The 72089-nt window shown below is 44.0% G+C and overlaps 1 protein-coding gene across 2 annotated transcripts; it reads left to right on the forward strand.

The window, feature by feature from the left end:
- Positions 1–1281: 1281 nt before the first annotated feature.
- Positions 1282–52163, forward strand: DIPK2B (divergent protein kinase domain 2B). Of its 2 annotated transcripts, XM_067724699.1 has the most exons (6): positions 1514–1652; positions 9754–10018; positions 39746–39827; positions 43573–43746; positions 46767–47055; positions 48333–52163. In XM_067724699.1, the coding sequence occupies exons 2-6, from the start codon at positions 9828–9830 to the stop codon at positions 48671–48673; spliced, it is 1077 nt and encodes a 358-aa protein (XP_067580800.1). In that variant the 5' UTR covers positions 1514–1652; positions 9754–9827; the 3' UTR covers positions 48674–52163. The 2 variants fall into 2 exon arrangements, with proteins under 2 accessions (XP_067580799.1, XP_067580800.1); XM_067724698.1 differs by lacking the exon at positions 39746–39827 and having other exon boundaries at positions 1282–1652.
- Positions 52164–72089: the final 19926 nt, after the last annotated feature.

Below are 72089 nucleotides of genomic sequence, written 5' to 3' on the forward strand. Positions count from 1 at the left end.
CTTAGCTCCCCTGCTGCTGAGATCACCTGCAGGACCTAAATTAAAACCTTGAGGTAACAGTAAGTACAATATATATTTTGTTAAATCACATTGAATCTGGAACACCATTTGCAGCACTTTCCCCAGGGATCTGTACTTAGCCCTGTACCTTTTTTTCAGTATTTCTGTACTTTTTATCAATGCAAAAGACCCCGTTAAGAAGACGAAAGACAAGTTACCACCTGGGAGAAAATATTTGCAAGCCACATAACCAACACAGAACTAGTATCTAGAATACATAAAGAATTCTCACAACTCCACGATAAAAAAAAAAAAAAAAGCATGACATTTGACTGAGGAGCATATACAGTTAGCTAATAAGCACATGCTTAACCATCAGAGAACTGCCCGTACCCTGCTCTTCCCATCAATCTTTAGCAAAACTCCCCAATTCTCCTGAGGCCATGCCCAGCTTTTTTTTCTTCTCCCAACACAAGCCTGCCTTCCCTGATTTGGTCCTCTCTACATATTCCTAAATTAGCACTGCCATCTGCTCCATGCTATGGACCTTTTCTTGGTGTCATGAGGAAGGCCATCCTGGGGCAGTCATATCCCACCAAGTCAGGCTGGCCACTGAGAAGGGAGGTCAGGCAGTAAAGGAAGAGGGACTTTCAGGCAAGGAGGAGAGGGACAGACACAGCTGGGTGCAGGCAGAAGGATCTTTCTGGTCCTCCCCTTATCATGCCAGAGGCCACCGGGTCCTTTCCCCTCCTTTCTTCTCAGATTGCGTTTGTCTGTTCCCTAAGGAGTAAAAAGGCTTCACCTTTCAAATCAGTATCAAATGTGTCCTTTAATGGCCGGTAAAATGACTTCTAGTTATTTCACAGCCAAATATGGCTGGTTAAGGGACAGGCCAAATTATCTACCGCAGGGGGCCGGGGAGGGGCTGGTGTGCGTGTGTTTGTGTGTGTGTGTGTGTGTGATCCATAGGGACAGATACACCCAGAATTAAAACAGTGGAGGGCGGAGACCTTCAAGATCCTTTGACACTCCCAGGTGGAAACCAGGTCGGACATACATCCTGCATGGACCTTTCCTGCCCAGCCAGGATATCCTGTGTTTGTCAAAAAGACTGCACAGGGAGGCCCTGGCCATTGTCCTTCCCGAAATCTGCTAGTCAGCCCCTCCCCAGGCTGCAGCAGCCGCCCCAGGGCAGAGGAAGAGTAACTCTGGAAACGGTGTTATCAGCATCCTCCATGGACTTCCTCACCTCCTCCCCAGCCTCGTTAGCCCCAAGCTCCTTAGCATCCTCAAACAGAAACCTGGGAAGCTGGGATGGGGTCAGCGCCCTGAAGCCAGCCCTCTCTCTTTTGCCAAGACCTGCCTCTGCACAGCCCTAAGTGGGCAGCCAAGGGCTGCAGCTGGAGTCCCGAGCCCATGATGGAGCCGCGGCTGGGGCCTGAAGCTGCAGCCCTCCACCCGGGCTGGCCAGCCCTACTGCTGTGGGTCTCAGGCCTGAGCTACTCTGTCTCCTCGCCGGCTTCTCCCTCTCCTACTCTGGTGCCCCGAGTCAGAACCAGCTACAATTTTGGAAGGACTTTCCTCGGTCTTGATAAATGTAATGCCTGCATCGGGACATCTATTTGCAAGAAGTTCTTTAAAGAAGAAATAAGGTCAGAATCTCAATCAGATAACTCTGAGGGGCAAAATTCTGTTCCCTTCATGTGATGATGTCCAGGAGTTTCTTGAAATCAAGTCAGGATGTAATTTATGAATTTATGGGTGGGAGCTGAAGCAAAGCCATTTAATCATAGTGGGAATGAGTTAAAGTTGGGATGGGAAGGGGGTAAGGTGTGAAGCCAAATTCCAGTTCTAAATGCTAAATCCAAAGTTTCCTTTGGAAATGGGAGCTTAAAGTTTTAAAGTTTTCTATGAATGGCGTAGCCTGGGACTATTGAGTTTACCAAGTTCATTTCTCTTAGTGGGAAGGAAATAAAATTTATAGACAGCTTACTATGTGACAGACAATTTAAAGCTGTTTTTATTTTCTCCTCACAACAATCCTGGCAGTTAGTGTTTTGCACTCATGATTCAGATAGTGAACTGAGACCTAGCAAGGTTCAGTGACTTGCCCAAGGTCACCACCTCATAAGTGGCAGATCTGGAATTCAAACCGAGGCAGTTTGCTCCAAAGTTTCTGAACAAGTTTTCTGCTGTGAGATGTTGCCTTGATCAGAGGAAAACCTAAGTTTAGTAAATCTCAATGCACCTGGCTCTCACCAAAGAATAGTACCATACTCTGGAATTCAGGCCTGCCAACACACAGTCAATGTGTTGGCCTTTACTTGGCCTTTACTATGGCCAAGACCCAGCACGTGCTGTAATGGCATTGCTATAACTCTGGTCATTGCCCTCCGGGATATCAGGGAAGGGGAACGGTGTTACAAATAACAATAAGGCTTGATCTGATGCAGGCCAGAAGTGAAGTGTAAAGGACCTCGGGGAGGTCCAGGGAGAGGATATTAATTCCAAATGGGGACTGGAGAAAGGCTTCTCCAGGGGAAGGTGTTCTGAGCAAGACCTTGAAGGATGAGCTGAAATTTAGTGGGAGGAGAGAGGCTTAAGTTAGAAGGATCAGCTTGAGCAAAGGCCCAGCGGTGTGGGAAGAGGTGAGAAGTCTTAGTGGCTGGAGCATGGGGCACATGTGGAGGCATGGCAGCAGGAGGAGGTTGGAAGGGTCAGATGGGGCCAGGGGCCTTGAATGCCATACCAAGGATTTGGGACTTAACCTGTGAGCCAGTGGTCTCCAGCCTTTTCAATAGACCCTTTGTAATAGGTCTCTTCTCTTGTGCCTTCCCCCAAGGCCCTGCCTCTGGCTTGTAAGATTTGATGACTAAGCAGAAGGCATTCATTTACGATAATTTTATTTCCAATCTGTATTAACCAAAGACATATTTGAGTATTCTACTAAGTTACTAAACAGAAATAACAAATAGAAAATACCAACAAAAAGAACTTCTTTTGTGAGATGGTAGATGTTATAGGGAGTGGATGTGAACTTTTCCTATTAGGCCATTTTTAAAAAATTTTTATTGGAGTATAGTTGATTTACAATGTTGTGTTAGTTTCAGGTGTACAGCAAAGTGAATCAGTTATACATATACATATATCCACTCTTTTTTAGATTCTTTTCCCATATAGGTCATTACAGAGTATTGAGTTCCCTGTGCTATACAATAGGTCCTTATTAGTTATCTATTTTATATATAGTAGTGTGTACATGTCCTATTAGACCATGTTTTAAGGCATTTTGAATGTTAAAAAGTTGAAAGACCTCCAACTGAGGAAGCTGTACTGCAGGCAATGGTGAGGATGTTAAGTAGGGTGGGGACAAGATGAGGCCTGTATTTTGGAAAGATCTTCTGGAAAGCAGTGTGCAGAACAGCCTGGTGATGCTGGCAGGGGCTGTCAGACCAGTTCTCCTAGTCCAAGAGAAAGATCATTGGGAACAAAGCAGGGCAGGAAGGATGCAAGTCAGTTCAGCTAGAGAATCATTTTGTTGATCAACTCGATGTGACAGGAAATGAAGATGTTGGAAATGAACTCAAGATTTCCCACCTAAGAAATGAGATGGAGAGGACCAAAAACACAGGGGAAGTGGCACTGATTCCTTGGAGAAAGAAGGCAGTAAGAATATGGACATATTTTAAGATAAGAGGGAGGGAAATTAAGGGATTCAACTGAGGAAGAGCTCCAGATTCATATCCTCCTCCAGATAAGTAAACAAGAGTGTATGAATATTACAGTCGGCTCTTCAAGTGGAAAGAAATGAGGTTTTTCTCATCAGTCAGGTAATGACCATATTCAGGAAGCATTTCCCCAAACAGGTTTGTGTTCCAGTTGAGTTCAGGATATTACTTCAGCTCCCTCAGAATTCATTTTCCACGTGCGCCCGCCTGAAGGGGAAGTGTGCAGATCCAAGCAGGGAAACACCAGGCGGGGCAGGTTGAGGTTTGGAATGCTTCACGTTGAGAAATCACATCCTCAGCGCAAGGAAGCAGCGAGAGGTAGTAAGTGGCTCTGGGAACGTGGACTTGTTATAGCCTTTTCTCTACATTGTAAATAGTATTTTCCTTATTTTAAAAGTGATATCTCTTTATTTTAGAATTTTCAGGAAATATTGATTAAAGAAAGCACAAAATAAAAATCACAGACAATTCCTCAAAATGTTTAGTTAACATTTTGGTATATGATCCTTACCACCTTTTTTCTAAGTATGGATTAAAATTTTTTCAACAAAAATGTGATCATATTATGCATACTCTTTTGGAAACTTTTATTTAACCATGTATCGGAACACCTTTCCACATTAACTATTCTTCTCCACAATTTGATTTTTAGTGGTTTCATGGTATTCGATTGCATCAAACAACCATAATTTATTTAACTAATCAACTATTGTGGGGTAACAAGGGTTTTTTTTTTCACTTTTCATTATTATAAACAGTGCTATGTTGAAGATCCCTGTGGCTAGACTTTTATGCACATCAGTGATTAATTCCTGTAACAAATTCCTAAAGGTGAAATTTCTGGGTCAAAAAATACAGTGAATTTTTAGGATTATGAGATATATATATATATATATCTGATATATATATATGATATATATATATGATATATATATATGATATATATATATATGAGATATATGTATATATCTCCAAGTATATTGGAGATATATATATCTCCAAATGGAGACTTCTACCTATAGAGTTTACTTTTTGCACACTCAGAAGTGTTTACTATTACTATTATTTTTATTATGGATTTCTTCTCAGTTGAGCCCTTTTTGCAGGCTTCTTGCCCATTTGTATTTCTTCTTTGCTAAATTGTCTACAAGTTCACATCCTTTGCCTCTCTTTCCAATGGTGTGTTTGCTCATCGTTTTTGTTCATCTCCAAACATTTCTCCACTTTTAAAACTGGTCATAATGCTACCTTAGGAGAAAGCCCATCCAAAACTTTCAGATGTTAGGCTGAAATGCTATAGCCAGGCAAGCATTAGAACTCCAGTCCTGGTCCTCAATAAGGATTGGACAATGCTTGTTGTTCAGCAACAAACAGAGGGTGAGCTCCCCGGGCTGGCTGGGTAGGCTGAAGACACATGACTGGTGGAAGGATGTCACCTTTCCTTCTTTCCCTATCTTTTCTTTGGCAAGAATGGTAATCATGAATCTGATGCTTCCCATACACAACCAATGATCTTTGACCATTAGAATGTTTTCAGTACCAGTTTTCCATGCATTACATGTTGACTTTCAAATCATGAATGAAAAAGTTAAGGGAAGCTAGAAAAATGAGTCAACCTGATTTACATATTCTTCCTACTGAATATATCCTTATATATAAAATTCTAAGTGACCACCCCAACTGGCAAGTTCTACCAGGATCTGATTGATCAGTATTTGCATACGTGCGAGTAACAGGTAAGGTGAAAGTGTGGGGTATGGGGTACTTAATGGCAGTATTTCTGATCAGAATCACTCCTAAGGATTCCTCGGCTCTTACGAGGATGGACGTCTTACCTTGCCTTCCTTACTGTACCCAAATGGCCTTACATCCTCACCCCCCATTCCCAAAGTCTTCAAGAATGTTTAAATACTTCTGAGTGGTGGAAGACTCACAGCAAAATAAGTAAATCATTAAGCTTTATTTTGCCTTCCCTTCTCCCTTGCCCTTGTCTTTCTCCTTCACCTCAGAAGGTGATAGTAATTACTGCTTTAACTCACTTCCTCAAATGAATTCAGAGATCTTGAGAGCTTCGGGGCCCCAGAGCTTAAGGCAAAAATATCCATCTACACATTCAATCCTCCATACATGCACCCATCCATCCATCCATTCACCCATTCATCCAAGCACCCCTCTAGGCATTCTTCCACCCAACCTTCTCTCTGTGCATCCCATTCATCCATCCCTCCATGTATTCCTCTACTCACTTAACCATCTGTTCATTCAAATACCCATCCAACCATCCATCCATCCAACTAAAATCATTGGGTACTAACTTGGAACCAAGCACTCTGCTAGGCACTTAGTTACAAAGTTGAAGGAGGCCCAGTCCTGGCCCTGAAGGAAGACAGAGACATGAACCAATGATTAAAGCAGAGTATGAGGACTATACACAATGTCCTACACAGGATGTCATGAGAGCATGTGGGAGGGAACCTATCTCAGACTGGGGGGATGAGGGAGTGAGAATCAGAAGAGATGATACCTGTCTGGGGTTTAATGGGTCCGGTAGGGATTATCCAGGGAGGAAAGAGAAAGTGTCTCAGATAAAGGGATCAGCATATAACAAGATGAGTGGAGGCTCAGAGGCCCAAAACAGTATAGCTTAGCCAAGGATGGTCAGTGGTTTGGTGAGACCAACGCCAGCTTGTGAGGGGAGCAGCAGGAGATGGGCTTAGGAAGAGCCTTGTGAAGTATGAACTGTATCCTGAGAGCTTTGGAAAGATGCTGGATATTTTAAGTGTCCTGAGGGGTAGAGGAGAGGGAAGAGAGGCACGAAATATTTAGGGAGGCGTGGCTACAAACTTAGTGTTTAACTGGATGCAAACACAAGAAATATACATTCTCGTTCCAATGTTGTCACTCTCCCCTACACCCCCAGCCTGCTCTCCATGTTGAGGAGCTTGCAGGGATGGGACCACATGACATTTATTCTTCCTTCCAGCTCTGGGAAACTATGGTCTTGCTTGTCCATCTTTTAACCCAGTGAGGAACTCAGCCAGGCTCACTACAAACATGCCCATGATGTCAGTTCAGAAGGAAGATTAGAACTCTGCCTCTATTTTGTGGTTTTCCAAATTCTAGGATATTAACATTTTAGTGAATAAACAGCAGGGCCCATTTTCTCACTGACATTCTTCAGTTTAATAAAGTAGGTAATCAAAGTTGTAAGAATATTCATTTGTTTCCCATTCAGCATCCTAAAGTTATTACCATTTGGAAAGGGGGAGAAGTGTGGCCTGTAAACCTGTTTATTTGTCCTCAATTGGTCCTCATGGGACACCTCAAGCCATGGCTGGACATGCACCGGGATCCACTACAGTCACCTGCCAAGTCAGTGCTGTCCTTTCAGTAGAGCCTCCTGAGAAGGTGGGGACAGAAAAAGAGGACAATGAGGTTATCCCACAGGGTAGGGCATCCGTCTCCATGCCATCCCCACAAACTGGGAGACAGAGACCCCTGAGATCTGTCCTCCCCTGCCACTAATTTTCTATGATTATTCAGACAAGTCATCTTCAATTTTCTCATCCTCAAAATATAATGGACAAAGTGAGAGAGTGGCATGGACATATATACACTACCAAGTGTAAAATAGATAGCTAGTGGGAAGCAGCCGCATAGCACAGGGAGATCAGCTCGGTGCTTTGTGACCACCTAGAGGGGTGGGATAGGGAGGGTGGGAGGGAGGGAGACGCAAGAGGGAAGAGATATGGGAACATATGTATAGCTGATTCACTTTGTTATACAGCAGAAACTAACACACCATTGCAAAGCAATTATACTCCAATAAAGATGTTTAAAAAAATAGATAACCAACAAAGACCTACTGTATAGCGCAGAGAACTAATAACCTATAAGGAAAAAGAATCTGGAAAAGAATTAAATATATATATATATACACACACACACACATATATATATATATATATATATATATAAAATGGAAGGGGGACAGGGACAAAATCATCTTTAAGGACCCTGCTAGCTATAACTCCTAATAATGTTACCCGTCTGTTACCAAGCACAAATTCATAAAATAGATGATAGAGGACTAAGTAGCAGCAAAGTGGTTTAGAGTACAAGCTCTGGAGCCCTGAAGGTTACTTCCTCCAGTTCCTGGCTGTGTGACTTGTAGCAAATCACTGAACTTCTCTGTGCCTCAGTTTCCTCATCTGCATGGTAATAGCAGTGCTGACCTCATAGGTTTGTTGAAAGGTTTAACTGACTTAATGCACATACAGAGTTCAGCAAAGTGACTGCTAAAGTGATTCATAATGTATATCGCTGTTATTGTTATCAAAGAGAGCCACCTAGTTGTAAATCCTTAGTCACAGGCCCTTGGGGAGGGGTGGTTTGAACCCCCATGAACAAGAGTAGCTACAGGAAACAGGCCTGCCTCGGAGGCCTAGGCCCTTCCTTATTCTCCCAGTGGGGAGGATCATTTCCCATGGTTGTCCTAAAAATTCCAATAGAGTTGATTCCTTGCAAGTTTTCGGTGTCTGGTCTTTCTAAACAGATCTGTGGCAATGTCCTTGAATGGAATTCTTTGTGCCTACTTCCACTGCAGTTTGAATGGTCCTGCATTGCAGAAGGTACTTACTGACAGTTTCTTAGAGCACCTTCTTTGAAAAGCTTTCAGTCTAAGAGTCTTAGTTACCCTAAGAGGGTAACTGTATCATATAAGTGAGAAAACAATACAATGTAGGGTTTGGAGCTAGTTCCTCCAAAACTCATTATCATGAGGTCGCCCAGTAATGCCCAATAATAAGAATTTAAAGATTCTTATTGAAATTAAATTAAAAGCAACAAGGTCCTACTGTATAGCACAGGGAACTATATTCAATATCCTGTGATGAACCATAATAGAAAAGAATATGGAAAAGAATGTATATACACGTATAACTGAATCACTTTGCTGTACAACAGAAATTAACACAACATTGTAAACCAACTATACTACAATAAAATAAATTAAAAAAATAAATTAAATGTATAACATATAAGCCTAATTTTCATTTGCAGTATAACCCTCAATTATTAATAATAATGAAGAGACACATTTTCTTAGTACTTTTTCATACATTAATCAGAAGGAGATTGAACATTCTTCCCTGATGGAACTGTCAGCACACAGATGGAGGAATGACTGGAGAAAAGGGTCAAGGTGGTGCCTAGAAAATCAGCAAATGGTAATAGGCCAGTGCCTCTCCCCTGGGGAGGATTCCATTGTGTGGAATCACACCTCCTGGATCCCACATAGCTTTGAATTTGGTGACCCTTTAGCAGCCACTGTTCCCTGACACTTGGTTGGTACTGATAACTTATCTGTGGACTGAAAGCAAAATTGATGGGGCTTTTTGGGGTTGGATATGAAGAGGCAGTGCCCTCCCCAGTTCAGGACCAGAAGCCTCTTCACGAACTGTGGTTTCAAGACCCAGCCGTTGTTCACAGAGTGGGCCTTTGCTAGAACCAGTGCAGCGAAGCAGGAAGATCATGGGTTTTTCTAACAGGCAGCCCTGAGTTTGCATCCCTGCTTAGCAACATATTATCTGAACTTGCAAGGCACTTAAGCTCCGCAAGCCTCAGTTTCCACATCTGTAAAGTGGGAATGGGTTATTAGGAGAATCAAAGGTACCAGCATATGTAAAGCTGCTGCCTTCATGTGGAGTAGAAGTTCAGAAAGCCATGGCTAGCCCTTCTGTGCCATTTGGATGAAAAAGATAAAAGTTTGGTTTCGGTATGCAGATCCCTCACCTTTTCTGACATCACATATACACTTCCCTAAGTTTGAGGAAACACAAATAGTCCTCTCACAGGAGAGCTTGGAGCTTCCCAGTCTAAGGAGAAGAAATGGATCAGAGCAGATGTTCTCCCCCATCTCCCTGTCCCCGGGCTCTGCTGGCTCTGGCAGTGTCGCTCGTCCCTGCTTAGTCTCTGCTCCCTCTCTCCAGCTCCCAGGCTGATCCCCAAAGGGCTATTCTTCCAGGTTTGACAACTGGCTGGCCTCACGCCTTGGACTGATTCCCGACGACTTGCCTTCTTACCCTGTAAATTACTCGGATGATTTCAAAACCTGGCGCCCCGTGGAGATCTCAAGGCTGGTCAGCAAACACCAAAACGAGATCTCGGACAGGAGAATCTGTGCCTCCGCAGCTGCCCCAAAGACCTGCAGCATTGAGCGCGTTCTGCGGAAAACAGGGAGGTTCCAGAAATGGCTGCAGGCCAAGCGCCTCACACCGGACCTGGTGCAGGTGAGAGTACTGGCCCTGGGGGTGGGGAGAGGGTGCAGAATCCGTTCCCAGCTCACATCTCAGTCTGGGCAAAAGGAACTGTAGTCTGTCTAAAGTGGGACAAAACAATGTCATGTAACAGCATGGCTTGTGACAAGACAGGAACTAAACAGGTTTAGTTATAGGGACCCTTCCCATTGTCATTCTCCATTCTCTCTGATATGACTCTCAGCGACTCTTTGGAAAACAGTTCCCAGCTCCCACCTCTGGTCTGAAGGACGGATGACCCTCACCAGCCTTCCCCCCACCCCACCACAATGTTTGCCAACCCCTAAACGGTGACCGTTCTTAGAAGCTCCCATATGCATCCCGTTTCATGATCCAGAGACCCCACTTTGAAAATCAGCTTCCTCTTTGATCTCCCACCATGAAGAAGAACCAAACCTGAGTCACTGCAAAAGCAGACTCTGATAACACAGCTCCCTCCTCCCATCTGAGAGCTCCTACCCACTCCCACGAGTAGGCTGCCTTCAGAACTTCAGCACGTTGCCAGTGCCATCTTATCCTGCATTTGTCCCCTCCTGCACTATCGCCCCTGTATCGTGTTTTTCATCCGGACCAGCACAGTCATGTAACTCCACACACATCCAGCTGGCCCCTTGGGGCAGAAGATGCTGCCTCAAAGGATTGAGGAGCCGCTCACCTTCAGCAAAGATGAGAGAGGAGAGGCTCACCTCAGTCTCCCTGTCATGATGAGGCTGGAGGATTTAGCATCCCTCAGGGGCATGCCAAGTCTGTTTCTTGGACTCTCCAGGCCATTAGCCCCTTCATATGGGCACATAAGGCTGCCTGGGTAACTTCTGAGCACTAACAGACCTTCCTTTTGGTCTCTTTGAGATGAGCAACCCAGAACAAAGCAGAATCACTGGTCCCTGCATATCTCGACCACGTGGCAAGACCATGTGGCTTTACTCTAAAGTCGTGTGGAAACTGCCTTGAAATCAAGAGGCATCGAGCTGCTGGTGACATGGCCATCATCTGATATTGAGCTTTCCAATGTGGTCCTTTTGTACTCTGCACTTTATGAATCTCACTGGCATGGAGTGGGGAGAAAATAAGCCAGAGGAAGTCAAACTATGGCCAGGTTGGGGAGGTGGTGGCAGGACCCAACCTAAGGGTCTTGGAGTTGGTGTGGGAAACTGGAAGTGGAGGCTCAGGTGGGAAGAACCTTATGGGAGTTTCTCAACACTGGGCAGAACCAGAAGACAGAGGACAGATATCAAAGCCCACACCATGGTACACACCCTAGGTGCAATGCCCCTGTGCCTCTCTTTCTGCAGACAGAGCCTCCATGCACTGGCCTGGGTACCCACCATCTGCCATTCTCAGGCTGACCACAGCTAATACTGAGGCATGGGAAGGACTAATATGAGACCTCCTCTGCTTTGCCTCAAATACGTGCTCAGGAGCAAATAGAAGGCCCCAGGAAGAGCAAAACAAGATATACAAGGGTTTGTTTCAGAACCCCTTGAAAATCCCATCACTTCTTCCTGCCCCCATTGCTGTCTGGTCCCACGCTGACAGGCACATTTCCCCCAAGGCACCGGCCCTGGATACCTCCACCTGGGACCTAGCAAATGTACCAAAGGACAGAACATCCTGGTGCACAAGATACACTTGAGATTCCACAGAAAGTGGCTAAACTGGCCTTGGGCTTTGAACTAAGGAAGACTCCCTCTTTCCTTCATTTTCTAGACACTTCCATAATACAGTGGGGATTATCCCAGGAGGCCTAGGAAGTCCAAAGCAACCTGCCCAGTACATTTAATGCCATCTACCTTGATGAGTATAGACATTGTGGTAGGGGCAAAGGATCCCTGGGGTCTGGAAACTGTGGTTGAGTCCTGACTCTGCCACTAACAGCTGTGGCAGAACATGAAGGAGCTCAGAGACCCAGGAAAAGCAGAGAGCTTCTGGTTCCTGTTCATCCATGTGACAAAGATGAATCAGACACAAGCTCTGCCCCCCAGGATCATGTGGCCCAATGGTGAGGACAGACAAGAACACAAACCACCACAAAGTGCTGTAGTGGATGTTATGATAACAGCCTATATGGGGACAAAGGACAGACTATTGACTTGGATCCTTCACTCACTGACCAGTTGACATTGCATTTAAGTCTAGGACTTCCCCACTCTGCCCTGACATTCGTCCTCCAAAACTGTGCTGGGGGGAGGTGTCTGGATCATCTCAAAGGCCCTCCCAGTTCTGACATTCTTTGATTTCACATGACTCTACTTCACTTAGTTAAGAAATCCTAATTGCATGCCTACTATCACCAGACACTGTGCTGGGTGCCTTGATTCCCTGTTTCTCAAAAGGCAGCAAATAGTGCCTGCTTTACCAGATTCATTCACACTAGTGAGCTTATAGATATGAAGATGTTTTAGAAAAAGTCCATCACCATAGATACGTATGGCAGTGTTGTTGTAATAAGTGGGTCCCTTTCTTCAATTTCTTGTGCTAAAACTTGCTCTACCAATTTTGTCATCGTGCATTAACATACAGCTAAACAAGCTTTCCTTCTTTCCTTTTCTTTTTTTAACATCTTTATTAGAGTATAATTGCTTTACAATGTTGTGTTAGTTTCTGCTGTATAACAAAGTGAATCTGCTATATGTATACATATATCCCCATATCCCCTCCCACTTGCGTCTCCCTCCCACCCTTCCTATCCCACCCTTCTAGGTGGTCACAAAGCACCGAGCTGATCTCCCTGTGCTATGCAGTTGCTTCCCACTAGCTATCTATTTTACATTTGGTAGCGTATATATGCCCACGCCACTCTCACTTTGTCCCGGCTTACCCGTCCCCCTCCCCGTATCCTCAAGTCCATTCTCTATGTCTACCTCTTTAATCCTGTCCTGCCCCTAGATTCTTCAAAACCTTTTTTTTTTTTAGATTCCATATATATGTGTTAGCATATGGTATTTGTTTTCCTCTTTCTGACTTACTTCACTCTGTATGACAGTCTCTAGGTTCATCCACCTCACTACAAATAACTCAATTTCGTTTCTTTTTATGGCTGAGTAATATTCCATTGTATATATGTGCCACATCTTCTTTATCCTTTCATCTGTCGATGGATACTTAGGTTGCTTCCATGTCCTGGCGATTGTAAATAGAGCTGCAATGAACATTGTGGTACATGACTCTTTGAATTATGGTTTTCTCAGTGTATATGCCCAGTAGTGGGATTGCTGGGTCAAATGGTAGTTCTATTTTTAGATTTTTAAGGAACCTCCATACTGTTCTCCATAGTGGCTGTACCAATTTATATTCCCACCAACAGTGCAAGAGGGTCCCCCTTTCTCCACACCCTCTCCAACATTTACTGTTTGTAGATTTTTTGATGATGACCATTCTGACTGGTGTAAGGTGATACCACATTGTGGTTTTGATTTGCATTTCTCTAATTATTAGTGATGTTGAGCATCCCTTCATGTGTTTGTTGGCAATCTGTATATTTTCTTTGGAGAAATGTTTGTTTAGGTCTTCTGCCCATTTTTCAATTGGGTTGTTTGTTTTTTTGATATTGAGCTGCATGACCTACTTGTATATATGGAGGTTAATCCTTTGTCAGTTGCTTCATTTGCAAATATTTTCTCCCATTCTGAGGGTTGTCTTTTCGTCCTGTTTACGGTTTCCCTTGCTGTGCAAAACTTTTAAGTTTCATTAGGTCCCATTTGTTTATTTTTGTTTTTATTTCCATTTCTCTAGGAGGTGGGTCAAAAAAGGTCTTGCTGTGATGTATGTCATAGAGTGTTCTGCCTATGTTTTCCACTAAGAGTTTTATAGTGTCTGGCCTAAATTTAGGTCTTTAATCCATTTGAGTTTATTTTTGTATACGGTGTTAGGGAGTGTTCTAATTTCATTGTTTTACATGCAGTTGTCCAGTTTTCCCTGCACCACTTATTGAAGAGGCTGTCTTTTCTCCATCGTGTATTCTTGCCTCCTTTATCCACGATAACGTGACCATATGTGCGTGGGTTTATCTCTGGGTTTTCTATCCTGTTCTGTTGATCTATATTTCTATTTTTGTGCCAGTATCATACTGTCTTGATTACTGTAGCTTTGTAGTATAGGCTGAAGTCAGGGAGCCTGATTCCCCAGCTCTGTTTTTCTTTCTCAAGATTGCTTTGGCTATTCAGGGTCTTTTGTGTTTCCATACAAATTGTGAAATTTTTTTGTTCTAGTTCTGTGAAAAATGCCAGTGGTAGCTTGATAGGGACAGCATTGAATCTGTAGATTGCTTTGGGTAGTATAGTCATTTTCACAATGTTGATTCTTCCAATCCAGGAACATGATATATCTCTCCATATCTTTGTATCACCTTTAATTTCTTTCATAAGTGCCTTATAGTTTTCTGCATACAGGTCTTTTGTCTCCTTAGGTAGGTTTATTCCTAGGTATTTTATTCTTTTTGTTGCAATGGTAAATGGGAGTGTTTCCCTAATTTCTATTTTAGATTTTTCATCATTAGTGTATAGGAATGCAAGAGATTTCTGTGCATTAATTTTGTATCCTGCTACTTTACCAAATTCACTGATTAGCTCTAGTAGTTTTCTGGTAGCATCTTTAGGATTCTCTATGTATAGTATCACGTCATCTGCAAACAGTGACAGTTTTACTTCTTCTTTGCTGATTTAGATTCCTTTTATTTCTTTTTCTTCTCTAACTGCTGTGGCTAAAACTTCCAAAACTATGTTGAATAATAGTGGTGAGAGTGGGCAACCTTGTCTTGTACCTGATCTTAGTGGAAATGGTTTCACTTTTTTCACCATTGAGAACGAGGTTGGCTGTGGGTTTCTCATATATGGCCTTTATTATGTTAAGGTAAGTTCCCTCTATGCCTACTTTCTGCAGGGTTTTTATCATAATTGGGTGTTGAATTTTGTTGAAAGTTTTTTCTGCATCTATTGAGATGATCATATGGTTTTTCTCCTTCAGTTTGTTAATATGGTGTATCACATTGATTGATTTGCGTATATTGAAGAATCCTTGCATTCCTGGGATAAATCCCACTTGATCATGGTGTATGATTCTTTTAATGTTCTGTTGGATTCTGTTTGCTAGTATTTTGTTGAGGACTTTTACACCTATGTTTGTCAGTGATATTGACCTGTAGTTTTCTTTTTTTGTGACATCTTTGTCTGGTTTTGGTATCAGGGTGATGTTGGCCTCATAGAATGAGTTTGGGAGTGTTCCTCCCTCTGCTATATTCTGGAAGAGTTTGAGAAGGATAGGTGTTAGCTCATCTCTAAATGTTTGGTAGAAGTCACCTGTGGAGCCATCTGGTCCTGGGCTTTTGTTTGTTGGAAGATTTTTAATCACAGTTTCAATTTCAGTGCTTGGGATTGTTCTGTTTATATTTTCTATTTCTTCCTGGTTCAGTCTCAGAAGGTTGTGCTTTTCTAAGAATTTGTCCATTTCGTCCAGGTTGTCCATTTTATTGGCATATAGTTGCTTGTAGTAGTCTCTCATGATCCTTTGTATTTCTGCAGTGTTGTTGTTACTTCTCCTTTTTCATTTCTAATTCTATCGATTTGAGTCTTCTCCCTTTTTTTCTTGCTGAGTCTGGCTAATGGTTTATCAATTTTGTTTATCTTCTCAAAGAACCAGCTTTTAGTTTTATTGATCTTTGCTATTGTTTCCTTCATTTCTTTTTCATTTATTTCTGATCTGATCTTTATGATTTCTTTCCTTCTGCTAACCTTGGGTTTTTTTGTTCTTCTTTCTCTAATTGCTTTAGGTGTAAAATTAGGTTGTTTATTTGAGATGTTTCTTGTTTCTTGAGGTAGGATTGTATTGCTATAAACTTCCCTCTTAGAACTGCTTTTGTAGCTTCCCATAGGTTTTGGGTCGTCGTGTTTTCTTTGTCATTTGTTTCTAGGTATTTTTTGATTTCCTCTTTGATTGCTTCAGTGATCTCTTGGTTATTAAGTAGTGTATGTTTAGCCTTCATGTGTTTGTATTTCTTACAGATTTTTTTCCTGTAATTGATATCTAGTCTCATAGCGTTATTGTCAGGAAAGATACTTGATATGATTTCAATTTCCTTAAATTTCCCAAGGCTTGATTTGTGACCCAAGATATGATCTATCCTGAAGAATGTTCCATGAGCACTTGAGAAGAAAGAGTATTCTGTTGTTTTTGGATGGAATGTCCTATAAATATCAATTAAGTCCATCTTGTTTAATGTATCATTTACAGCTTGTGTTTCCTTATTTATTTTCATTTTGGATGATCTGTCCATTGGTGAAAGTGGGATGTTAAAGTCTCCTATTATGACTGTGTTATTGTCGATTTCTCCTTTTATGGCTGTTAGCATTTGCCTTTATGTGTTGAGGTGCTCCTATGTTGGGTGCATAAATATTTACAATTGTTATATCTTCTTCTTGGATTGATCCCTTGATCATTATGTAGTGTCCTTTGTCTCTTGTAATAGTGTCTATTTTAACGTCTATTCTGTGTGATATGAGAACTGTTACTCAGCTTTCTTTGATTTCCATTTTGCATGGAGTATCTTTTTCCATCCCCTCCCTTTCAGTCTGTATGTGTCCCTAGGTCTGAAGTAGGTCTCTTGTAGGCAGCATATATACAGGTCTTGTTTTTGTATCCGTTCACCCAGTCTATGTCTTTTGGTTGAAGCATTTAATCCATTTACATTTAAGCTAATTATCAATATGTATGTTCCTATTACCATTTTCCTAATTGTTTGGGGTTTGTTTTTCTACGTCTTTTCCTTCTCTTGTGTTTCCTGACTAGAGAAGTTCCTTTAGCATTTGGTTTGGTGGTGCTAAAGCTGGTTTGGTGGTGCTGAGCTCTCAGCTTTTGCTTGTCTGTAAAGGTTTTAATTTCTTCGTCGAATCTGAATGAGATCCTTGCTGTAGAGTAATCTTGGTTGTAGGTTTTTCCCTTTCATCACTTTAAATATGTCCTGCCAGTCCCTTCTGGCTTGCAGAGTTTCTGCTGAAAGATCAGCTGTTAACCTTAGGAGATTCCCTTGTATGTTATTTGTTGTTTTTCCCTTGCTGCTTTTAATATTTTTTCTTTGTATTTAATTTTTGATAGTTTGATTAATATGTGTCTTGGCATGTTTCTCCTTGGATTTATCCTGTATGGGACTCTCTAGGCTTCTTGGACTTGATTGACTATTTCCTTTCTCGTGTTTGGGAAATTTTCAACTATAATCTCTTCAAATATTTTCTCAGACCATTTCTTTCTCTCTTCTTCTTCTGGGACCCCTATAATTTGAATGTTGGTGCATTTAATATTGTCCCAGAGGTCTTGAGACTGTCCTCAATTCTCTTCATTCTTTTTTCTTTATTTTGCTCTGTGGTAGTTATTTCCACTATTTTATCTTCCAGGTCACTTATCCGTTCTTCTGCCTCAGTTATTCTGCTATTGATCCGTTCTAGTGAATTTTAAATTTCATTTATTGTGTTGTTCATCATTCTATGTTTGCTCTTTAGTTCTTCTAGGTCCTTGTTAAATGTTTCCTGTATTTTCTCCATTCTGTTCCCAAGATTTTGGATCATCTTTACTATCATTACTCTGAATTCTTTTTCAGGTAGACTGCCTATTTCCTCTTCATTTGTTTGGTCTGGTGGGTTTTTACCTTGCTCCTTCATCTGCTGTGTTTTCTCTGTGTTCTCATTTTGCTTAACTTACTGTGTTTGGGATCTGCTTTTCGCAGGCTGCAGTTTTGTAGTTCCCATTGTTTTTGGTGTCTGCCCGCAGTGGGTGAGGTTGGTTCAGTGGCTTGTGTAGGATTCCTGGTGGAGGGGACTGGTGCCTGTGTTCTGGTGGGTGGCACTGAAACTTGTCTTTCTGGTGGGCAGGGCCATGTCCAGTGGTGTGTTTTGGGGTGTCTGTGAACTTAGTACTATTTTAGGCAGCCTCTCTGCTAACGGGTGGGGTTGTGTTCCTGTCTTGCCAGTTGTTTGGCATGGGGCATCCAGCACTGGAGCTTACTGGCTGTTGGGTGGAGCTGGGTCTTAGCGTTGAGATGGAGAGCTCTGGGAGAGCTCTTGGCGATTGATATTACATGGGGCCGGGAGGTCTCTGGTGGTCCAATGTCCTGAACTCGGTTCTCTCACCTCAGAGGCTCATGCCTGACATGAGGCCGGAGTATCAAGACCTTGTCAGCCACATGGCTCAGAAGAAAAGCGAGAAAAAAAGAAAGAAAAAATATAATAATAATAAATTTAAAAAATTTTAATTAAAAAAATTATTTAAATATAAAATAATAATAATAAAGAAGAGAGCAACCAAACCAATAAACAAATCCACCAATGATAACAAATGCTAACGCTAAACTAAGATAAATATAAAAATCAGAGACAAATCAGTCATAGACAGCAAACCCCAAGTCTACAGTTGCTCCCAAAGTCCACAGCCTCAATTTTGGGATGATTCGTTGTCTATTCAGGTATTCCACAGATGCAGGGTACATCAGGTTGATAGTGGGAATTTAATATGCTGCTCCTGAGGTTGCATGGAGAAGTTTCCCTTTCTCTTCTTTGTTTGCCCAGCTCCTGGGGTTCAGCTTTGGTTTTGACCCCACCTCTGCGTGTAGGTCACCCTCAGGCATCTGTTCCCGCCCAGACAGGACGGGGTTAAAGCAGCAGATGATTAGGGGGCTCTTGCTCATTCAGGTGGCGGGGGAGGGAGGGGTATTGTAGTTATAATTGGAATGCAGGGTGAGCCTGCTGTGGCAGAGGCCAGCATGATGTTGCAACAGCCTGAGGCACACCGTGTTCTCTCCCGGGGAATTTGTCCCTGGATCATGGGACCCTGGCAATGGCGGGCTGCACAGGCTCCTAGGGATGGTGGGGGGTGTGGCCAGTGCTTGCACTCAGGATTCTTGGTGGCTGCAGCAGCAGCGTTAGCGTTTCATGCCCGTCTCTGGTGTCCAAGCTGATAGCCGTGACTCACGCCCATTACTGGAGCTCGTTTAGGCAGTGCTCTGAATCCCCTCTCCTTGCGCACCCCGAAACAATGTTCTCTTGCCTCTTCAGCAGCTCCAGACTTTTCCCCGGACTCCCTCCCGGCTAGCCGTGGTGCACTGGCCCCTTCAGGCTGTGTTCACGCAGCCAACCCCAGTCCTCTCCCTGCGATCAGACCTCCGAAGCCCGAGCCTCAACTCCCAGCCCCGCCCGCCCCGGCGGGTGAGCAGACAAGCCTCTCAGGCTGGTGAGTGCCGGTCGGCACCGATCCTCTGTGCGGGAATCTCTCCGCTTTGCCCTCCGCACCCCGGTTGCTGTGCTCTCCCCCGAGGCTCCGAAGCTCCCCGCCTTCACCATCCGCAGTCTCCGCCCGCGAAGCGGCTTCCTAGTGTGTGGAAACCTTTCCTCCTTCACAGCTCCCTCCCACTGGTGCAGGACCCGTCCCTATTCTTTTGTCTCTGTTTATTCTCTTTTCTTTTGCCCTACCCAGGTACGTGGGGGGTTTCTTGCCTTTTGGGAGGTCTGAGGTCTTCTGCCAGCGTTCAGTAGGTGTTCTATAGGAGTTGTTCCACGTGTAGATGTATTTCTGGTGTATCTGTGGGGAGGAAGGTGATCTCCATGTCTTACTCCTCCGCCGTCTTGAAGGTACTCCTTTTCCTTTTTTCTACTAAAAAGGCATCCATTAACAGCACCTTGTTTAGACACAGCCAAAATCATAACCATTTTCTTTCTTTTCGTTTTTTTGAGGGGGGGATCTCCTAGTCCATCTTTTCATCCCCACCAGAGAGTTTTCCTTTCCTTATAAAAACCAGAAAAATTTCAGTAGCCATTTTATAAACTCTGGACAAACCCATGCTTCTTTCATCCACCACCTCAAGGTCATTGCCATCCAATTATGGCACTGTCTCTTCACCCTCCTGTCCTTTCCAGAGACCCTTTGCCCTTAGGATCCCACAGCAAGCACAAGGTGCTCTGTATCCTTTCCCTCCCAGACCTTATCCAGGCAGTACCCAAATTCCTGCTCTTTTCTTCTTAGCAAAACTCACCTATCAAGTGCTTTCAAATAGACCCAGCATCACCAAAGGTGGGGAGAAAAGAAAGTCACCCATCCAATCAAGAGAGATGAAAACAAGTGCTCAAACAAAAACTTGTATACATTGACTGTCGGTCCTGCTTATGAATAAAGAAAGTCAACTTGGATGAGAAGCCCCAGTGATTACCAACAGAATCTGAGCCAGCCAGTTCATGGCTTCCCCTCCTGCACGACCAAGTGCAGCTTTGTATTAAGGACACTCTCTTGAGCCACAGGCAATACACTGTAGCAAGGGGCTGCCAAGGAAGTGGGACAGGACCAGGAATCAGCAAGAGGGTGAAACAATGCAGTGTGTGTGCATGTGTGTGTGTGTGTGTGTGTGTGTGTGTAACACGCTAATAAAACTGTGACTTTTCTCCTCTAAAAGCTGTGTCGTTCTAATGGGAATATCTCACAGCCTAAATTACTAGCCCACAAATAGAACCACAGCCAAGAACAGCACCCAGGGTTTGTCATGATGTGCTTGTTCGCAAAACCACAAAGAAGGCTTCCTCTGCTATTACGCCTGGCACAAAGAGGCAACCCCCCTCAGAAGCACGTGGCTAATCAGAGGAAAACACATCTCCTCCATCGTGTCCCCCTCCCATCCCCTCAACTGCCAGCTGCTATTGACATTGTTCTATACACAGATTCCGTTTCTTCCTCAATTGGGAACCGGCTTGATGACCATGGAGATTTTCCTCCCACTAGATGGTGGTATAGAGTGTTCAGGGAGCTTTGTTTAAACCAGGATGCCTGGCAATTTTACTTCCTTGGTCTCATTCACATAAATACAATAAGGGAAATAAGCAAAGTAACCAAAATGCATGCTAACCATTATATCAGAATATAGTTTTAGAGGTAACTGCTAAACGAATAATAAAATTCCCCTTTGGTTTGAATTTAATTCAAAAATATTTAAGGGGTGTTTGCAGGACATATGCTATGCCCTAGGAGGGTATAAGGCTGTCAAGACAAGGTCCCTGCACTCTGAGAGATGACACCCCAATGGGGGAGACAGACCAGATTTGATTAGTTCTGATACAAGACAGGTTATGATAAAGTGTTTGAATGAAGATGGAAATTTTATATTGTAGTCACAGCTAGTTTTCAGACTATAAATATTTTAATCCTTCACAAACTACCAGGTCAAAGACCCTTCCAAAAAGTTGCATTCATTTTTTTACAAAAATGACATGGCTATATTGATGCCGAAAGGAGAACAGCTGATGGGTAGATGTACCATTTTCATACTTATCTAACTGACATGGAAATCAAAGCTGAAATGGAAGAGGAAATTTAAGCAACTAAAAGCGCCGTCACACAGAGCAATATTCGCAGGACATCAGCGCACACTCTCTGGCTGAACGGCCTTCGGAAAGCAGGGCCCCTTTGTGACTATGAGATCGCAAGACTTGGCTCTCCGCGACCGTGGGGATGTAGTAGTGCTTCTTTTTTGTTGCCCATGCGAGTTTCTGGAGGCAACCCACCAACCCAGAGTCCACTTTCTCCTTTCCATCATATAATTGTTGAGAGTTGAAACAAATAAGACTTTGAATCACGGGATATGTTTAGACTTAAAACCACCGAGACTTCGTCACCTCAGCATTTGTGGCAAAGGGATCCTTTGGAAGAAGACAGTGGCTAAATTATGAATCTACAGGTCTCCATTGTATCCTAGGCTCATAGAAAAATGACTCATAGATCACCCAGCCTGTCCTCGAAAATGACTCCTAAATTATTCTTGATGGATCTCACGAGTGAAAAGGAGACAATGAAAGGTTTCCCCAGCCTTGACACAGACAAGTTGGAAAAGAAAAAGGAGGCAAGAGAAGACTCAGGGAAGGTATACATGAGATGAGTTGCCAGTGGTTCCTTCTCAATGAGTCTCAAATGCAGAACAGAGGCAGCTCCCAGCCAAAGCATTACTGAAGCCTGGGCAGTCACCAGGATGGACCGTCTAGAGCAGACTTAGCCTTCACAGGGCTCTCCACTTTCCCTGAACTTAGATGTTAGCCAACCAAGCACCTTCTTAAATAAATCAAGCCACCCTTTGTTCTTTGATTTCTTTCCTTGCTATCTCGCTATCCCTATCGTGTTGTACTCTGGGACAAATGCTTTTGCTATAGCGTGACTTGGCTCAGAGTCCTGGGGTTTGGCTATGCCTCTACGTGTGTCCACATAATATGCAGTAAGCAGAGGTTAAGCTATATGGTATATATATCTATAAAGATATTCACTTGAAAAAATTAATGATAGAAATAATTGATATATTGGTCACATTCTAAAAACTGTTTATTAGGCCACAAAAACATTCAATACATTTTATTTATTTATTTTTGGCTGCGTTGCGTCTTCGTTTCTGTGCGAGGGCTTTCTCTAGTTGCGGGGAGCGGGGACCACTCTTCATCGCGGTGTGCGGGCCTCTCACTATCGCGGTCTCTCTTGTTACGGAGCACAAGCTCCAGACGCGCAGGCTCAGTAGTTGTGTCTCACGGGCCTAGTTGCTCCACGGCATGTGGGATCCTCCCAGACCAGGGCTCGAACCCATGTCCCCTGCATTGGCAGGCTGATTCTCAACCACTGCGCCACCAGGGAAGCCCCTCAATGCATTTTAAAAAGTAGAGATACCGAAGGCTTTTTTCTCTGATTAAAAGGCAATAAAATCAGACATAAACAATAATGAAACGGGGAAGCCCCAAAACCTACCAAACCTGGCATTTAAAAACATTATCTTTTGAACCACAGAGCAAAAAACTGAAATAGTAATCATATCAAGAAAATAACAATGATTAAAAACTCTACATATCCCTAATCTATGATTTGCTTTGCCAAATCACTGCTCAGAGGATAACTGGAAGCCAATCCAGTGTTGTGTCAGGCAGCTCTCAATACAAATTTGGTCATTAATGGGGAGGAATAAGACAAAAAGACATAAAACTGGGGATCTGCATGTCAATTTGGTCCTAACATGAGACAGCAGACCACAGAGCAATAGGTCAATTTGTTAAAGATCAAAATAGATTACTACCCACTGAACCACACATATGTCATAGATTCTTGGAGTTCACAGAACCTCGAAAGCCCACCAGTTCAAATTCTCACACTATTTCCATTCTTTGTCCTACCATACAGTGACAGGAAACTCACTACCTTCAGAAACAACATGTTCCTTCTTTGAACCAAACGGATCATTAGGAAATGCATCTCAAATCTGTCTTCTTGTAGCTTTCACTAATTTTAACTATTAAGTTATTTCTACTCCTTGGTGTTAAACGTAACATTTCCCCCTCCCATACATTCACCTCCTAAATCCTGGTTTTGCAATCTAAACATTCCCAATTCTCTTTGCTATCTTGGTCATTCCCCTCCTACTGGTACATGTGAAAAGTTGTGTCAGCCAAAACCCCTTCTGCAGCTAGATTTTAGTTTTCAAGAACAGAACCTTTTATTTATCCCGTTAAGTATGATCTTCTCAGATTAAATCCATTACTCCAGCCTGTCACCTTGATTGTGTTACTTATAGTCACTACCAACCCAACTACATATCACGTTCAATTTTGATGAACACGACTTTTATCTAGGTCCTAGTCATTAATAAAAATATTAAATAGAACAGGGCCAAAGAGAAAGCCTTCTTACTCTATGTGGATGAATCCATTCACTGTTAGGTAAACTCAGTTAACCAATTACTAATCATCTTAATTTTCTATGCCATCAAAATCTTAATTCACAGTCTCCTTTAAGAGTTATCATGAGGGACTTCCCTGATAACCACTTCCCAGTGGTTAAGAATCTGCCTGCCAATGAAGGGGACACGGGTTCGATCCCTGGGCCAGGAAGATCCCACATGCCGCGGAGCAACTAAGGCCATGTGCCACAACTACTGAGCCTGCGGTCTAGAGCCCACGAGCCACAACTACAGAGCCCACGAGCCACAACTACTGAAACCCGTGCGCTTAGAACCCATGCTCCGCTACAAGAGAAGCCACCGCAATGAGAAGCCCACGCGCACCGCAACGAAGAGTAGCCCCCACTCACTGAAACTAGAGGAAAGCCTGCACACAGCAATGAAGACCCAATCCAGACAAAAAAAAAAGAGTTATCCTAAGACTTACCATTGAATTCCTCACTAAAGTCTATATATTCTAAGTCTATTGCATTTCTATGGTTAAAAATCAAATAACCATGTCAAAGAAAAAATAGTCTAGAATGATTCAGTTAAATGAATCCTCAGTAACTACTTAAGATCATCACTTCCTCTTCTAGAGGTGCACAAATCATCCTATTAATACCCTGTCTTAGAATATTTCCTATGATCCAGTAATTTGTAAAATCTACCCTTTTGCTCCTTTGAATATCAGAAATGGATTTTCATGCCTTTTCTGTTCTCTGCATTCACTGCCCAAGATTCAGTGATATTGTTTGCAAGGTCTCTGTGAATCTTCCAGGTGGGACAACTCATTCCAAACAATGGAAGCTTCCTTTACGCATTTTGGCTTCCCATACCTGTTCGCCACCGTTTTGCTCCACCCTTTTCAGATCAAACTCCCAATACCTGTCAAAGAAGACAAGCAAACATTAAGAATGAAAATTCGGGGCTTCCCTGGTGGCGCAGTGGTTGAGAATCTGCCTGCCAATGCAGGGGACACAGGTTCGAGCCCTGGTCTGGGAAGATCCCACATGCCGCGGAGCAACTGGGCCCGTGAGCCACAACTACTGAGCCTACGTGTCTGGAGCCTGTGCTCCACAACAAGAGAGGCCGCGACAGTGAGAGGCCCACACACCGCAATGAAGAGTGGCTCCTGCTTGCCGCAACTAGAGAAAGCCCTCACGCAGAAACGAAGACCCAACACAGCCATAAATAAATAAATTTTAAAATTCACGACATATGTCAATATTTAAAAAGAAAAAAGAATGAAAATTGGGCCTTTATTTTGTTACCCACCAAGATTCTCCCCATGGCCCTACTCAAAACGTCTTTAGTTTCTTTTCACTCTATTCTTTGTAAAATAGAGTTCTTTTCAAAGTTTTTCAAAGTGTAAGTTACATATTTAAATGCACAAATCTAACATGCAGAGCTAGATAAATTTTTGTACATGTATTCATTCATGTAACCACCATCCACATCAATATACTGAACACTTCCAGCCCCTCAGAAGGCTCTTTCCTGTGCCCTCCCTAAAAAGACTGCCTCTAGGGTGACCAACCATCTGAATTTCTTGAGACTATCCCTGTTTTAGCACTGAAAGTCCCACATCCTGGGAAACCCCTCAGTCCCAGGCAAACTGGAGCAGTTGATCTCCTCACCCCCTCCCAATGGTAACCACTATTTCGACCTAAATCACCATAAATTACTTTTATTTGGTTTTGAACTGCATTTAAATGGAATCACACAGTATGTCCTCAACATGTTATGCTACTTAACCATGTTGTTGCATGACCAGTAGTTTGTTTTTTCATTGCAGTAGAATATTCCACGATGTGTGTGATGATGTCACAATTTATTCATCCTACCATTGATGAACAAACATCCTTATTTATGTCAGTTGGTGAACGTAAGCATACAGAAGTGAAGTTTCTGGGTTATAACTGTACCTATGGACAGATTTAGTCAATACTGCCAAACAGTTTTCCAAAGTAGTTGTACTGATTTCCTCCTATAAGCAATGGAAGAGTTCTGTTGTTCCACATTTTTATCAACACTTGATACTGTTAGTCTTTTATTTTAGTCATCTTGGTGGGTGTCTAGCAATATCTCATTGTGTGGTTTGAATTTGTATTTTTCTCATAACTTACAATATAAGGGCCCTTTTCATATATTTATTGGCTGTTTTGATTCCATCTTTTGTAAAGTCCTGGCATAACCTGTTTGTCCATTTTTTATTGGGTTGTCTGTCTCACTGATTTGTAAAAGTTACACTTATATTCTGGATATGAGTTCTTTGTTGGATATATGTATTACAAATATCTTCTCCCAGCCCATGGCTTGCCCTTTCACTGTCTTAATGGTATCTCTTGATAAACTGACATTCTTAATTTCAATGAAGTCCAGTTTATCAATTATTTTCTTTTAAATATCTCTATTATCCCATGGTCACAAAGGTATCCCCCTGTTTACTTCTAGAAGCTTTCATGTATTCTCTCTCATACATAGCTCACTAATCTTATGTTCTGCTGTGCCCAGTTTGGTGTTAAATCCAGTAGTAACTTCTTAATTTCAGATATTGCATTTTGTATTCCTAAATGTCAACTTAATTTTTTTTGTGGATTCCAATTCTCTGTTGAAATTCTCTCCCTTTCATTAATTTTGCCTGTCTTTTCTTCTATTCTCTTGAAATCTTAATCACAGTTACTTTGAATTCTATACTTGCTAATTCTAAAATCCAGATTATCTCTGATTCTACTTCTGCTTTTGTTGGTTGTTTTCTTTTTTCTTGATTATCAATTCGTTTTTCTTGCTTCTGCACATTTTTTGGTAATTTTTAACTGTATGCTGGATTTTAAGGATAACACATGGTAGAGGTTCGAAATTACATTGTCTTCTCCTAAAGATGGTTGAGTTTTGCTCTAGCAGCCAACGAAATTGCTCACCTGAATCCAGGGTTTCTCAGTCTTGTGACTATTGACATCTGGGGCTGGATCATTCTTTGTTAGGGGATTGGGATGGGGGCTGTCCTGTGCATTTGTTAAGATGCTTAGCGCATCCCCCAGCCTTCACCCCCTAGATGCCAGTAGCATCACAACCCCCAACTGTGACAACCCAAACTGTTTCCAGATGTTGTCCAAAATGTCCTCTGCGGGGCAAAATTGCCCCCAGTCTAGAACCACTGCCTTAATCCTGTTGAGGCTGGGATTAAGAATTTGTTAGTGCAGGTCTCTTTCAGTTTTGCCCTTACTCCCAGGACATGGTCCTTGCTGGTAGGACCTGAGCCTTACCACTGGAATGTGGACTTTCTGAGGTCCAATCAAAAGCCCAGGGTGCTCACTAAGATGTCTAGCCCAGACCCCCATCTCTGCAGTGCTATGTGGCCTCTGAAATCTCTGCTCAGTGATATAGCCTTCTAACGTGGTTCTCTGCTAGGGCTCTAGAGTCCCACCCTGTTCTTATGCAGCTTAGAAGTTGGCCAAAGATCTGAGGGAAACTTTCACATATATTTTGGGCGCTCCTTCTCTGTGGCTTTTCCTTTATAGGACCCTGCCCCCCAAATCCCAGCTACTCAGGCAGCCCCAAGTCCTAATTGCTGTTTCCTTTACCCAGCAAGACCCTGCACTGCAGCTTGGAAAATGTCCTTGGGGGAAAAGACAGTGTGAATGTGGGGCTCAGCTCATGTGCATCCTTTCTCTCAAGGGTTGTTGCCCTATGTGGGTGGTGGTCCAACTCCCACAAGCAGTTGTTTTATATGTTTTGTGTGGGTTTATAGCTATTTGCATCAGAAGGGTAAGACTGATACCAGTTACTCTGTTATGGCCAGCACTAGAAATCTCAAAATGATCTACTGTCCAGGAGAGAAAAAAACTGGTGCTATTGCATTCATATATGCAAATCCTAAATATAGCTATGAAAGCCATCTTTCTTGCTTTTGAAACTCTCACCTTATTCTAAAAGGCTTTGGCATTTTGGATACTATTTCAACGCTGAAGAAAGTGTGGGGAATACCTGTGGCTTTCAGCCCAGCACATATGAAAGGAATCAAGCCTGCAATGAGAGCCAGAGGAGAATCTGACTTAATAACACACTTACAGCAGACCAGAAAAACACTTTCTCTAGAGTACATGGCATTGTTTTCTTTCTTTCTTTCCTTCCTTTCTTTCTTTTTCTTTCTTTCCTTCTCTCCTTCCTTCCCTCCTCCCTCCCTTCCTCCTTCCTTCCTTCCTTCTTTCCTTCCTTCCTTCCTTCCTTCCTTCCTTCCTTCCTTCCTTCCTTCCTTCCTTCCTTCCTTCCTTCCTTCCTCTCTCTCTCCCTCTCTCTCTTTCTTTTTTTGACTCTCCAACCAGACAGGGAACTACTTGAGGGGAGGCACTGCATCTTATTCATCAATGTCTTCCCACACACATGTCTGACATTGTGTAGACACTTCATAAATCTTTGGGAAATAGAGGAGTGATTGAATGAGTGAATGAATAGGACATCATTCACCACTCACTATTCATGGCTTCAGGGTGACTCTTGATCCACACCTGTGCTAACTCCCTGGTCATCTCTAGAGGCTGTCAGATTTCAGAGTCTCTGAAAGTCCCGTCTTTCCCCAAGAGAGCATCTTTACTGGCATGATTCAGGTGTTAACAAGCTTGAAAGTCCCATGGTTTCTACTCCTTGGAATATGACTCTTGATACCAGAAATGTCTACCTAATTTGGGTGAGAGGGATGGTGACACAGTTATCCATTAGCTTCTCCAGGGCTTGATCTCTCCATAGTTATCTTGGAAGAGAGATGGCTGAGGCATTTTGACCCAGGGCAGGGGAGGAAGAAATAGATGGGGGGCCTCTTGCTCAGGAGGAGGAGGGGTGATTCCCCCAAGGGCTTGCCTGGTAAGCTGGCCCAAGCACTTCTGAGCACAGCACCTCAAAGGGAAGATAAGACACCAAAAGGAAAGGTGAAAAGCAAGAACCAATTGCCCTTCCTCCACTTTCTCTAGGTAAGCACTGCCTCCTACCAAGAGACTTCTGGGAAGGTCAGTGATTCAGGCTAACCCGGCATCTAGGGCCTCCCAAATGGCATTGGCTGTGGTGGAGACTTTCTATACAACATCATGTATTCAGATTCAGTAGGTGGTTATTTGCCTGTGACACTTTCCAGTTCTGGGGACAAGACAGTGGACAGCATATATGCCATTGTTTGGGGGGGGGGGGCGTCTCTAGAATATAAATGACTTTTTTCTTCTGTTTTTCTTTTTCTTTTTTGGGGGGGGCCACTCCGCATGGCTTGTGGGATATTACTTCCCCGACTAAGGATCGAACCCGGGCTCCGGCAGTGAAAGCATGGAGTCCTAACCACTGGACCGCCACGGAATTCCCTACAAATGACTTTTTAATTAACCAACCAATCTAACTGCCTTCTAGCATCTTGAGATTGGCACCTTCTTTTCACCCTAAAATTATAGTCCTTTCCTCACAGTTCTGGGTCTAAAGAACCCTATATGTGAAGCTATCTGATTTTTATAGGATCAGATGGCTACAGTCATGGGGCTTACCTAATTCTTGATATTCATCATCCTTGGGTCCATCTGATCTCTCTGTCCTCCTTGAAGTCCTGCCCATTACCCAATGGTGAACAATCTAGGGCTTCCCCTTTTAGTTGACTGTTTCACCTTAATACCTCAAGCCCTCACAGCTCAGGAGGCCATCATATTGTCTGAGCACGTTTTCCTGCAAGAGTTCCCCCATGACAGACCTCCTTCCCTTGACACAGACCTCCTGGCTGTGCACAGAGAACACCTTCAGCCAAGTCCTTCTCCTATGCAGCACCCTCAACTCTTCCCATCAATTGTCTCCTTGCCTCTCACCTTTCCTTTCTCAGACACATCCTCAACCTGGCTACCTGCGACACTCTCAAAATAACAGATCTTTCCCTTCGCAGTTCAATGTTTAACTTTTTTTGGGGGGGGGGGCATGCCTCACGGCTTGCGGGATCTTAGTTCCCCAACCAGGGATTGAACCCGGGACCTGACAGTGAAAGCGCCAATTCCTAACCACTGGACCACCAGGGAATTCCCTTCTTTTTATGATTAAATAACATACACTTATTATAAAAATTTATAAAGTATATTTTTTAAAAACGCATAAGGGGCTTCCCTGGTGGTGCAGTAGTTGAGCGTCTGCCTGCCGATGCAGGGGACACGGGTTCATGCCCCGGTCCGGGAGGATCCCACGTGCCGCAGAGCAGCTGGGCCCGTGAGCCATGGCCGCTGAGCCTGCGCGTCCGGAGCCTGTGCTCTGCAACGGGAGAGGCCGCAACAGTGAGAGGCCCGTGTACTCCAAAAAAAAAAAAAAAAAAAATCATAAGGAAGTAGGGGGAAAAATTGCTTTCTAAGCCACCACCCGGAGGCAATCACCGTTAACACACTGGTGTTTTTACTTCTAGTCTTTTTTCTAGTCAGATTTAACTTAAGAAAAAATAAGTTATATGTTTCATGTTGCATATTTCTCTATGGCTTAATGTTATATCACATACTATTCCCCATATCATTAAAATTCTTTATAAGCCGCATTTCATCACGTGGGTAGACCATAATGTTATTCACTAGTGTTTATATCATTTGATGTCATTATTATAAATAATACTTTGATGACCATCTTTCTGCAACATCTTTGCCTGAACTTTATATTATATTCTTTTTTTAACATCTTTATTGTAGTATAATTACTTTACAATGGTGTGTTAGTTTCTGCTTTATAACAAAGTGAATCAGTTATACATATACATATGTTCCCATATCTCTTCCCTCTTGCATCTCCCTCCCTCCCACCCTCCCTATCCCACCCCTCCAGGCGGTCACAAAGCACCAAGCTGATCTCCCTGTGCTATGTTCTTGAGACAAATTTCCTTTTCAAAACTACCACGTACTGACTACTTTCTATGGGCCAGGGGCATTTCATACACATTTGTCACAGTTAATCTTCACAATCTATGAGATATCCTTGTTCTCATTTTACAGACGGGGAATCTGAGGCTTAGGGAGATTTATTTACCTGGCCCAAGATCACCTGGCTAGAAAAGGTTGGAACTGGGATTTGAACAAAGGTCTATCTCCTGATTCCAGAAGTCATACCCTTAAGTACTATGCTTTGCTGCTTCCTTACTTTCTGTGGTGGAATTACTGGGTCTAAGGGTATGAACGTTTTAAAATCTTTTTAATCTTTTTAAATCTTTTAAATTACCAAACTGAATTGAACTCCCATCAGCAGTTTTTGAGGGTGTTCGTGGCATCTTCAGGGCCAATAAGCTTTGCCTCTAAGATTATGTATGATATCTGTAGAATAAAACCTAAATTCCTAAATATGCTTTTCAAGAGCCTCACAGTTTGGTCCCAACTTTCTTTCCTGATGATTCCATTGGCCAGATATGGCCTTTAAGTCTGTTCCTTGCTTTTGCTCAATTCTGATCCTTCAGCTTGAAATGCATTGACGTTAGCGGTCCACCTGACAAAATCCTACTCATTCTTCAAGACCATGTTCATGCCACCTCGTCTGTGAAGCCTTCCTGGATTCCCCTACTGCTCTCTCCTCTGTATTCTCACGGCACTTTGTTTACACCTCTTGTAGCATTTGTGTCATCTTGCCCTGTACTGAACTTTGTAGTATAAATGTCACTCTGCTCCACCAGAGTACCAGTTTTTTGGAGGTCAGGACCCTCTCTTATTTAAATGTGTGACTCCCGTGCTTAGCACAATGCCTTATATAAAGTAGGGGCTTGATAAATTTTTGTTTAATAAATGATTTGCAACAGCCTCGGGGGAGTTTTGACAAGTTTCCTAACCCACATGAGTGGTTAGGACAGTATATGTGAGTTGGGGGAAGACTCCCCAAATTCCTTTTGGTTCTCCCTGCAATGCAGTCCAAAGACCCATTGAGTCTAGTGACCGACCTTAGTCTGGATGGCTAGCACTTCCTTGTCAGGATAAATACTCAGCTCTGGCCATTCTGGGCTTTGCAGCCTCTCTCTCCAGGGCCTCTTGTTCTACTTTCTCATACCCATTCTCTAGGAAGTGGCTGCTTTTCTCTCTCTCCTAACCCTACCCTCCATCCCAGAAAGGACCTGGTAGACGGTACCCTGTGAAGATACCCAGGGTGCAGAGGAGTGAGGGCACCAAAGGTGGGGGAAATAGGGGTTGGGGTTGGCAACAGAAAGGAGGCTCAGCCAACCAGGACCTAACCAGACAGTCCATCACTGGCTCCCATCTGACAGAGAGCTCCTCACCCACAACCCTGGCCCAGAGCGGCCTATCCGAGCCTGTGCCTCTATCCAGGCTTTCCTCAGAACGACAAATCGCCACTCCTCAAATACATACTTAGGGTGGTTGGGGTCCAGTGAGATACTTCAGTAAGGTCGCAGAAAAGTCACCAAGAGAGAAGCAAAGGAGCCAAAGGTGATGAGGTAGGTTTGGAATGTGTCGACATGACCAGGCTGAACTACATTTCCCAGACTTCCCTTCCCTTACGTTTCCAGTTAGAGAGATTCTGTTGGGAGTTTGGGAGGGCGGAAGGGCAACAGTGGCCATTTTGTGGCTCACACACGGTATTGCATGTCTGCTCTGCCTTCCCCTGGGCTCCTGCTTCATCTTCTCTGGCTCCCAGGCTAGGGTTAGCTTCATGCCAAAGGGCCCCAGCTTCTTCAGGTCTCCACACCATCAAGCTCAGAGGCAATAAGAACTGACATGGGTTTCAGTCCATTGTCATGAGCTCCATCTTGTGCTTGTGGGTTCCATGTTGTCCTTGATCTTCCCCCATTTTGCATCTGTCTTCCCTTCTCAACTGCCTGCCTATGGACTTCAAGCTCCAGCATCATATGGGAGATCAACAGCCTTACAGAGACTACTTAACCTGCTTGTACAATTGTATAAGTTCAAATCCTGTTTTTTAAAAAAATCTAGTGATTCTGCTTCTCTGATTGAACCCTGGCTGATACAGGTGGTACAACCTCAACAGAGGGGGTGGGGATAAAAAGAAGCCTGGTAGTCCCTCCCCTCAGGCAAACTCGAGGCTGGTTTGAAGGTTTTCCTGACAATCAGAATTCGTTCTGAGCCTCCTGGACCACAGGACCTTTGCAGAAGCTACTGAGTTTCATTGGGAGTTTCCGCAACTTTGCATGCACAAATGAGCTGTCACAAGCACTTGGCTTCCTGTCTTTTGATTTAAAAAGAAAGAAAGAGAGAAAGAAAAAAAACAGCAGCCTATAAAATGAAATGGCCCAGTGGAGAATTATGACCAACCTTGGCATACCTGAATCAAAATGACAGACCATGAAATAACGTGTTTTACTCTGTGTCAGCTGCCCTGCCTGTCCCAACTATCAGCTGAATTGCCTGCCACAATGATTATTTCATCTGCCGCAGTGAAAATCTTGGAGCAGCCCACAAATGCTTCAATGGCAAAGCCTCTGGGGCCCCTGAATGGAGGAAGATGGATGACGGATGAGGTGGGAAGAAAGAGATAGACTCCAATAGGAGGAGAAAGCTAGTCGCCACTTCCACCAGCAGGGTCACCCAAGATGTTGACTACCCCATGGAAGAAGGGTCCAGGATCACCACCAAGTGAGCCTCTGACTGCTAAAGGTTTGACAGTAAGGGGCACAGGTAGGCAAGGGGAGGTAGCCCTGACCAGGGCATATCTTCCAGGGAATAAAAGAAGAGTGTCCTGGGCAAAGCCATGAAAATGAGAATAAGATGTAATTGTGGGAAGTGGTAAGTGTCATGCCCCCTGATTACAGTACGGGTCAAGAGCAGTGGGTAGACGTTGCAATGGTAGGACTGGGGCAGGGGGGTGGGGGGCTAAATTTTATTCTATAAGACAGTGGTTCTCACACTTGAGCGGACATCAGAATCCCCTGGAGGGCTGGTTAACACTGGCACTGCTGAGTCGCAGCCCCAGAGCTTCTGACTGTGCAGGTCTGAGGCAGAATCTGAGAATTTACATTTCTAAAGAAAAGTGACTTGAAGACTGTGGATCTTTCCACAAATGGGACCTAAAAGTGGTATGCGGGGTGGATGGGCAAGGGAGTGAGGTCAGTGAGGCTGTGTAGCGAAAGTAGGACAAGGCCCCCAAAACACAGCTTCTGGTGAAGGAAGTAGGGAGGAGAGGCTGAGTTTCAATGCAAGAAAGCAGCACAGTCTGGCCTGGGATTCAGGCCTGGGTTCAAATCCTGGCTCCACCACTAAGGAGGGTTCCTCAGTGGAAGATAAGTCGTAGTCAGAAACCTGTTGGGTGAGCACTGATCCGAGAGGGAAGTCAACCAAGTGATCCTCAGTGGCCTGGCCACCTGCCCACAGGCTGCTGGAGACCACAGGCTGGGTGCCCTTTTCCCCAGACCCCAAAGCCAACTCCTGACCCTCGGATTTTCCTGTCTGGGTGCCCAATCTTATCAACCACTATGTCTATTTGGCCACTCCAAATAGGGGACAAGACACTCATTCCCCAACCCTTCTCTCTGAAGTTACTGAGCTCCCTGACTAGGGTTTCCTGGGGTTCCCAACTGTTTTTTTCCAAATTTAAAGACAGTCCTGGGTCAACATAGTCATGATGTGGAGTACATTTGTTTGACCCTCCAAAGGCAACCTTATTTCCTACTCAGAGATCCATTTTATTGTGAAATTTGAGGAGGGGGCATTTTACCATTGACCCCCATTGACCCTTGGAACTGACAACACTACCTTGTGTTCACAAAGCCCTCCACAGTGTGTAAAGCACAGTGAGATGTTTATCACGCATCCAGGAAAGTAGTATCAGGTACCTACAACGTCCAGAGGGCCAGCTAGAGCCAGGCAACCGAGTGACGTACCTGGTGTAAACCAACCATCTACCATAATGCCCACGTGAGAGATGAGGAAACGGCCTCAGAAAGGGAAAGGGACTTGCCTAAAGGCACACCTCCAGGCCAGCTAAGCCCCGGGGGAGCACAAGCTGGGGGAGAGGTGACTGATGACACAAATGGACACAACACAACGCTAGAGATCACAATGATGACAGCACAACTTGACATAGGGAATCAAAGCCTAGAGAGACCAGCCGTTAAGATAAGGAAGTTGAAAATAGCTCCAGATATTCTAACCTGGAAGACTGGGAGAATGGTAAGGTCACTTACAGAAGTGGGAAAATTGGGAAAGGTGCTATCTTTGGGACAAATAATAGCAAATACTCATAGAGCCCTTCCCATGTATGTTTTGCCGAAAGCCTTACTTTAGGTTTCAAGGTTCTTAGGATTCGCTGGCAAAATAATCACTCTACACTCAGTTAAACAAGAATTTAGAGAGAGTTTATTGAATTAACAAAGATTACAGTATACTAATTAAGAAAAGAATAGTATAACTAACTAAGAAAGAATAGTAAAGACAGAGGTTTATACATCACCGAATTGGGGAAGCACCTACATCCAGCTCCAAGAAGCGCTGGGAGGTGCCTTGAACAGCAATCTGGAGTCCCAGTTGGGAAGGTCCCCGGTGGTGCTTCCACCCCACGGGTGACGTTTGTCACTGAAGGAGTCCAGCTTTTAGCACCAGGCCGCAGGCTGATAACAGTCAGCCTACGTGCAAGTTTGTAGCTCTGGTTGTTGTCATAAATGCCTTGGTCTTAACTCGTAAGTCTTGGAATGTTCTTTTTTTTCCCCCCCTTTTTTTTTTTTACATCTTTATTAGAGTATAATTGCTTTACAATGGTGTGTTAGTTTCTGCTGTATAACAAAGTGAATCAGTTACACATATACATATGTTCCCATATCTCTTCCCTCTTGCGTCTCCCTCCCTCCCACCCTCCCTATCCCACCCCTCCAGGCGGTCACAAAGCACCGAGCTGATCTCCCTGTGCTATGCGGCTGCTTCCCACTAGCTATCTACCTTACGTTTGGTAGTGTATATATGTCCATGCCTCTCTCTCGCTTTGTCACAGCTCACCCTTCCCCCTCCCCGTGTCCTCAAGTCCATGCTCTAGTAGGTCTCTGTCTTTATTCCCGTCTTACCCCTAGGTTCTTCACGACATTTTTTTTCTTAGATTCCATATATATGTGTTAGCATACGGTATTTGGAATGTTCTTGATCCCTGGGGGCTGGCCAGGCCCTCAAGGTGCAAGAAGTCCCGTAACTTACTCCTTGTCTTATCTAGTGGTTTACAGTGTATGCCGGCGCCACCCCTGCTGGCCTGGGTGTAGCTCAGCAGTTTGGCATGCAGCCTGCTTTAGTGTCATTGTCCCGTCAGAGAGAGGCCTAGCGCCACCTCTGAAGCCTGAATAAGGCTGCTTTACTAGCTACCCCAACAATGTACCAGACACTTTCCCCGTAGATTTGACCGTCCCAACACCCTGATGAGGTGGGTACCACAATTATTAGGGTAACCATACATTCAGGTTTGCTTGAGACAGTTCCAACATACGCCAGCTGTCCCGATTTAATTATTAATATCATCCCTTTCACTCTCAAAACTATCCAGGTTTAGAAGATAAGTCACAGAGTCCCCTTATTATTATTATATTATCCCTCAGTTACACACGAGGAAACTAAGGCACAGATCAATTCAAGAGCTTGCCCCAGGTCAGGCTGTTGTTAAGAGACAGAGCTGGGATTTGAAGCCAGCTAGCTTGCCTCTAAAGGACAGGCTTGTAACTACTTTGTCATACTGCCTCTCGAAGTTGGTATTGAATCCAGTTTTTCACCTTTGCAGCTGGGGGGTGAAGGCTGCCCACCTATCCAGGCAAAGACCCCACCCCAAGCCAATGAATTCCAAGATGGAATGGAGGCAGGCAGTGGCCTGGAGAGGTTAGACGTGAAGGAGATCCACCAGGAGGCGCTGGTAGAGGCAGGAGAAAGGGTAAACCACATAACTCCACCCGTTCAGGGGGGAATCTTCATTACTTCTCAACTGGGAGACCTCCCCATCGATTTAAACAGAACTTCTCAAACATTCTATCAGGGCTCAACCCAGAAACTCTGCGGAGTATCAAGAATCTAAACAAACAGAAACCCCGCCCAAAGAAAGGATGTCACAGAGCTAGAGGCTCTGTTTCATGTGGCAATGGGAGCTCTGTCAGAGACAGGCCTTCCGGTGCGAGGGAAACATTTTATATCCCTCACCCCGCCCAACCAAGTCTGTTTAGTTTTTGATTTAATGTTGTTTTAACATCTAGTCAACGCTGCAGGGTATGTTATCCACTCTGAGATGATCCAAGGCAAACTCCAAATTCTGGCCCCACTCTTGGCTGACTTCCTGTCCCTGCTTCTACCCTTTGTGACTAACTTTCCATCAGTGACTAAGTTGCAGGGAACCTAAATTGCTCAGCCGAGGCGAACGGTACCAGAGAGAAACTTCCCAGTGGGGCAAGGGGCCTGTCATAAGGCTACAATATCTTATGGTACCTCGTAACAGCGGCTGAGATGAGCTGCATCATAAAGTAACAGAAAAGACTGAGATTTATGAGGACATTTTTGGATGTCTGAACTTTGAAAATTACCCAGAGGGTTTCTCCAAAATAATCACTGTGGTGGCCAGCATTTGTAGAATGAAAAGTTAACAAACCACATTGAGTCTGGGTTTCAGATTAAAAAAAAAAAATCAGAAAGAACTTTAATAAAAGAGGGGGAAAAAATCCATCTACTGAAGTTGGAAAAGAACCGTGAGCTGTTTCTCTTAATAACATAAACCAAACAGGGATTTTCATGGTTTTGAATACAATGCAGCTTGAAGACATATTTGGGAACTTTGCGGTTAATTATCCACAACTGATACAGTTATTGAATCGTCATTGTTCTAATTAGGACACACTGATTAACTAGGATACATAATTAACCTAAACCCTGCTTCACAAGCATATTTAACAACTAAATCATGTGAAAAGTGTTGAGGTGTGCAACCAGAAAGAACTCACAGGTTTATTAGCACTAGAACTTTCTCTTCTCCCTGGGTGCTAGGAGAGCTTGATAAAAGTAAATTCACTCAAAGTAAAAACTCATTTGTTCAAGATTTCCCTCAGCTTTCCAAATTGAGCTGGCCAGGGCAACCTTCTTAGCGGAAAAGCTAACTTCCAATCTTTTTTTTTCTTCTGGCATCACTACATGTGTGTATTCGCACATCCCCACATAGAACAATGGTGGCCTCTGTGGGCAGCAACATGAACTTTTTTTTTTTACTTTCACACTGTACAGTTCCATAGTATTTGAATATCTCACAATGAACACGCCCATGATGGCCAACTTTGGAAACGTCTATCCTCTTGGTGCATGGAAAAAAGTACACGGGCTAACCATTCTCTACAGTCAGTGTGGGCACCGCCTGTGTCCTGATCCATTGATGGGGAAGATGGTGGTAGCCCTTGGAAAGGGTAAGGAGGGGAATAAAGTGACTGGAGTTAGCACATCTGCTATCTTTAGAGGTGTGCCGTAATTTGCAAACATAATTTTTATTTGCCTAATTTTTATGTTCTTTAAAGCCTTAGAACAAAAGAACAGATTCTATCTGAGAAGTGAAAATTAATTCTCATTTCAGCATGAAGCTCTTCATTAGTTGGATATGTCCTTGGAAGGAAGGTCAGATTCCTGAATCAAACCGTGCCTTGTTAGCACTGTGACCTCAGCTTGCTGACTTCCAATCTTAAAGGAAAGCCGACTTCTTAGATTTCTCTTTCTAAGAGCAGCTAGTGTTCTTTCTTCTACATATTTTTTTTCATCAGAAAAAGTGTATTCAGTGATGGTAAATCTTTGCTTTGATTTTCTTAAATAATATAGGCTATATTCTCTGTGGTGTGCAATGTACCCTTGTAGCTTATTTTATACCTAATAGTTTGTACCTTTTAATCCCCTACCCTTATATTGCCCTTCCCTCCTTCCCTCTCCCCACTGGTAACTGCTAGTTTGTTCTCTATATCTGTGAGTCTCCTTCTTTTTTGTTATATTCACTAGTTTGTTGTGTTTTTTTAATTCCACATATAAGTGATAAATCATATAATATTTGTCTTTCTCTGTTTGATTTATTTCACTTAGCATAATGCCCTCCAGGTTCATCCATGTTGCTGCAAATGGCAAAATTTCTTTCTTTTTTATGGCTGAGTAGTAATCCAGTGTGTGTGTGTGTGTGTGTGTGTGTGTGTGTGTATATATATACTACTTCTTTATCCATTCATCTATTGATGGACATTTAGGTTGCTTCATAAATGTTTGCCTTTTGAGTAGCATTTGCTTTGTGGAAACAGCTGAAAGTCATCCAGAACCAAGTGGGATCATTAATATGGGAAATGAACTTGAGGATAATGTGCACTAATAAGCAGCATGATCTTTAACAAGTCACCTCCCTTTCCTGGTCCCTACCTTAGTATTCTCATCTGGAAAATGGGAGCATTTTACTAGATCACTTGATAATGCAGTCTACCATTTGCATTGGCCAGCACGAGCTGCGAAATTTAATGTCACTGCATTTTCCACAAACTGTTTAAGCTTTTTTAAAATCAATCACTTTAAATTTCCAGGAGAGTCACAGGGCAAGAGAAAACTAAAAGCTAAAAGTCCCTGTGTATGCCGGGATAATGTCTGTGAAAGGCTTGCCATATGGCCTGACACTTAGAACTTCCAGAAAGTGTTACCCTCCTTTCCCCAACTGTGTCCTGCCAACCATGGTTTCAAATAGTGATCACCACAGAGGCTTCTGCGTCAGCCCTCCACATGCAGCTCCCTTGCCACCCTCCGGAATTCACCAACACACAGGACCACTGGGAATGGGCTGTGTGTGCCCCACGTTCTGTGATGGCAGGCGGTCAAACCCCAGCCGAGATGCTGTCTCCCTGCTGCCATCTTCCACTTCCAATGGGACCCTCAAGCTGGACAGATCTCACCCATGGCATGGAACTTAAGAAGGACTAGGGCAATTCCGGGTAGGTTACTGAAGACCCACATGAATTCTAAGTTGTGGTCTGCTCTGAGGAAAGCCCCCTCCTGCTCTCTTGAACTCTCTTATCTCTCTCTGGCTTCTAGGGAGGAACAACAAGCACAGTTCTCTCCATCAGAGTCACAGAATCATATGTCTAGACAATTTAACTTTCACGCTTCTGTTCCGGTAAGAACACTTTAAATGGGGACACCACTGATTGCTGGTGATTTTTTTGAGAAAACACATGACAGGATGTAGATAAAAGCCAACCGAAGGTCAAACAGCTCATTGGGGAAGTTACTTCTCGTGTACTCAGATTTCACTAGAAGCTTCAAAAGTGAAAGCAAAGCTAGATTTCCATCTCAGTTGCTGTTGTTTCCGCACAGAACAAGTGCTTTTCCCTTGGCACCAGTGTATGTGTGTGTATATATTATATATATGTAATGTACATATGGTATTATGATAATATATTACACAAAAATACAATATTAATAATTTATTAACCAATATTAATAAATATAGTATAAATGTTAATATAATAAATTTTATATAAAATAATAATATGCAATATAATTATATATAACATATAATACTATATGATATATATGTATGTGTGTATATATGTATGTATACATATGTGTGTGTATATATATAACAGATTTATTTCAAGGAATTGGCTTATGAGATTGGGGGACTGGCAAGTCCAAAATCCATAGGACAGGCCAGCAGGCTGGAGAACCTTGTGCAGGACCTGATGTTATAGTCCACAGGTGGAACTTCTTCCTCCTCAGGGAAACCTTAGTTTTGCTCTTAAGGCCTTTCAACTTCTTGGATCGGGCCCATCCACATTATCAAAGATAATCTCCTTTACTAAGTCAACTGACTGTAGATGTTAACCATCTCTACAAAATACCTTCACAACAACACCTAGATTAGTGTTTGATTGAACAACTGGGCACCATAGCCTAGCCAAGTTGACACATAAAACTGACCATCACAATGATGTACCCATTAAATTTCATTGACTGCTTTATAAACTATTAGAGATTGAGGTGGAGAAGCGTGACAATCTCTCTCAGTACCACCGTGCACTGAAGACCCCTGTGAGGTGACAGTGCAGCAGAGCAAAAGCCCAGTCACTTGCACCACACCGTGAAGACCTTGACCCACTGGCTGGTTCCCTAGGGATGTCACCAGACAGGAAATGCAAGGATGAGGAAACCGGGCATGAGAGAGGGAGGGGCAACAGAAGGCCAGTGTTTGGTTTTCCTTTTGTCTTTCATTGGAAGATGGTGAGTTAGCCCTGTTGCCCATGTATAGAGAAGGGAGTAGTGATTTGGAAACTCCAGAGCAATGGGCAATCCCCAGAAAGTGTGTATTTCCAATAAAATAATGAATCATTATTTTATTGGAAATGTTTGGTTTCCTAATTCTGTTTGCCATTGGCCAATATCACTGTGGGCTTGCACTTGGCCAGCACAAACCAAACAGGAGTAGATGCAGCCCCACTCTGTGAGTGGGACCTTGGGAAGCAGCTGCCTCCACCATAAAGGGAGATTGGGGTACCAGATGGGTTTAGAGCCTCTTCCAGCTATAGTTCTAGAGACGGCCCAGAACCTTCTCAGCAAATATACCAGTTATTTATTGCTGAGTAACAAACCACTTCAAAACCAGGGGCTTAAAACAACAGGAATCATCAGTTTTGCTCACAAATATTCAATCTGGGCAGGGCTTGGTAGGAAGGCTCACGAGGCTCCACGTGGCATCAGCTGGGGTGGTTCAATACAGCACTGGAGGACCCATTCCCAAAATGGCCAAGTCATGTGTCTGGCAAGTTGGAGGTTGACTGTCAACTAGGCACTCATCTGGGTGAGAGCTAAGGGTCTTGCTTTCTCTCCATGTAGCCTGGGTTTCTTTACAGCATGCTGGCTGGGTACAAGAGAGAGCCAAGTAGAAGCTGTATCTCCTTTCATGGCCAAGGCTCAGAAGTCATACAGCATCACTCCCATAAGCATTCCAGTCACTAGAGTCAACAAAGCCAGTCCATACTCTAGGGGAAGGGAATTAGACTCCACCCTCGATGGGAGGAGTGTCAAAGAGTTTGTCAACATGTTTTAAAATCACCTCCACAAATGATACCTCTGGTGTCCACCCTCATGTTGGGTACTAGCTCTGACACCTCCTTTTTCCTTGGCCCCCTCCCCCATTCAGCCGATCACCAAGACTTGTAGATTCTACTACCCTCAAATCTTTTCATTCTCTCATCTCACACCTGGACCATTGCATCTTCTTAACTGATCTTCCTGCCTCCATTCTTTTCTTCTGTGACATTTAGGATTAGACTCAGCTGCATGTGACAAAAAATCCAAGTAACAGTGGCTTAAACAAGATCAAAATATACTTTTCTTTTACATTAAAAAAAACTGATACATAGCTGTCCAGGGCTGATATAGTGGCTCTGGGATTGTCAGAGATCCAGGCTACTTTCATTTTTCTGCTCCACAACCCTTAGCATGCCCTGGTCCAAGATGGCTGCCCAAGCACCAGCCATCACTTCCACATTCCAGTCAGGAAGGAAGAAGGAGTAAAGAAGGATACACCTGCTCCCTTTAAGGACCTTTCTCAGAAATTTCTACTTATATCTCATTGACCAGCACCTAGTCACGTTACCACACCTAGCTGCAAAGGAAGCTGAGAATGGAATCTTTATTCTGGGCAGTCATATGCGTCACTAAGGTTTTTGTACAGCTTGTTGCCTCTGCACAGATACCCTCCCACCCTCTTTGCATGCTAACTCTACCCTTGCTTCAGGCCTCCTCTTAGACTTCACTGTCTTCCAAGAAGTCTTTGAGGGGCCCACAAATATGTTTTGATTTCTTTTAAAATCGTAAGAAAAACTCGATCTTTTAGATCCAAGAACATGTTTGAATATATAATATTAAGGCATTTGTACCAATGCAGTTGTAAAATATCATTTTTAGTATTTTTTATGGAGGAAGGGGCCCATGAAGACAAAGGATTTTGGAGGTGCCAGCGCCTCCAAAAGTTCTGGTGTTGCCCTGCTCCTGTGGGCTCCCATATCTCCCTGACCTCACACCAGTCATAGCTCCCTCTGCACCACGTCGTAACTGCTGGGCATTTGATGGTCTCCCCCGCCCGACAGGCCTGGGAGGGCAGTGTCGACTGTGGTCCCCTTTGCATCTGCAGTGCCTCAAATACAGTCTGGTCCTTGGTAGACTCCCTGCAAATGTTGGTGGGTGAGTGAATGAATGAGTGCTCTGAGCTCACCCAGCTACAGGGTTACAACCCCGGTAAAGATAAGGATGCAGGTCCTACCTGGCTCCACCTACCTGCCTCTCACCTGGTGTACTGTCTTAGTACAAATACTAGGTATGTGTGACTTGGGGAACTCAATCTCTCATGACCAAGTGACCTCCCAAAGGCCCCACCTCCTAATACCATCACACTGGGGATTAGGGTTTCAACATATGAATGTGGTGGGGTGTGGGGAAGGCAAACATGTAGTTCATATCAGGTTCAAATCCTGAATCCAGCCCTTCCAACACCTACCTACACTCTGCAGACTTCCAGTTCCTCAGTTGCAAACTGCGGGTGGAGACACAGGGTCTCCAAGGCTCCAGCTGCTTGCTAGGGATGCACTGCCTGCCCAGTGCCTGCCTCCCCTGACCCCAGGACTGCTCAGTCCCTTCTCGACTCCCGCCCTCCCTCACATAGCCTGCCCAGGGCCCTCCCACTACACCCTCCAGGGGTACTGTGCTCCATAACCCCCCCAGACCCCCTCAGGGCCTAGTTGGTCCCCCACAACCCCGCGATCTCCCCCAGTAGCAGGGCCTGCCCGTGCCGGTCCTGCCGGCGCCCACGAGCACTCAGCACAGTTTCCTCCTCCCGGAATCTCTCCCACCTGCTGCAGGGCCTGCCCAGCCCCCTCTTGCGCTGCCCGTCACAGCGACTCCTGGATCGCGTGGTCCGGCGCTATGCGGAGGTGGCTGACGCTGGCAGCATCTTCATGGACCACTTCACGGACCGCGACAAGCTGCGTCTCCTCTACACGCTAGCTGTCAACGCCCATCCCATCCTCCTACAGGTATGCAGGGACCCCCGGCCCCGGAAAGCCCGTCCAGGGAGCGGGTTCACTTCTGGCTCCGAGGGAGCAGGCCCTGGGTTGAGCTGTCTCTGCCATCACTGCACACCTTGGGGCCACCAACCCACATTAGTACCTTTGTGGCATTTAGTAAATATGTGTTGGCTTCTGCAGTGGGGAAGTGCTGTGGTTGCTGCAGAGGAAAGAGGTGTGGGAGCTGGGGTGGAGGGGTGGTGGGGAATGGCCACTTTCACGGCCAGAGGCAGCCCAGAAGGGCTTTGTGGAGGAGGGCAACTTTGACCAGGTGTCTCAAAGATCAGTACGAGGGGCTTCCCTGGTGGCGCAGTGGTTGAGAGTCCGCCTGCCGATGCAGGGGACACGGGTTCGTGCCCTGGCCGGGAAGATCCCACATGCCGCGGAGCGGCTGGGCCCGTGAGCCATGGCCGCTGAGGCTGCGTGTCCGGAGCCTGTGCTCCGCAATGGGAGAGGCCACAGCGGTGAGAGGCCCACGTACAGCAAAAAAAAAAAAAAGAGGGGGCAGGAGACGAAGAGAGGGAGGAGAAAGAGGCAAAGAAGAAGGTGCAGGAAGGGGAGGGAGTGGAGGAGGAGGAAGCCCCACAACAGTTAATAATAATTAGTATTGTTATTAATTATATTATATTATAATTATTTATAATATTATATCTACTTTAATAACTATAATAATTATATCGAGATTATATTTTAATTACCTGTAGTATTGTGTTAATATTAATCATTCTAATTAATAATTATATTGGTTATTATGATTATTTATAAATAAATATAATTATTTATAATATAATTATTATTTTAATATTATTTATACTATATTATTTTGTTCTAATTATTTATAATATATTTAATTCTAATTGTTTATATTATTAAAATTATTTATGAGATATTATATAATATATAATTACTTTTTTTTTTTTTTTTTTTTTTTTTTGCGTTACACGGGCCTCTCACTGTTGTGGCCTCTCCCATCGCGGAGCACAGGCTCCGGACGCGCAGGCTTAGCGGCCATGGCTCACGGGCCCAGCTGCCCCACGGCACGTGGGATCTTCCCGGACCGGGGCACGAACCCGTGTCCCCTGCATCGGCAGGCGGACTCTCAACCACTGCGCCACCAGGGAAGCCCCATATTATTTTTATATATAATATATTAACTATATATTATTGGCCAAAGGTATGATGGCTAAGTACATAATAACAACTCATTTCTTGAGCACTAGCTATGTGCCAGGCACTGTGTTGAATGTTTTACATCATTATCTCATTTAATGCTCACAACTCGACAACCCCACAGGAATATTATAATTGTCCCCTCTTCCAGATGAGGTAAGTGGAGCCCAGAGCTGTGAAGTGACTTGGCCACAGTCCGTTAGCCAGTGTCAGCAATGGAACCCAAACCCAGAGCTGTCTGACTTCAGGGTCCACGCTCTTCCTGCTAAAAGCTGCCTACTAACGTTGGCATTTGAAATCCTAGAGGAGAAGAAGGAATTGCTGGTTTTCCTTCACGTTCAGAGGCCTTCTTCTCCAATTGTCCTACACTTAGTGGCCAAGGCAGGTGACCTGGCTGCTTCCAGCCCTGGCTCCTGAGAGGTCTGGGCTGGGAGTCTCCATCCACCCTGAGCTCCGCCCAGGAAGGGCGTGGCGTCGATCTGCCCCCAACCCCGGGATGACTCGTGGCCGCACATTTAGACATCGCCAGGGGGCCGGGGGCCTCTCTGCATGGCACACAGTGGAGAGGCCCCAGTGGGCGGGGCGGGGACAAGAAAAGGTTCTTCACAACATGGTGAGCGGGTTAAAATGGCAGAAGGCCACAGAAAATCATCAGAAAGGGGGATGACTTTGTTTTTTTAAGAAGGAAAATGAGGAAAAAAAGTGTTAATATTTATAGTTTCTGTCATTTCTCCCATAAAGAAACACCATTCTAGATATAGCTGCCTCAGTAAATAGTCAAAAAAAAAAAAGCTAGGATATTCCCTCCACTCTTTTTTTTAAATTGAGATATAGTTAATTTACAATATTGTGTTAGTTTCAAGTATACAGCAAAGTGATTCAGTTTTATATATATATTCTTTTCAGATCCTTTTCCCTTATAGGTTATTACAAAATATTCAGTAGAGTTCCCTGTGCTATACCGTAGGTCCTTGTTGTTTATCTATTTTATATATAGTAGTGTGTATATGTTAATCCAAAACTCCTGGAGCTCTTACAAGGAGACAGAGGAAACTGGGTAGAGCTGTGTGCTTCCCTAGACCAGTGTTAGGCTGTCAGAACGTTCCAGTCAGTTGGGGAGTCTCTGTGAGTGTGTAATTACCCCAATCAGGCAGATTTGCCCAGGACCACGCCCAGGGCCAGTGCAGCAGTTCCCAAAACTTGAGTCACCCAAGGGTCACCTTCATAATTTTTGCCCTATCCCAGAATCTACTGCCTGCACTGTTATTTTTTTAAATATTTTCTTTAAATCAGCCTTAAGTTGACCCTCTTTTTTTTCCCCCCATAACCTCTTCCTAAGCCGTGATGTCTGTGAAATCTGAAATGCTAGTCATATTTCTTCAACTATACAACTCTTCAAATAAACACATTTCCCTGAAGCCTGAATACCCTCTAAAATTGTAGCAAGGGCATCGACATTCTCTTACCTCACTTGGGGCAACTTTGTTGAAATGCAATCTACAATATGGAAAGAAGAGCTCCCTTTTCTGAATCCCTCCATCAACAATGGAATAAAAAAGTGGGGGTGGGAGGGACGGGGGGAGCAAGGTATTGCCATGTTCCAAGAGGTATAAACAAGGTTAAGGGATGCTTTGCTGACGTGTCTTGAGACGTTGGGTACCTGAGTAAGGCTGATATTTCTGTCTGCTCTTGGAGAGAGAGAGAGAGAATGAGAGAGAGGGAGGGAGGGAGGGAGGGAGGGGGAGAGAGAGAGAGGGAGGGAACTGTCTCAGGAGGTTTTTCTCTCTAGTCCTCTAATGCCTCCTCCTCTCGCTTGGCAGATCTTCCCGGGCGCCGAGGGATGGCCACTGCCCAGGTACCTGGGCTCCTGCGGCAGATTTCTGGTCAGCACTAGCACCAGCCCGCTGCAGGAATTCTATGGTGCACCCGCAGACCAGGCGGCCGACCTGGCCTACCAGCTCCTGGGTGTCCTGGAGTCCCTGAGAAGCAACGATTTGAACTACTTCTTCTACTTCACCCACGTGGATGTGGACATGTTTGGCATCTTCAACAACGGGCATCTGTTCATCCGGGATGCCAGCGCACTGGGCGTCATCGACAGGCAGGAAGGTACCCAGCATGGGCCTGGCTGAGCAGCTGTCAGAGGGGAAGCCAGGGTGACAGGCGCTAGGGAGGGGTGACAACGGGGCCTGGGGGTGGGGTGTGGCTCACACCACTGGGCCTCGCCAGTCTCCCTGTGTCATAGTGAGAGCAGCCCAAGTTTGGGACGGGAGAGAGTCCCTCTCCCCGTTTTAAGTCTCTGCTCCAGCTCCAAAGGGGAACCGGACTTGACCTTGTCAGTACAGGAGGAGGAGATTTGCACTGTGCTATGGCCCCAGCTTCACCCTCTGAGGGCACTGCCGTTGTCCGATTGGGTCTGTGTGGTGCGGGGACATACATCTCCCCCTCAGAGCCTTTCTCATCAGATGCTTTATCTGAACTATCTGGCTGATTCAGTGGTACATTTTGCAATCCATCTGGGCACCTTTGCTTTTTATAAAGTTTTCAAATTGAAAAACATGGCACCGAATGAGGTGTATGAGTGAATCGTGTTTTTGATGATGTGCACAGGCTCATCCAGGGTTCTAGAACCCTTTGAACATCGCAGTCTGTAATGGTGACTAGATATTCTGAGCCCAATAGTAGGACAGAGGATTTTAATTTCCAATTTCTGATTTTGTTTATATGAGAACGCCTACAAAGATAGACCAATTAAACCACGCTTACTCATGTCCTGATTTGCCTTTCTCAAGAAGAATCAAATGAGAAGTGGGGCTGATACCAGAATATTCGGGAATGTGAACCGCTGAATAGCAGTCCCCCTACAACCCACGGAAGGCATATTCTGGATTACCTGTTCTTTCTCCCAACTTTGTGTTTAAAGAGGGCACATGAAACCGGCCCTAGGAATTTCCTGAGCTCCCTAATTCAGTCATAATAATGGGAGAATCACGATATGCATGACAGCCTTGCAATTAGAAGCCCAAGTTCTGGTAGGAAGAAGTGCGTTTTCCATCCCCAGGCCTCATCTTTTTTTTTTTTTTAATTTTTTGGGTGGCATGCAGGCTCTTACTTCCCCGACGAGGGATCAAATCCGTGCCCCCTGCAGTGGAAGCACAGAGTCTTAACCACTGGACCGCCAGGGAAGTCCCAGGCCTCACCTTATTGTAGCCAAGAGAGTTCCCCCCAGGGTCTCATCAGGTGCCATTGTGTCCCTGAGCCCTAAATCTCCTGGTGACAGGAGATGCTAGGAGTCTGAACCACTTTGCCCAGCAATTCTCATTAGTGATGCCTTCCCGCAAGGAGAACAGGTTGTAGGGTGTGTGATGTCTTCCATTCTCTTGTAGGCAGCCAAGCGGCCTCCAGGGCGGGAGAGAATAAAGACATCTTCAGCTGCCTGGTCTCTGGCTGCCAGACCGAGCTGCCCTCCTGCGACACCATCCCTGAGAAGCAGAGCCTGGTGCTGGTGTGTGGCCAGGTGCTGCCCCCACTTCTCCAGGCCAAGTTCCCGTCCCCGCTGCAGGAGGAGATAGACGCCGAGCTCGCTCGCTGTGGGGAGGGAACCCGGCCAGACCCCGAGGTCCTCCAAGCCGCCAGCCGGCTGAAGGACATCTTGAGGCCCCTGAGAACCTGTGACCCCAGATTTGCCTACCGCTACCCAGACTGCAAGTATAATGATAAGTTCTGAGGGGCTGGAGCCTTGCTGGCCTCCGGGGACCACTTCCTTGGAACTTCCGCTGCCCGCTCGCTTGCTGCACGGTTGAAAGAAGCTGCTCCCTTTTAGACACTGGGAGAAAGGTACCTTTGTTTCCCAGGGAGAAAGGAACATGCCAAACATCAGAGGGCAGTCATGCCATCGGGTGGCATGATTACCCCCACTGGCTGGGTCACCGTGGAAGAGCCCAAGGGTGGGCATCGGAAGAACCAGGTGTGGATGCTCACTCGGCCTCTTTGAGCCTCATTTTTCTCTCTTCTCCACCAGACTCTTGAGTTAGTGCAAAAACACAGAGATATGAAGGGCCAGGGACACGTGCTCCCTCCCCCCAGCCCAGGTGGTTACAAAGAATGTTCCAGAAGCATGCATGGCCAGGGCAAATGTGACAGAGCCGTGGAGGTCAAAAGGCTGGCACGGAGGGAAGACTGTACCCCTGCCCTAACCCTCCTGCTACGCTCCCCGCGCTGCCACAGGGTGAGGAGACTGCAGGACAAGGGGACACGTGGACGGAAGGCCCTTCTGTCCCAGAAGTGTCCAGAGAGGCACTTCATGGTGTGGGAAGGAGCCAGGGGTAAGAAGAGAAGAGGGCTGGGCTGGGGGCCAATGTGTTTGTCCAGGTCCTCTGAGAACCAGGTGTCAAGACAGGATTAAATGGGCAAGGATTGTATCAACATTAAGGAAGATGCCTGGCGGGGGGGGGGGGGGGGGGGGGAGGAAAGGAGGAGGGAGCCGGAGAAGGCTGGGAGAGCCATCAGGCCGGGCTGTAAGGTTGACCCCTCCCTCCCCCAAGCAAGGGCAAGAAGGTCAGGTTGGGGCATCCCAGACTGCCATCTGCACAACCGAAAGAAGCTTCAGCGAGACCGTCAGGGTGTCCTCGAGGCAAAGCCAGCCATCAGAGGAGCTTCGCAAGAATGGAGAGCCCTTATATTCCTGTGGCAGGGAACAGCCCGTGGGAAGCGTGGCCTCAGCCCAACCGCAAAGATGGATTTCAAAGCACAGCGCAGGGCGCTTAGCCAGTTCTGCTCCCTGGGGCAGAAGGTCTGTGAGTTCGAAGATTCTCATTGTAGCCACAGCCGGGAACCAGGGCCAGCTCTCTCCACACCGTGGCCTCCAGGGCAGGACTCTTAAGTAGTCTGAGAATTTTCATTCAAACTTGGCCTTACAGGTCATTCTAAAAATAGTTTTTCAAGGTCAGCCAACGGAATATATTTTATTCAGCAGTTTGCTTTATGTCTTTAAAATGTTTAGCCCCGTGGTATGTGGGTCTCCGTGCATACTCCTGCCCGGGCCCCTCAAACATTAGTGGGGCTTCCTTGGACCTTTGCCCAGCCTCCCTGCCAGCCCTCCACCCCCCAGGCACCTCTCAGTCGGCTTCCTCTTTTCTACCTCTGAATCACCACCTTTAAGGTCAGAGTGCCTGGCTTAATAGGCTTCACGCTGCAGACGGGGAAACTGAGGCTCAGGGAGGAAGAGTGACTTGCTGGGATAGTTCCAGAACTCCTGCTACCCGTCCAGGCTCCTCTTGCCTTCCCCTTCAGCCTCTGTCCTGCCCAATTCTGGTCCCTCCACTCACATTTAAAGAGTAGCCAAGGAAAGTCCTGTTCGGTGGTACACCGCGGTGCGGTTGGGAGTTCCCTTTTGACTGCTCTGGGCACTACCTCTGGGGCAACTGTAACAGTGAGGATGCCAGGCCAAGCTTCTGGGAGGGCAAGCTTGGGCTGCCTGAGAGTCTTTGAGACAGCTGTTTCCTGGCTTGGTCTGGAGAGCGAGGATTGACCATCCTTCCCAACACCTTGCTTTTTGAGCCCAGTGAAATTGATCTTAGACTTCTGGCCTTCCGAACTCGGAGAGGATAAATTTCTATCGTTTTAAGCCCTCACTGTGGAGTCATTTGTTATAGCAGCCACAGGAAACAAACACATACCCCGAACTCTTAGTGTCTGCTTCCAGAGAACCCAACTTGCAATGCTCCCCAGCTCCAGTCTATTGTGATGGATTCAAAAGCCAGACCCACCAGGAAGGAGTGTGTTATGCGTCCATAACCAGGGCTGGGGCTTGGACGGTTCCGTTCCTCCACTGACTAAGTCCTGGGCATCATTGAAGACCCTGAGTCCTACCTTGACCCAAAGCTTTTCCTGACAGCCCAGCTCCCAGCAAGCCTTTTCTGAATCCTACCTCTGTACCCCTGAACCCCAGGCCCGCACCCATTTGAGTCTAACCTCAAGGGTATTCCAGAGAGATCTGTGCTCCGCCTTCCCATCCAGCTGGGAGCTCCCTGAAGATGCTAGTGGCACAGAGCTCTTTGTATTCCCCGTAGCAACCAGCACAGGGCTAGGCACAGAGCACGTGCTCAGAAAATATTCTTGCTGAGAATAATGACTGTGTTTTTCAATCCTTTTTCTTTTGTGCTCTTCATACACCATGTGCTTTAGACTGATTTATTGTGTCCCCCGCAAAAATTCATAGGCTGAGATCCTAACCCCCAATGTGATGGTATTTGGAGGTCATGGGGGTGGAGCCCTCATGAATGCCCTCATAAAAGAGACCCCAGACAGCTCCCTCACTCCTTCCGCCATGTGAGGACACAGCAAGAAGGTCCTGGCTATGAACCAAGAAGCTTGCTCTCTCCAGACACTGAGTCTGCCAGCCCCATGATTTTGGACTTCCTGACCACCGGAACTGTGAGAAATAATTGCTGCTTATAAGCCACCCAGTCTGTGGTATTGTTACAGTAGCCCAAACGGACAAAGACACCATGTTGAACATATACAAGCCGCAGCCATGTCCTCGAGAATAGCTCTTTCCCCTCAACAGCCAGGAAACAAGTGAGTCAACACTCAAGAGACCTAGCCATCGTACTATGTTCTCATCCCCCTGGAATCTAATTGGAGGCATTATTTTTTCTGCGTTTTGCCAGCTACTGTCTTTCTGCCTGCAGGACCGGCTGCATAATTTGTGGGACCCCCTGCAAAATGAACACGTGGGGCCTCCTGTCACTGAGAATTGCAAGATGGGGCCAGCAGAGTGTTAAACTAAGTGCAGGCCCCGTACGACTGTACGTTGATGCCCACGAAGCCAGCCCTGGGTGCCTGCGAATACTAATTAACCTCTGTGTAGAGGGTTCTTGGAGTTTACTGGGGTCTCACTTGATCTCCACAACCAAGGGGAGTATCTGTGGAGCCAGAGGTGATATAAAATATTTAATAACCATCATGGCAAAGGAACTGACATAGGAGAACAGACTCCATTGGCTTCAGCTGTCAGCTCAGCATCCCCACAGCCCTGCGGGCAAGTCCTACTTTTCAAACAAGGAAACTGATTCAAGCGATTTGCTCAAAGTGACAATTTTTAGGTCTCCTGCTTTCCTAGTCCTCCCCTGTAGCATCTAACTTCTGCCTATAAGTGATTGCATGAGCCTGAATGTTTCCTCTAGAGCTAAAATAAATACTTTGTTGGATTTGTATTCATTTTGAAAAGGTCTAGAGCCCTGGAATCAGACAGACCTGGCTTCAAATCGTGACTCTGCTGGTTACTGTGTAACCCTGGGCAAGCTGCTTAACCTCTCTGAGTCTCTCTTTCCTCACTCATAAAAAGATGAGGAAAAGATTTACCCTTGCAGGGTTATTATCCTATTTAAATAATACACTGTTTCTCAAGAGCCTGGCACATACGGGCGTTCTATATTTAATGGTAAATGTAGGGCAAGAGCAGAGGGCTTCCTGGCAGAAAGGGCTCCTCACACAGCCAAGGTGAGTGCTGCAGCCTCTCTGGAGGGACGCTGATCTCTGTCCCAAAGCTCTGCTCCAGACCAAAGGAACCACCAGGCTGCCGCAGGCTGCCAGACAGTCTGACTGGGGCCATTTTTCTTCCCTCCCGCTCTCCAGACTCTGGGATGATCATGAATGGCAGCCGGGCAGCCACTACACTCGCCTCCACAGCCTAGGTCTCCACCAGGCTCAGGAGGGAATCCTCCTTGAGCAGGTAACGTTGGGATCCTTGGGAAGTCCACCCGCGCTTAGTATCCGAGAGGTTCAAGTATCCCTCTTGGCCCATTGAAAGCTCACAGCTCACTGCCTGTGTGTGGTGATGTGGCTTTCCTGCCCACTTCAGGCCTGTTGCTCACATATATTGACACAGCTGAGCTCACGTGCACACAAGTATAGTCAGATCGGTCTGCAGCTCTTCACGTCATTTTTAAAAAATGGTTGCATCTGCGGACTGTGCGGGATGGTCAACACCCAGGCTGAGGGCCCTGATTTGCAGATGTAATGACCCTCTAAGAAGGCAACTTAGAGGAATAGGCCAGCAAAGGGGAGCTGAGCAACCAGTGACCCGCCCATTGGAGCTCTTTGTAGAAGCAGACAAGGAGAGAGAGCACCCCCAGCCCACTAGGGTGAGCAGGGCATCGTTTCAGGTCTGAGCTGCCTGTGGCAGCGCAGAGGGATCAGCGGCTCTGGAAGCAGACTCGTCCGCTTTCAGATCTTGTGCCAGCCTCTCTCACCAAAATTAGTACATCAAAGTTATTGATTGCAGCGTTGTTTGTCATTGCAAATACAGAAAACAACTTCAGTGCCCATACATGGGAGAGTGGTTGAATATACTGCAGTACATCCACACAAAGGAGTGCTATGCAGTTCTACAAATGAATAGGGAAGGTCTCTAGGAACTGACATGGGATGATTTGCAAGATATAGTATGACGTGAGGGAAAAAAAAGCTCACAAGGGTATTTATAGGATGCTGCCTTTCATGTAAGAAAGAAGAAGATATAAGAAAACACTTATGTATCCGTTCACCTGTGATGCAAAAAAAGATATACACACATACACACATATGTATGTGTGTGTGTATATGCATGTGTGGGTGTATAGATACATAGATCTAAAGAATAAACCAGGGGGCTTCCCTGGTGGCACAGTAGTTGAGAGTCCGCCTGCCGATGCAGGGGACGCGGGTTCGTGCCCCGGTCCGGGAAGATCCCACATGCCGCGGAGCGGCTGGGCCCGTGAGCCATGGCCACTGAGCCTGCGCGTCTGGAGCCTGTGCTCCACAACGGGAGAGGCCACAACAGTGAGAGGCCCGCGTACCACAAAAAAAAAATTTAAAAATAAATAAAGAATAAACCAGAAGCTAATGAGATTGGTTCCCTACAGGGGGTGGGTGTCAATGCAGTGGAAAGAAGAGAGGAATGGGAGTGGGGCAGCAGGGATGAGGGGGGAGTGAAACTTTTCTGAGCATGCCTTTTTGTATAACTCTGACTCTTAGAACCATGGGAATACCTCACACAACCCACAAATAAATAGTTAAGATCAACCAGGAGGTGGGTTGAACTAAAATGAAATACAAAGAATAACAGATGGACCCAACTGTATTACAAATGAATAAAATAACTACACAGAGGAACTAACTTAAGTAACTTGGAAACTAAGCCTTTTGACTACATAGTATAAGACGAAAAACATCAAGAAGTGTACACACACTTTAAAACGGTTAATTTTATGGTATGTGAATTTTACCTCAATTTAAAAAGAGAGAGGAAAGAAAGAACTATCCACAAAATCTGTGCTCTAGTCAGTAAATATTTTTCTCATGAAGATCTGGATTAGCAATTCCGAAACTAAGTTTTGAGCAAGTAGGTAAATATGTTGTGGATGGTGAGAGACGGGCTTCTCATGGCTCGAGAAAGGAGTTACAAGTCAAGAAAGAGGGAATTTTGTGTTCCTTCCAATTTTGAAGTCTGATGTTAGACTGGAACTGGAGGTATCACTATGAACTCAGGCTTTCTTTTTTTAAAAATTTTTATTAGAGTATAGCTGCTTTACAACACTGTGTTAGTTTCTACTGTACAGCAAACTGATTCAGCTATACACATACAGATATCCCCTCCCTTTTGGACTTCCCTCCCATTTAGGTTATCACAGGGCACTAGGTGAGTTCCCTGTGCTATACAGCATGTTCCGCTCAGTTGTCTATTTTATACATGGTACCAATAGTGTATATGTTTCAATCCCAGTCTCCCAATTCCTCCCACCCCACCCCTTTCCCCCTTGGTATCCATACATTTGTTCTCTACGTCTGTGTCTCTATTTCTGCTTTGCAACTAAGATCATCTATACCATTTTTCTAGATTCCACATATATGCGTTATTATACGATATTTGCTTTTCTCTTTCTGACTTACTTCACTCTGTATGACACTCTCTAAGGATTTCTCATATGTATGCACAATGCCCAAATAGCAGTCAGTGCTCACAAACGGTCCTCAATGGCAGACAGACATCAGAACCAATTGGCAAAATGCCCAAATAGCACTTCGTGCTCAAAAGAGGAGTTTGTCCGGGTGCACACTGGTGGACTTGGTCAGTCTTGGAGCTCATCAACTCATCCAGATGTATGTTTCCATCCCACCGCTCACATCACTAAGATGTGAGTGTACAGAAATATATTTCTTAGCTCTGTCTCTGAGAGGGTCTATAAGCAGTGACACCCCAGTACCTAGTGCCTGGGTCTTGGTTTCTTCAGTAAAAGAAACCAGAGCTCTTTGGAGAAATGGCTGATTCCAAGACTAGACAGGGAAAGTACAAGATGAGCCTGGAATACTCTTGTGTTGCCAGAAAGGAAGGGGCTCCCAGGAGGCAAATTTGGGACAATTTGTATATCAAATAAATAATGGTAGTAATAACACATAGAATAAAATCAATTCTTATGAGACCATACTGATATAAATAAATAAACAGATAAGTAAAGAAATGGAGGAGGCAAGAGCTCTTCCTTATGGTAGAATTCTAATTAGTAAATGTAGAAGAAATGATGGGAATGGAAAATCACCACTTGGCAAACACCACAGTAATAATTCTTGCAGGCAGGTATCACCAGTGAGGCTAAAACTAGTAGATCATAGTATGAGAAGCAGGATGTTTGCATCGTCTCAAAGTTATCTCGCCACAACACACTCATAATTACAAAGGGAAAAATAGTAAATTTATGCTGAAGACACCTGGCAGACACAACTTCTACCAAGTGATCAAGGTCAACGTCACTAGTCATAAGTCACATAGACATCAGGTATCCTCTGATATGATGCACTGAGAGGGGCACCGCATCACTTTGGTGGTATTCTTGCCCCAAAGGCCAAACCACAATTGAATCATGAGATAACATCAGACATATTGAGGGACAACCTACCACTAGCCATGAGAGACCAAGAAAGACTAAGGAATTGTCACAGATTGGAGGAGACTAAGGAGACATGAGAACTACATACAATGTGGGGTCTTCAGTTGGATCCTGGAGCAGAAAAAGGATATCAGTGGTGTCGATACCCACCAGCCCAAACTCACCAGCAACACTGCTGTAGTTGCACAAGATGGAGTTATTGCTCATCAAAACAAGGGAGAGTGCACATCATGGAGCAACGTGAGGTGTCTCAGTAAGAGGGGGTTAGAAAGGACTTTGTAGAAGATTTGGGCTCTTTAGGTGATTTGGGGGAGGGTTCAAGGAAGCAGGGCTTTGCTCTAGATTGAATGCTGTCAGGAAGAGGGGTAAATCCATGATTGCACATCTCAATAGATCTTATCTATAAAGCAGGAGGAATGAAGCAAGGTAATGCCATAGTTAGGAAAGCAGCAGTCACTCACAGTAGCCAGGATAGGGGGATGTTTGGTCATTTTTGTTTAAACAATGTTCATGTCGTTGTTTGTGTTCAGACCTTAGTAGACTTCTTTTGTCTTGGTTCATCGTGGTCACAGAGTGGTCTTGTTTAATGCTAGTGATCTGAGAAATTGTTTAGGTTCAAGTAGAACACAAAGGCCCAGCTGCGAGGCCCAGGCCAGCTCTGAGCAACACCAAGAGGAAGGCCTGACGATGCCAGGCCGGTTCCCAGCTACAATGGTCCACGTTTCTCTTTCTCAGTGGGACAACTGTTGAAATTCCAATAAGATCTATTAGATCAGTACACAGTATTTTATGGAAGCTCCCACATGCCGCGGAGCAACTAAAAACCCGTGCACCACAGCTACTGAGCCTGTGCTCTAGAGCCTGCGAGCCACAACTACTGAGCCTGCGTGCTGCAGTCACTGAGCCCACGCACCCTAGAGCCCGTGCTCCGCATCGAAGAGTAGCCCCTGCTCGCCACAACTAGAGGAAGCCCGCGTGCAGCAACGAAGACCCAACACAGCCAAAAATAAATTAATTTTTAAAAATAAATTAATTAATTAATTAAATAAAATTATTCCAAAATAAAAAGTCAAAAAAGCAACTCAGTGCATGAAGCAGAAATTGTTCAGCACCAGGTAAAGAAGCTGGCTTGCATATTGGGGCTGTGCTATATAAAACAAAAGACATAAAACAAAACACAAAAGCATTATATGTGTGACAAGATGGCCCTGACTAAGAAAAACACATGGAAACTGAGTTGGATTAAAAGGAAGATTCAGATGTGTATAACTCAGTCACTTTGCTGTATGGCAGTGATTGGCACAGCATTGTAAATCAACTCGACTTCAACTTTAAAAAATAAATAAAAATAAATAAATAAATAAAATTAAGATTCAGGTCTGCCATCTAGGGCTAACTCCAGGGTGATGCTCATTGAGTAGAAGAACCACTGCACCATTTCCTTTGTTCAATTTGCCCGAGTGAATATGCCTGTACTAGAACCAGGGTTACCCCTACCACACTGGAAGGCAGTAGAGACTTGGGGCTCACACACTCACTTCTGATTCCTTCCTTTCTACCTACAAACCATGGTGCCTCATGTAGAGAGTTGAAATCCCCCTTCACTCACCCTCACCCAAACCCTGCCCCCGACCTGCCCCCAGCCATTTAGCTGAATCCAGCTTACCACCTCATGCCCCTACCTGGAGCTTCTCTCTGAAAAAATCATTCTTTAGGGCGAATTGTGCCAAATGTGAGTTAATATTTCCTTCGTCAAAATAACACATTTGTGTGCGTGTGTGTGTTTTTAAAATAATCCTACCCAAGGCAGGCAAAATTTCAGGAAAAGAGGCAAGTCATGGAAACTTGGTGAAAATATAATCCTATCGAAAAGCAATCTGGCAATGTTCATCAAGAGCCTCAAAAAGAATTGCACACTCTACCCAATAATTTCACTTCTGGGACGCTATTCAAAGGAAGTAATCAAGAATGCAGAGCGAGTTATGCACAGACTGACTGTTAAAAATCATGGATTGAACACTTGTAACCCCTACTAAAATGAGAGTAAGTGGAATTTTTAATAGGTATAAACTACCACATGGGGAAATGAGAGAGGAGAAAATAGAAACAAAATTTTGAAAACTGGAAAGCAAATAACTTAGCAGGACCAAAAGAACTGAATCCTAAGCTGGCAACAAAGGACGCTGAGAACCATCCCAATTCACATCACAGAATCTCTCAAAACGTTGAAGAATTTATGGCTCTAGATCCCTCAAGAAATTAGGGAGAAGGCTGAAATAAGGGTGACGCTATTTTAAGAAGGAATTGGATGCCAGTTTTCCCCCATCCTCCAACCCTTCACAGCCGGGTAATGGCCAGGTGATGGCCCTCCAAGATCCAACAGATCGGAAGCTCCTTCCCTGGAGGGAGTCAATCCAAGGGTTTTCAGGGACAGCACAGAGACTAGGGCAGCAGGTCACCCTGAAAACTGGGGGATTAAGCGTATGTATGCACAGTGGCTGTGCACTTCCCCCCAAGGCAGGAGAACTGACAAGTGAGCCTCCTGGGAAAAGGCTAAAAAATCCCAACATCAGAAGTCCCTCAACCACCCCCCACCCCCGCCGCATAAGGTCACAGCTGGCAGACCCCACTGACTGTCTAGAGCATCCAGTCATCTTTTTAGTTCCTCACTCCTTTCTATTTTTTTCTAACACTATTTTAAAATCATTTAAGGCTTTCAGAAAAGTTGAAAGAAAAGTACAAATAACTCCCATATACCCTGTATTCACATTCCCGTGTTAAATTTTTTCCTGTGTTTGCTTTATCATTTTCTCCCTCTCCATCTCTCTCTCTCTCTCTCCCCCACCACCCCTCTCCTCCATTTTTTTCTGAACCCTTTTAGAGTAAATTGCAGATGTGCCCCTAAATGCTTCAGAGTTTATATCCTAAAAATAAAATAAAGGCTTACATAATAACCACAGCACAATTCTGAAAATCAGGGGATTAACACTGATACAACACTGTTATCTACCTACAGGCCTTATTCAAATTTTGCCAATTTCTCCAATATTGTCCTTCATAGAAAAACTTTTTTCTGGCCCAGGATCAATTCTGGATCATATATTGCATTTAGTTGGCATGTGTCTCTAGTCTCCTTTAATCTGGAACAGTTTCTCAGCCTGTGTGTTTCATCACTTTGACATCTTTAAAGAGGAAAGGCTGGTTATTTTGTAGAATTTCCATCAATCTGGATTTGTCTGTTGTTCCCTCATGACTCAGTTTAGTTTTTTTTATTTTGGGCAGGAATGCCTCAGAAGTGATGCTGTGCTCTCTTCATTGCAGTCTATCAGAAAATACATGAGGTCAGTTTGTCCCATTTTTGGTGACATTCACTTGGTTAAGGTGAGGTCTGCCAGATTTCTCCACTGTACATTTACTCTGTAATTGGAGAGGAAATACTTTGAGACTATGTAAATGTCCTGTATTCATCAAACTCACACTCACTAATTTTAGCATCCACTGATGATTCTTGCCTGAATCAATTATTACTGTGATGGTTGCCAAATGGTGATTTTTAAATGTTTATTATTCCTTTTACATTTATTAGCTGGCATTCTAGTGTAAAAAAACCTTTTCTTCCCTCCTACTTACTTATTAATACATTTATATAAATACATATGGACTCGGAGATTCTTATTTTATTCAATGGTTACAATTTATTATTATCATTTCTTTGGGTGATCCAAATTTTCCCAGGTTTGGCCAGTGGAAAAATTCCCAGGAAGTCAAACAAAAAGTCAGACTAAAAATGAGAGAAAAAATTTAATTACAGAATTAGTTCAGGAGGTCTTATCGAATAATAAGACTTCCAAAGAGGATACACACACACATAGACAGACACACAGACACCACACAGTGACATAGGCACACACACAAAGGCATATATAGAGACACAGACACATACACCCAAACACAGATACAGACACAAACATGGACACACACACACAGATACACAAATAGAAACATACACAGACAGACAGACACACACACACAGGAGGAAATCATCAACAACAAAATTAAATTTCCCAGAATGAAAGGACATTAGTGTTTACATTGGAAGAACTTTTGGAGTACCCATTACAAAGGATGACTGTTCAGAGCTCTAGGGACAAAGGAAAGACCCTACAAGTTTCCGGAGGCTGGGGAGCGGGACGGATGATCACATATGAAGGGTCAAGAGTCAGAACAGCCTTGTATTTCTTAACAACATTAGAAGCCAGTAGAGAATGACTTCCAACTTCTGAAAGAAAACTATTTCCCACCTTCAATTCTCTATCCAAACAATCAGTCAGTTCTATATCTATTCAAACTACCAATCTTAGACACCCAAATTTTCAGAAGTTTTCATTTTCAAGCACTCTGTCTTAGGACACTATTGGAGGATATGTTCTACCAAAAGGGGACTGTAGACCAAGATAAAGGAGACCTGAGATATAGGAAACAAGGGATCCAGTATGGGAGAAAGGTGAAGAGGTCCCTGGATGATGGCAAAGGGTGGTCCCAGGAGACAGCTGTGCACCAGGCATAGGGCCGTGTAGTCCACAGGGGAGCAGGTCGGAAGGCTTCAAGAGCCATACCTTTGGGAAGATGCAACTCATACAAACCTGATACATCTGAATGTTTTGAGAGAAGATTTAGACCATCGGATTTGAATTAACAATGAATACATAGAAAACCAAGCAAAGGACTTAACAACACAATTAAGAACTTCTGAGAAAATAAAAAGTTATGCAGGAAAGGAAAAGTGAGCATTGTATACTACATGGCTCAGCTTTGAATGGCATTTATATAGACATAGGAATCAAAACTGTTAAAGTAACCAGATTAGGCCCAAGATGGAGTCACTCATGCTAAGCCACATGCCAGCAAGCCAAAATTTAAAGAAGTTTCTATGCTCGGCTCTCCCGGAAAAGGAAGGCCTAGGTCAGCCAATCAGCGCTTGCCTGCTCTGCACAAGATACCTCACCTGGTCCAACACTTCCCTTTTCACCATATAACCCATCAGCAAATGCCCAGTGTGACTTCCTTGTTCTGCTCACTTTGGTCCATAAAAATCTCTCACCTTGTACAGCTCTGCAGAGTTCCTTCCTATCTGCTAGATTGGATGCTGCCATAATTCATGAATCACTGAATAAAAGCCTACTAGATCAGCACATTGTCTGTCGAAATTTTTCTTTTAACAATACTACATATTAACTTAGCCAGAATGATGATATATTCATATTGGGAGTATGGGAAGAGTGTGCATGGGAGGGGAGGGCTAGGAAGAACAAAAATAAAGCAAAACAAGTCTGTATCTTCCATAGCAGAGATTCAACAGATAATGCCTACAACAGAAAAATCAAGAAGTCTCCATTCAAACCTGTTATTTACAGAAGTGGTAGTAAGTAGACAAAAGAATTAGCTAAAAGATATTGTTAGCCGTTTGACAAGGCAAATGAGGGGAAAAGGTGGGGGGAAGCTGGTTTTTTTAACAATCCCTGCAGCAATATATGACTCTCCAAACTATATACGTCTATAACTTTGCCAAAAATTTTTTTTCTAAAGCAACACTAGAAGACTTTAAATAGAAGAAACAGAAGACTTATGCATTGAAATTATAATCACACCATTATTTTAAATAGCAGAGAGCTGTATATAATTTAAATTCCCGAGAGTGGAGAAATGCCTATGTATTTAGGGTTGCACCCACACAATTATATACGCAAGTACATTAAAATACCATTTACAGAGAAGTTATAATGCCATGACCCCAATGCTAAGTGAAACTAACAGATAAAAAAAATGTTCTATATGTGTTGAGTTTTTCTGTTCCTGTTTTTTGTTTTTGTTTCTTTTCTTTCTTTTTCTTTTTCAGTAAATAAAGTTTTGCACAGAAATAAGACTGCAAGTAAAGATAACAAAATATTAACAGTGGTTGGATTCAGATAAAGGGCTTTGGATTCTTTAGAAAATGATTTCTATTTTTCTGTATTTAATAAATATTCTTTTTGAACTTTAAAAATATTTTAATAACAATATTAAGTATGTGTTCACTATACAAAAATTGAAAGCATTAACATGGACCAAGAATAAAAGAAAAGGCATCCAGATGTTTTGTTTTGTTTTGTTTTGTTTTGCTGTACGCGGGCCTCTCACTGTTGTGGCCTCTCCCGTTGCGGAGCACAGGCTCCAGACGCACAGGCTCAGTGGCCGTGGCTCACGGGCCCAGCCGCTCCGCGGCACATGGGATCTTCCCGGACTGGGGCACGAACCCGTGTCCCCTGCATCGGCAGGCGGACTCTCAACCACTGCGCCACCAGGGAAGCCCCAGATGTATTTTTTTATTATGAAAAAATGCAGACATTTTTAAAGAGCGGAGATTTCTCCCTCATGCATGCCCAGTGGCCTGGGACCAGCCATGCCCAAGACAGTCTGGCCAACTAGGACTTGACCAAGGCCTCTGAGTCTTGGTCTTGACTTTGAGACAGACTTCATTTGCAGCGCCAAGATTGCTTTTTAAAAAAAAAAACCGAGATAAAACCTTATTGAAAAAAAATCTGAAGCTGTTTTGATGTTTATTTTCCAGTTAAGTCCCAGGAACTAAAAAGAAACCCACACAAAGTTTCAGAAGAATTTCAGAAACTGGGTGACTAACAATGAAAGTTGGAAAAACTCATTTTCACATTGACCATCCCTTTTGTTTTATATGCTTCAGTGCTAAATCCGCAGCCTGCTTTCTCTCAGTTTCCATTTGAGTTGTGCGTTGCTCCTTAGAGCTGTGAGTTGTGCGGGGAATCATAGTTTATATTGCCCTCATGTACTCATAGAAAATGGGGAGTAATATTTTTACATTAAAAAATTTTTGTTAAGGTTGCACGTGCATAATTTCGGGCTACTGTTACACCAGAGAGTAATCCACAATAGAGCTTTTCGTGGATAGATGCATGAAAATTACATGTTGAAGACGGAGGGAGAGAGAGAGAAATCCAACTTGTCGTCCCACTGTTGGGACCCATGGGAGGAAAGAAAGGGAAGCAGGGGCCACTCTAGGCTGAATGAAAGGGGACAAGCGACTCTGCTCATGAAGAAAGCGGCTCAGCGAAGACAGAACAAGCAAGTGAAGCCACGGTGTTGGTGGGAGAGGCCCTCTGAGAACAGGAGGAAACTCCAGCACAGAACTGGGCAGCAGCTTTGGGAGGCACTCTGGCCCTTCAGTAAAGCAGTCTTAGTCTCCAACCACTATTCCTTTGCCATTTTCTTTCTCCCCCCCCACCCCCGGCTGTGTTAGGTCTTTGTTGCTGCACGTGGGCTTTCTCTAGTTGCGGTGAGCGGGGGCTACTTTTCGTTGCAGTGCGCGGTCTTCTCACTGCGGTGGCTTCTCTTGTTGCGGAGCACGGGCTCTAGGCACGTGGGCTTCAGTAGTTGCGGCACGCGGGCTCAGTAGTTGTGGCACATGGGCTTAGTTGCTCCACGGCATGTGGGATCTTCCCAGACCAGGGCTCAAACCCGTGTCCCCTGCACTGGCAGGCGAATTCTTAACCACTGTGTCACCAGGGAAGTCCTTGCCTTTTTTTTTTTTAAGTTGCCATTTTTCTTCCTGTTTGGCAGCAAATCTGTGGGATTAACGCCCACTCTGTCACACTCTGGAAACTGTCTCAACTGGCTCTGTGACGTTCCTGAAGCAGCTGCCAAAAGGTTAAGAGGCTGTGAATAGGGTTGGCAAAAGCTCGTGCAATTTTTAGCAAATTATCTGTCTTCCCAGAAAGACAATGCCATAATTTGTTTCTGGAGGCTGAGGAATCCCTGGCCCAGTAGAGCCAGCCCCTGCACCCAGACCAAATCAGGCCTCCCCTCTTGGGCCGACTCCACACAGACGCCCCTAGGAAGCAGCCCGGAACACTGGCTCCATTCACGGGGCCACGCTGCAGCTGCCTGCTCCCTTCCGCAGAGGACGTGCCTACGTGGCTCTTCCAACTAGCCGCCTTTCGTGTTCTGCTGGTTTGATGATTCCGTTCCTCACTTCCCACCCTTTCTTTCTTATTATTTTAATTGAGGTATGACTTAGACATCTAAGAGGCGTACCTCTTCAGTGTACCGTTTGATGAATTTTCATATCTCTACACCCACATGAGCACCATCATTACCCAAGAAACGTTCTCCGTGTAACTTCCCATTCACTACTGTGCCCCTTCCCACCTGCAACAAAGGTCATCATAATTCCAGATGGTCCCACCATAGATTCGTTTGGCCTGTTCTTGAAGTTCACCTAAATTGCACAGTGTGTACTCTTTTGCATCCGGTTTCTTTCACTCAACATGTTTTTGAGGTTTATCCATGTCGTGTATCTGTTCTTCATTCCTTTTTATTGCTGAGTAGAACTCCATCATGTGGAGATATCATCTATCGTTGATCCATTCATCCACTGAGGGACATTTGAGTTGTTGCCAGTTTGGAGCTATTAGAAATAAAGCCGTTGTGAATGTTCTTGTACGTGTCTTCGTGGGACATATGTACACTCCCCATTTTACTGAAGAATCCATTTCTCCTAGAGAAGACCAAGGCAGTTTGGTCTGGGTCCAAAGCCCTCATCGAGACCAACTAGACATTGGAGGGATGGCCAGAGGCCCGGCTCACAGATAGATTTAGAGCATCAAAGAACTGCCCCAATTTTTCCCAATCAAGGAAGCCATCCAATGCTTCTAACTGTCCAAAGGCAGGTGTGTCTGATGGCAATGAAATGCAATAGCAATGGGAGCCGTGACTGGGCTCAAGTTTTTATTTTTAATTAAAATTTTGTGCTTGGCTGAATTTCTTCAGATTCTGGCAAGTCTAACGTAAATGACGTGGACACCACCTGTGGGGTTTGAACCCACCTCTTCATAGATGGCCCTGTCTTATCCATTCATCCCTTAGCTGTACTATGGCACTCAGGAGAGGGTATTAGCGATGGGTCTGGAATAAAGACTACTGATTCCACCCCATACCATGGAGACCAAGGAAACTGATCTGGTCTCCTTTGCAGAATCTATGATGCTAAAGAGGGTTCCCCAAAGTTGCGATGATATCTGACTGTTTGCCCTACCCCCATTTCCACTCCTTAAGGGTAACTTCACAGATTTGTTGAATGTTTACTGTGTGCCAGGAACAAATCATTTTGTCATTTGCATGTTTGTTTCTTGCTTGCATTTACTTCTCATATAAACCCTGAGAGGTAAATATTATATTATTCTTTTCATGGGTGAGGAAACCATGACTTAGAGAAGATAAGTGTCTTAGGTTGGTGCCGCCATAACAAACTACCACAGATTGGGTGGCTTAAATAACAGAAATTTATGGTCTCACAGTTCTGGAGGCTGGAAGCCCAAGATCAGAGTGCCAGCATGATTAGGTTCTGGAGAGAACTCTCTTCGTGGTTGTAGACAGTGTCTTTTTGCCATGTCCCCACACGGCAGGGAGAGGGAGCAAGTTCTCTGGTGACTTTTCTTATAAGGACACTAATTCCATCACGGAAGGCCCCACCCTCATGATGTCATCCAAACTTAATTACCTACCAAGGCCCCATCTCCAAATGCCATCACATTGGGAGTTAGGGTTTCAACATATGAATTAGGGAGGGGGACACGTTACAGCGCATAGTAGTAAATTGCCCATGGGCACACACTAGTAAGCAGTGGACCTGGATTTGAGCCTAGGTCTGACTCTAGAGTCCACATACTTAACCATCATGCTATAATGTTTTGATGGTGTCAGGATCTTTGCTCACATTCACGTCCCACCTCCAACCCTCGGAATGGAATCCAGCTAGGCAGATCCTGTGTGCCAGGCCACAGGGTCAGATCACAGTGGCAGTGACTACCAACCAGAATGTACCACCAGACTCCAAGCCCAAGCCCACCCCTGCATTTGCTCTTTCTCCTGCTTGGGATTTCCTAGGACTAATCGTCCTCCAAAACCCAGCTGAAGCCTACCTCCTCCTGGAGGGGCCTTTCCTGCCGATACTGACTCTCAGTAGTTTCCCTCTTACTAAGCACTTCTTGTCTTCATTATCCATTATACAATCAGCCCCATGTTCACTATCTTGTTCACTGTCTCTACGAAACATTTTGCCATATGAGAGAAAGGGAAGATCTGAACTATGTTGGTTTAATGAGAATTCAGGAGGGGGGAGAAGTGCTAGAGAGTGTTCAGTTGAGGTCCTTGATTAGAACGAGGGGGAGATAATAAAAGATTACTACTCATGTGAGGATATTTGGCAGATTGAAAGAGGCTAAAAACCCGGATCCCTACTTCACACCTTACATAAACATTCTGATAGATTATAAAACTAAATGTAGACAAAACTTTGAAGCTATTGAATAGAATATGGGAGAATATCTTCATGACATGAGACCAAGGAAAGTTTTCTTAAATGAGACACAAAAAGCACTAATCATAAAACAAAAGATTGATACATCTGACTACACTAAAATTACAAATTTTTATTCATCAGACGACTCCATAAAGAAGCCACAAAGTGGGAGAAGATATTTGCAACTCATTCATTAACGAAGGACTCACATTCAGAATATATAAAGAATACTTACACCCAAATGAAAGGGGAAAAGACAACTCAGTATAACAATGAGCAAAATGCTGAAATAGCTGTTTCAAAGAAGTAAATCTAAATAGCTGATAAACATATGAAAAACTGTTCAACTTCATTGTTAAAGAGGGAATACAAATTAATACCATGATGATACAACACAATACGCGTATCATATTGGCAAACATTTAAAAGTCTGATAATACCAAATGTTGGGGAGGATGTGCAGCAGAGGTAACTCAGAATGGCTGATGGGTATGCAAACTGGTACCATCTCATTAGAAAATGGTTAAGCATATTCTGATAAAGGTGAAGATACACATACCCTTATGACCTAGCAGTTCTGCTCTTGGGTGTACACTAAAGAAATTCATGCATACATTCACCCCAATTTATGACAAGTTCCTCAAGTTTTCCATCTTTGTGTTTTGCTCTGTGCTTTGAAGTATTTCTTCACTTGAGTTTACAAGCCACCATGTTGTGTCCTAACAATGACCATCCTTTTTTTCTAATCAGTTCCTGAATTGAGCAGTTGGGAAGTTATGCTGACTCAGAAAATATTTTGCACTGAAAGTGACTCCTCCCATGTTCATTTTTTTTTATTCAAGTGGTTATCTTGAACAAGTTTTGGTGAACATGTGTTAACCGTGATCTGAATTACCTCCTTTGTCTAGCTTCTGGGACTCCTTAGATGAGTTAGTTTTACTTGGGGCTGAAGTCCAGTTACTAAAGAACAGGGGCAATAGACCCCATTGTGGTAGAAGACTAAGTGGTCTCATCTCTCAGGGGCTAACCGTAGCAACAGGCAGGCTACCAGTTCCCTGCTGAAGCCCTAGAAGAAAACCCTCCTGCTCCAAGGTCACTTCACATCTCCCTAGACTCAGACATGGAAAGGACACAGTTCACCCTTTTAGCTACCTCTGGTCTCTTGGAAGTCCAGATAATCAAACCCACCTGAGGGAATCCAATGCCAGTCCCCAACCCCCACCTTGAGATCCATGCCCTGGTGAGCTGAGTGTTTTCCAGTTGCCACCTCATTCTAATCCCCTCCCTGGAGCTCTCCTACTCTGGTTCCAAAGCTTGACCAGTCCATCCAGAACAAAGCTCCACTCAAGTTTTCCCTGCTAGGACTCCCATGAGGCTCACAGTCTCACTTGCCCCCAGTTATCAGCTCCAAAAGTAGACCAGATCTGGGTCGCTATCCATATCCAGTGTGTCATCCTTACACGTATTTTTTAAAAGGAGCAAAATCCTGATACCAAAACCTGCCCAAACATAGCAAAGGGAAAAAAAAAATACTGTAAACCCATCTCGCTAATAACTAGAGATGCAAAAATACCAAATGAAATATTTTCAATTGAATACAGTGGCGCATAAGAAAAATGTTATACCTACTTCACTGTCAATTGCAAGGTGTCTATTCAAAAACATAGGTCTCCTCTCTGGCCTCTCACAGTGCTGCTTAAAGATTAGGTCATGAGGTCATGTTCTTAATATTAAGAGACGTTTTTTCCCCACCAGTCTGGGTAAGTAGACTTTTCGACTTTATGGTTTTCCAGAAGGAAGACATATATAATCATAATCACTTACTACTTGTGTGAAATACAGTACCTGAGAAAGACAAAGGTCCAACTGATGGTTACAGACCTTTTCTGTTCCTTCTGGAAGTTGATGCAGGCTTCTCATCCAGCCTCTAGAGGGCAGCCAGAAGGAAGAAATCACATTCTTGTGTTCTGTTGCACCCCAGTTGTCTCATCTCAATAGTTTCAGTGAGTCAGTGTTAGGGTTTCTGCAGACTTGGAAACCAACCCTTCAAAAAGGCCCTGGCCCTGGGTGGGGGTGTGAGGAGCTGGGAAAGGACACAAAGGCAAATTTTTAGGGTGATTGAACTCTTCTGGGGGTGGTGGATACATGACTCTATGCATATAGAGTGAACTTTCCTGTATATAAATTTTTAAAACTCAACAAAGTTGTCAGGGGAGACCAGGATGGATGGAATGCAGACTACGACAAATGAATCTAACTGTATTACAGATGTATGACATAACTTCATCGATGTGGGTGGGTATAATAAAAGGAGCTGACCAAAGTAACTTTGGAAAATGGTATTTTAATTAGCTACTCAAAGACTAAAGACAAAAAGAACTATATAAAAATACTGTACTCTACTTTGTAAAGTTTTTTCTTCACAGGGATTCAGGATAGTAATTCTGAAACTACTTTACGTGTATTTTAGGGCTGAACAAATAAGTAAATTGTATATAATAGGAGCCATGGTACCAGAGTAAGTAGTTACAAATAAACAAAGAGGGAAGACAGAAGGCTAGACTGAACACTGTAATGCTGGATTCAAGTCACCAATACCAATATAAATCCATGTTTATGTGTGTATGTATGTAATTACATCACCTTTTTTTTGTTGTTATAGATGAAACAGTTATGGAAGATTGGGAAGGCAAGGAATGATTTTAATTTTTTGCATTAATTTCCATGTACTTTTTAATGTCAGTGAACTCATGTGTATTTTAAAATATATGCAGATAGAAATAGAATTGTGGATATATGTGTATACATGAATTAGTACACATACATCTATTTCCTAGTTTTGTCATTGTAGAGGGTCCAAAAGCAGTGACAGCCCAGTAGCAATGAGCACACCTATCACCCAGACCTAGGTTTCTAACACCATTCATCAATAAAAGGAACCAGGGCTCCTAAGAGAAATGACTAAGTCTAGGGCTGGGGCACAGAAAATACAAGATGAGATTGGAGCATTTTGTGGTACCAGAAAATTAGGAAATGCTTTTTAACAATGCAAGGAGGGGGCTTCCCTGGTGGCGCAGTGGTTGAGAGTCTGCCTGCTGATGCAGGGGACACGGGTTCATGCCCTGGTCCAGGAAGATCCCACGTGCGCGGAGCGGCTGGGCCCGTGAGCCATGGCCACTGAGCCTGCACGTCCGGAGCCTGTGCTCCGCAATGGGAGAGGTCACAACAGTGAGAGGCCCACATACCGCAAAAAAACAGAAACAAAAACAAAAAAAAAACATAAAAATGCAAGGAGGCTTGTCAAAAGAACACAAGAACCAACTTGAAAGAGCTCTCACTGGCCAAAGCTGGAATAATTTGAGCAACAAAATAAATAACAGTAGTACTTGATTATAACTCCAAAAATAAGATAAATATCCATGAGTCAATACTGATATAAATAATTGATTAAATGAATGAATAAATAAATGGGGGAGATGGTACAACTATTCCTTACAGAATAAATTTCCTTACAGAAGAATTCCACGTAACATACATATAGATTCTACCCCCTCTAGGAGGTAAAGCTTAATTTCCTCCTCATGAGCATGGTCTGAACTTAGTGACTCACCTTGAAAGAGTAGAGTATGGAGAGGGAAAATAGTAACTTTAAACTAAAAATACATGTGGACAGTACCTTAACCAAATGATCAAGGTCAAAATCACCAGTGACAAAGTTATGTGATATCATGAACCCACTGATATGATATGGTGAGAAAGGCACTTTAGCTCTGTAGTGTTCATCCTCAAAACCCATAACTCAAATCTAATCATGAAAAAAAATCAGACAAACCAAAACTGAGAGATATTCTACAAAATACCTGACCAGTACTCTTCAAATGTCTTTTTTAAACAAATAATTTTAAAACAAGCAGTTTGATGGTTAATTTTATGTGTCAACTTGGCTGGGCCACGGTGCCCAGATATTTGGTCAAACATAATTATGGATGTTTTCTGTGAAGCTGTTTTCTAGATGAGATTAACATTTAAATTGATGGACTTTGAGTAGATTACCCTCCATTATGTGAGTGGACCTTATCCAATCAGTTGAAGGCTTTATTAGAACAAAGACTAACTAACCTCTCTGAGCAAGAATGAATTATGCCAGCAGATGGCCTTTGATGAGCTGTAACTCTTCCCTGGGTCTCCAGCCTTCTGGCCTACCCAGCAGATTTTGGACTTGCCAAACCTCCACATTTGCATGAGCCATTATAAGTCAGTCTCTCTCTCTCTCTCTCTCTCTCTCTCTCTCTCTCTCTCTCTCTCTCTATATATATATATATATATATATATATACACACACACACATACACATATATACACACACACATATACACACACACATACATATACATACATACGTGTGTGTATAGACACACACATACATTCTGTTGATTTTGTTTCTCTGGAGAACTCTGGCTAATAAAAGCAGTATCTTAATGGTTACTGAGAATACAAAATTCAAAAGGCACACAACTAAAGGGTAGACAGAGAAAAGTCTTACTCTCACCCCTGGCCCCAAGTGACCTAGTTTGCTATCCCTGGAAGTCCCCCCATGTAGCCAGTTTCTTATCTTTTTAGAGCTTTTCAGTGGTTTCAAAAATTTTAAGGTCATAAAAAACAAGGAAAGACTCAGGAAATTGTCACAAATTGGAAGAAACTAAGGTGATATGATGACTAAATATAATGTAGTATCCTGGATTGGATCTTGGAACAGCAAGAGGACATTAGTGGAAAAACTGGTGAAATCCGAATAGTCTGGAGTTTAGTTAACAGAATTGTACCAATGTTAATTTCATAGTTTTGATCAAGATAACATGGTTATATAAGATGTTAACATTAGGGGAAACTGGGTGAAGAGTATAGGTGAATTCTCCGTACTACCTTTGCAACTTTTCTGAAAATCTAAAATTATTCCAAAATAAACATTTTAATAATAAATATTCCAGACCTCTGGTTATGGACCAAGATGGAATGGACATGCTTCATTCTATCCTTTCCACTAAGGTAGAAAACCTGAATATTATATTTTAAAAAAACAAATATTAAAATGACTTTGAAAGGTGGAGAGAAGACATGGCAGCTGATCGGCTAGGAGCCCAGGGTCCTGAAGAATGACATGCATGAGTTCCCTGGGTTTCTTTTTGCCTCCATATATCCTGGACTAGGTATTGTAGAAGCTGGAAACCCAGAAATGCCAATGGGAGATGACAAAAAAAAAAAAAAAAAAAACCACACCTCCCCCCTCAAAAAGTCTGCTGGGTGCCTTTTATTTCTTTTTCTTGCCTAGTGAAATGACCAAAACCTCCAGTACAATGATGGAATAAAAATGAGAGTGGACATCTTTGTCTTTTTTTCTGATCTTGCAAAGCATTCAATCTCTCATCATTAAGTGTTATGATAGCTGTGGAGTTTTCATAGAAACCCTTTATCAGGTTGAGAAGTTTTCCTCCTATCTGAGTTTGCTGAGATTATTTTTTCTTGAATAGGTATTCAGTTTTTCAGATTTTTTTGTGTGGCAAATATTGAGATGATTGTGTAGTTTTGGACTTCTGTTAATAAGTTATATTAGATTAATTGATTTTTGGATGTTAAACTAAACTTGCATTCTTGAGATAAATCCCAGTTGGTCATGATGCATACTTCTTTTGTGTATGTTGCTGGATCCAGTTTGATAATATTTTCTGAAGAATTTTTGTATCTATGTTCATGGGATATTGGTCTGTGATCTTTCTTTCTTGTGGTATTTTTGTCTGGCTTTAGTATCAGGGTAATTTTATTTTCATAGAATTCATAGGGAAGTGTCC

The sequence above is a fragment of the Pseudorca crassidens genome, chromosome X, assembly GCF_039906515.1.
Source record: "Pseudorca crassidens isolate mPseCra1 chromosome X, mPseCra1.hap1, whole genome shotgun sequence".
NCBI lineage: Eukaryota > Metazoa > Chordata > Mammalia > Artiodactyla > Delphinidae > Pseudorca > Pseudorca crassidens.

Bases quoted from the DNA above. Each gene is read 5' to 3' on its own strand.
- DIPK2B (XM_067724698.1), top strand. From the start codon at position 1,417: ATGATGGAGCCGCGGCTGGGGCCTGAAGCTGCAGCCCTCCACCCGGGC. The intron at 1,653-9,753 runs GTCAGAATCTCA...CTATTCTTCCAG, and splicing joins TTCTTTAAAGAAGAAATAAG to GTTTGACAACTGGCTGGCCT. The intron at 10,019-43,572 runs GTGAGAGTACTG...CACCTGCTGCAG, and splicing joins TCACACCGGACCTGGTGCAG to GGCCTGCCCAGCCCCCTCTT.